Below are 72,089 nucleotides of genomic sequence, written 5' to 3'. Positions count from 1 at the left end.
CGACCAGATTGGAGCCAACAAGCCTTGGCAACAGCAAGTCTCATAGAAAGTTTAAAAAGTCAGTGGTGCAGACCAGCAAGGTCTGAGGGACTCACCCAGCAAAGGTAAGTCAGGGCAGGCCTGGAGCAACCAGGGGAGCCCTTTGGTTTTGTAGAAAAGTCTTCTGGGGACCCACAAGCCAACCGGCAAGGGATCGCGAAGACACCTCTGGAGGATTTACTCAACAGGGGCCCACAGTCATTCGGGACAGGGTAGGCCTCTGATCTTTGGTGGAAATCCTGCTGGAGGCTTGGCCCACATGTGGTCCAAAGCACAAATTCATAGAACGTCGTGAAGGGGTTTCACTTGAAATAGTGCCTGGTACCCAGGTATTGCGGATCCTTGTCACTCGTGGGGTCCACTTGCCTCAGCATCACTGGAGACTCACGATGGCCTTGGAGATGTCAGGAAATCCACTTCCGGGGCTGCAGGGACTTTGGACTCCGGCAGGAGCGGGAAGGTTTGCGACCGCTGATTCAAAGTTTTGGTGCCTGCCAAGCAGGGGAGTGACTCCTTGACTCCAAGGGAGATTCTTCAGTCTTCCAGAGGTAGTGGAACGTCGAAGGTTCAGGATTCTTCTTCAGAGTGTCCTCCAGGGATATCTAGTTTGCAATGGCAAGGGTTCCCTAACTTATAATAGAAGGAAAGGAGGGACTAGCTCTATGACCCCACCTATGGGAGGGTCAGGGAGTGGGTGGCTACACCCACTTTACTTTGTCCAGTTTCGCACCAGAGCAGTGGCAGGTAGCCACTGAACCGGTTTGAGCTGGCATATGCACAGAGGAGCCTACTGCTCCCCCAGTGCAGGACTTCAAAGCACTCTAGGAGTGCACCAACTCAGCCCCACTACACTAAACCCTGTCTGGGAGGTGACCACACCTCCCTGTGACAGGATGCCTATTGTTGGACCTCCTTGTGAGACCGGCCTCGTGGCGTGGGCCCTCCCGACCAGCAAGCCACCCCTCCACCGCACCTAAACCTCGACGTCGCAGCCTTCCGGCCACCATGGCCCAACATCCCGATGGCCGGCCGGGCCCCAGCAACCCCCAAGACCCCACTGCGCATGCCCGGCCGAGGGAGAGAGCGACCCCCCAAGCCAGACCCGGAGGCGCCGACCTGTCACACCTCTGGTCTCCTCCCCAAGGAGGGTTTCGATCGGCCACCAGGCCCCCGGTGAGCGGCCGCCTCGCCTGCTGGGCGTCTGGAGACCCTCCCAGACCCACCTGAACAGATCAAAGGGCCGAGCGACAGGAAAGCTCGACACACCGCCCGAGGCACCAAGACCCCTCTCGGCGAGGACTCCGGACTTCAAAGAGGAGGGGGAGTATAACAAGGGGTGCTGAAGGGATGGGAGGCAGAGAAGACCTGGACCATGAGAGCCCTGCTGACGCTGTCGCGGCTCCCCGACCTCTGAACCATCTGAGCCCTGCTGTCGCTGTCGCGGCTCCCCGAACTCTGAACCACCTGAGCCCTGCTGACGCTGTCGCGGCTCCCCGAACTCTGAACCACCTGAGCCCTGCTGACGCTGTCGTGGCTCCCCGAACTCTGAACCATCTGAGCCCTGCTGATGCTGTCGCGGCTCCCCGAACTCTGAACCATCTGAGCCCTGCTGATGCTGTCGCGGCTCCCCGACTCTGAAACCTCTTGTGCCTGCTGAGTGACTCGCGGCACTCTCCTCCAGAAGAACCGGCAGAGATTGCCGAGAGCAACAACATCCCCCAGCTCGAGGATTGAGAGCTGTGCGAAGGATACTCCGCAGAGACACTGAACCCAAAGACTGTCCCGCCAACCCCTTACCCCCTCCATCACGCAATCGCCGCCGCTTGTGGCGCTGCTTCAATACCTGTATTTCGGATCATAAAGGTCCCTTAAAGCTAACGATAAAGTACTATCTTACGAAGAACTACTGTGTGGTGACCCTCCTAGGAAGGGCCTCTCCGCTCTTGCTCGGCCTAACTCTGAGGGAGGTGGGTCAACGGGTGGTCAGGCACGTAGTCCGAAGCCCCCCAGAGAACGCCTTTCCAACATTTGGTGGCATACGACGGGATCCGAGCCAACACCTAGAGATCGTGCAATAAACGGCGGACGCACTACCAAGAAGAGATGGAAGGAGAAAGCTCCCTAGGTGCCGCAGGTACCAGCACAGGCCCGACATTCCGAGAGGACCAGTTGGAATATTATACACATCGAGAATTGAAACAATTCTGCAAATTCCTTGGAATCGCTACCACCGGATTAAGCACGAAAGAAGATTTCCAGGGAGCATTGAAGACCTGGGTCGAGGCAGGAGCTTCCCGGGCCCAAACAGAAGGAGAGCCTTCAAACGAACCACGAAGCATCCCGGGGAGGAGCAGCGCCCCAGAAGGGGGCCTATCCCCGGTGGAGCTAGCGGACCGAGAAAGTGGCCGCAACCACAAACTAGAGCTGGTGAAATTGAAAATCGAGGGAGAGCTAAAACTGGCCGAGAAAAAGCTGGCGGTAGAACAATTACGCCTACAAGGAGAACTCGAGGAAAAGAAACGACAGAGAGAACACGAAGAAAGGAAACTCCAACTAGAACACGAACCTAGCCTGGCCGAAGTAACCAAGATGTTGGCCCTCGGGGTGATTGAACCCTCCGACAGCCCCTGGGCCAGCCCGGTAGTCCTGGTCCTAAAAGCGCCCGCCCCTGGTGTCGCCCCCGAACTGAGATTCTGTGTGGACTACCGGGGACTGAATGCGGTCACCCGAGCGGACGCTCACCCTATCCCCCGCGCAGATGAGCTCATCGACCGCCTCGGGGGCGCTCGCTACCTCAGCACCTTCGACCTAACCTGCGGATACTGGCAGATCGCGCTCACTGAGGGAGCCAAGGAGCGCTCCGCCTTCTCCACCCCGGACGGGCACTACCACTTTAGGGTGATGCCGTTTGGAATGAAAAAGGCCCCGGCCACCTTCCAGCGACTGGTGAACCGGGTCCTGTCCGGGCTAGAGGAGTTCAGCGCAGCGTACCTCGACGATATAGCAGTATTCAGCTCCCAATGGACCGAGCACCTCCAGCACCTCCGACAAGTACTGCTGGCCCTGCGCCTCGCTGGCCTAACCATCAAAGCCAGCAAATGTCAAATCGGTCAAGGCTCTGTGATCTACCTGGGGCACCAGGTGGGAAGCGGGCAGGTTGCCCCCCTCCAGCCGAAGATCGATGCCATCCTGTCCTGGGAACCCCCAACGACCCAAACAGAAGTTCGGGCCTTCCTGGGCCTCACCGGTTACTACCGGAGGTTTATTAAGAACTATGGCAGCATCGCAGGCCCCCTCACAGAGCTAACCTCCAAAAAGCACCCGAAGAAAATACAATGGACTCCCCCGTGCCAAAAAGCGTTCGACACCTTGAAGGCCGCTATATGTACAACTCCGGTACTCAAAGCCCCCGACTACTCTCAGGAGTTTGAGGTCCAGACGGACGCCTCGGAACAAGGCATCGGGGCCGTCCTATCGCTGTTCAATGACAAAGGCATAGACCAGCCCATCGCCTTCATCAGCCGAAGGTTGCTACCTCGAGAACAGCGGTGGAGTACCATTGAAAGAGAGGCCTTCGCCGTGGTCTGGGCCCTCAAAAAGCTACGGCCCTACTTGTTCGGAACCCACTTCCGAGTGCAAACCGATCATCGACCCTTGCGGTGGTTGATGCAGATGAGAGGAGAAAACCCCAAGTTGCTATGATGGTCAATCTCCCTCCAGGGGATGGACTTCACTGTGGAGCATCGCCCCTGGACTGACCACGCCAACGCGGACGGCCTGTCCCTATTCTTCCGCTTCAGCGAGGAGAACCCCCAAGTGGATGGGTGTTGGAAAGGCGTTCGCCGGAGGGGGGTTCGATACACGTCTTGCCCACCCCTTTGACCCACCTCTCCTAAGTAGGCCGAACCAGGCGCGCACACCCTGAGCTTACACTACGAACAGAGTGACACCACACGTATTCTCCGTAGGACGATAGGTTCTTTATCGAAGGTTTCAAGGGATCTTTATGATCCAAGTTATAAGTAGTACATCAGCGGCACAAGGGACTACAAATCGGTGGTAGGGGAATGGGGGGTAGCGGGACAGTCTTTGAATGTAGTGTCTCTGCAAAGGACCCTGCGGATAGCTCACAATCCTCGAGCTGGAGGGTGTTGTTTCTCTTGGCGATCTCTTGCCAATTCTTCCTCGAGAGGAGAGCCGCGAGTCACTCAGCAGGCACAGGTAGTCGGAGTTCGGGAGCCGCGATCTCGTCAGCAGGGCTCAGGTGGTTCGAGGGTCGGAGGCCGCGAGTCACTCAGCAGGCACAGGTGGTTCGGAGTTCGGGAGCCGCGACCGCATCAGCAGGGCTTAGATGGTTCAATGGCTGGGGGCCGCGAGTCACTCAGCAGGCCCAGGTGGTTGGGTATTCGGGAGCCGCAACAGCGTCAGCAGGCTTCGATGGTTCCAGGTCTTCTCTGCCATTCGTCCCTCCGGCACCCCTTATTATACTTCCCCTGCCCTTTGAAGTCCGGAGTCCTCGCAGAGAGGGGACTTTGGTGACTGAGGGGGTTCGGCGGGATTTCCTGCTGCTCGTTTCTTTGGTCTTTTCAGGTGAGTCTGGGAGGGACCCCAGACGCTCGGCAGGCGAGGTGCCTGCTCCCCAGGGGCCTGGTGGCCGATCGAGTCCTCCCGGGGGAAGGCGATCCGAGGTGTGACTGGGCTGGCGCCTCTTGGTCTGGCTCGGGGGTTCCCGCTCCCTCGGTCGGACATGCGTGGTAGGGTGTCGAGTCTGTCGGGGGCTCTGGCCGTCCCTCGGGTCTGTGTGGCTGGGGTGCCCGGAGTCGGAGATGCCGTGTCTTGGGGTGGTTGCAGGTTGGCTGGATGATCGGGAGGGCATACGCCGTGAGGCCGGTCTCACACGCTTCCCCCCCAGCTGAAAGGCGTGGAGAACTACCCATCCACTGGGGGGTTCTCCTCGCCGAAGCGGAAGAACCGGGACAGGCCATCGGCGTTGGCATGATCCGTCCCGGGGCGATGCTCGACAGTGAAGTCCATCCCTTGGAGGGAGATTGACCATCGTAATAGCTTGGGGTTCTCTCCCCTCATCTGCATCAGCCACCGCAAGGGCCGGTGGTCCGTCTGCACTCGGAAGTGGGTTCCGAACAAGTAGGGCCGTAGTTTCTTGAGGGCCCAGACTACGGCGAAGGTCTCTCGTTCTATGGTACTCCAACGCTTGAAGAAGGTAATAGCACGCACGCGCGCTATGCTGCTGGAATTATAATCTACAGCGCTGCTTATATTTTAAAAATACCGTTTTTGTATTTCGTTTGCTCTAAATTGTATTTTCCCCTGCTTTTAAGTCAACCTTTGTGTGCCCACATACTTGCACCTTAAATTGGGCCTCCCACCGCGCTTTTCGCGGATCTGTTTCATCTTTCCTCTTGCCTTCGTGTTTGGCGCCTGGTCGCCATCTTGGGGGTGGTGAGTAGCGAGTGTGCCACTTGTTTGAGCGCTCTAGCGCTCACTAGGACCACAGGTGAGCCCTACTTAAGGTGAGCTTGGCAGTAGCTCGACCTTGGAGAAGGTAATAGCACGCACGCGCGCTATGCTGCTGGAATTATAATCTACAGCGCTGCTTATATTTTAAAAATACCGTTTTTGTATTTCGTTTGCTCTAAATTGTATTTTCCCCTGCTTTGAAGTCAACCTTTGTGTGCCCACATACTTGCACCTTAAATTGGGCCTCCCACCGCGCTTTTCGCGGATCTGTTTCATCTTTCCTCTTGCCTTCGTGTTTGGCGCCTGGTCACCATCTTGGGGGTGGTGAGTAGCGAGTGTGTCACTTGTTTGAGCGCTCTAGCGCTCACTAGGACCACAGGTGAGCCCTAATTAATGCTCGCTTTCTGCGCGCAGCGGTGACGCGCAGCGGTAGCGCCGGACTCGCGCCGGAGTCAAGCCAGAGTCCTGCCCGTCTGCGCCCGTTTGCGCCCGTCTGCGCCCGTCTGCGTCCCGGAGGCGATCGGAGCGGCGGGTAGGGTTCTAAACACCAGGGATGTGTCCCCCTGGGACACCAGTGCTGCATTATTCCCCTGGGGAACTTCGCTCTTTTGACACCCTGGTCACAGGCTGTCGCACTGTCTTTCCCGGACGCCATCGCGGGAAACTCTGCTGCCCTGGCTATGGCTGGCGCCCTAACCGCTCTCAGTTATCACGTCCCAACAATAACACCCTCAGTGTGGGTTATCGCTGCATGCTATTAAACACCAGGTCGGCGTGTAAACATGCGCAAGACATATTTGAGCTTCTAGATACAGTGAAGCCACTATGTCTTATGCTTACTGAGACGTGGTGGGGTGAATTTTCCAACCGAGATGTCGCTACGGCAATCCCGCCTGATTATAACATCTTCAGGAAGGATAGAGCTAAGGGAAGGGGTGGTGGAGTGGCATTGGTGGTCAAGAAAGGCACGCCCTGCGCGATCCTGCCAGTGAAGGACATCCGAGGCTCGGAGACCCTCGCTTTTTCTATCACTTTGTCTCCACATCAATCTGTTAAGGGATTACTCGTGTATAGACCACCTGGTTCACCCGGTACGTTCTTTGAAGATCTGGACTCCGTGTTGTTGGGGCTGGCCCTGAAAGCGGAACATTGCATCGTGGCAGGGGATTTTAACTTTCGGATGGACGATCCGTCTGACCCTGCTGCCATCAAACTTTCTGAGGCTATGGCCCCGCTGGGACTGATTCCTCATTTGCAGGAGCCTACGCACGAGAAGGGGCACACTCTTGACCAGGTATTCTCGTCTTCCCCTCTTGAGGTGATTGAGATTATACCAGTACTATGGTCAGACCACTTGCTTGCCAAATTTACGATCAAAGGCACAGTTAAACCGGTGGCTGCCTTGGCACAGCAACAGGGTCGTGTCCATAGGGCATATCATCGTGTGACCCCAGAGATGCTGGCCCAGGCTGCTGTGGATCACCCATGTTCCCTCTCTGGCGATCTGGATAGGGACTTTTGGACCCTGCAAGCTTGGCTCCTAGACAGGCTGAATGATCTTACCCCGGAACTGACACCCCGCCTGACACCGAAATGGGTCTCTGCGCCTTGGTTTACCGCAGCACTGTCGGCTACGCGGCAGCAGTGTAAGGTGGCCGAGAGAGCTTGGCGGGCACAATATGATACTGTAGCCAAGCTGACCTATAAAACGGTGGTCAAGGCCTATCACCGGGACATTCGCCTGGAAAAAAAAGCATACCTAGCTAGGAGAATAGAAGCTGCTTCTAACTCCTGCAAGGACATTTTCTCCATTGTGAGAGAATTTATTTCCCCATGGTCTAACACCTCGGACGAAAAACCGTCTGGTACCTGGGCTTCGGACCTTGCTGATATCTTTACGAGCAAGATCCAACGCATACAGGATTCTTTTCCATCGCCTGGGCCCACGGGCCAGACTAATCCTGAGGCCATTTTATCCCCGCGGGCTTGGCCTGGTGTGACGCTGAGTGTGTTTCCTTCGCTCTCTGCCCCTGACTCTTTAGCGCTAATGGGCAATCTCAAATCAGGCTCGCCCCTCGACCCATGCCCTGCTAAATTTTTAGCGAAAGTTGCGGAGGTGATCAATCCACTGGCAAACCCGCTGATGAATCTTTCGCTGAGTCAGGGAGTGGTCCCGCACGCCTGGAAGCAGGCAATGGTGATCCCATTGCTCAAAAAGCTAGGCCTAGACCCGCAGGCCCCGGTCAATTATAGGCCCATCTCTCTGCTGCCGGCTCTCACGAAGATTGTGGAAAAGCACGTTCAGGTTGTGCTTTCCAATTTTCTTGAGACCAACGAGATCTTGCACGCCACCCAGTCGGGTTTTCGTCCCCATCTCAGCACAGAGACTGTGCTCCTTGAGGTCTCAGAAACCATTAAAGGGGTTCTGGACTCTGGGGGCAAAGCCATGCTGGTGATGTTGGACTTGTCGGCGGCGTTCGACACCGTCCCCCATGATGGCCTTCTCGCAAGACTCTTTGAGATAGGTCTGCGGGGGACGGTGCTCGGCTGGTTTTCCTCCTTTCTAGCCGGCCGCCGGCAAACGGTCTGGGCCTCGCCAGATTCCGCCGTGATGCCGCCTCTGGGAGTCGGGGTCCCACAGGGCTCTATCTTGAGCCCGACCCTATTCAACATCTTCATGACCCCGTTGGCGGCATTGGCGGAGTCGTATGGGGCCCAGATCGTGTCCTACGCCGACGACACCCAGCTCCTCTTCTCGTGTAAGAGAGGAGGAGACTTTGACGGGGAGAGTATCCAGGATTGCCTTGGGGCTGTTTTCCAATGGTTCCAACTGAACAGCCTCAAGTGCAATTCCGATAAGTCGGAGGTACTCTTCTTCGGGTGCGACACAGAGCCAGACAGGCAGGCCTGGTGGCCGATTAATATGTTTCCTCCGTCTTGCTCCTCCCAAGTCGCCAAGAATCTGGGGGTCAAGATGGATAAGGGGCTAACATTGAAATCCCAGATCCTCGGGGTGTCGGGCACCTGCTTCGGTATCCTTAGGATGCTGCGGAGGTTCCTTCCCCTGCTGTCTGAGGAGCATAGGAAACTGACAGTGCAGGCTCTGATCGGGTCCAGGTTGGATTATTCTAACATTCTTTACCTGGGCCTGCCAGAGTATTTGCTGCAGCGGCTCCAAGTGGTGCAGAACGCTGCTGCGAGAGCAATCTTTGGATTAAATAGACGGGCCAGTGCATCGGGCCTGTTGAAAACCTTGCATTGGCTCCCTATCCGGAAACGGATCGCCTTCAAGGCTCTGACTCTGGCCTACAAAGCTCTCCACGCGGTGGGAGCAAAGTATCTTCAAAAGAGACTGGTCTTCTATCAGCCGACCCGGTCTTTGAGGTCGGAATCCCTGTTTTTGGCGGTTGTTCCGCGTGTGAAGAGAGCTCGCCTGGGAGGCCGCTCTTTTGGACTACTGGCGCCACAGTTGTGGAACTCTCTGCCGTTCACTCTGCGGGGAGCTACTAGCCTACTAGCTTTTAGAAAAGGCCTTAAAACCTGGCTGTTTACCCAGTAGCCTGTTTTTCCTGCATGTATTTGTCTGGCATTCTGTCCTTTTTTTTTTAACGGTGTTATGTTATTGTGTTGCAGCCCTCCTTTTCCAAAAAAGCGCCGGGACACTCTTTTTGAGTAGCCGTGCGCTATATAAAATAATAAATAACATAACATAACATAACATAACATAACATAACATAACATAACATAACGCTGTTCTCGAGGCAGCAGCCTTCGGCTGATGAAGGCTATGGGCTGATCTATGCCCTTGTCGTTGAACTGCGAGAGGACGGCCCCGATGCCGTGTTCGGATGCGTCGGTCTGGACCACAAACTCTTGGGAGTAGTCGGGGGCCTTGAGTACTGGGGCGGTGCACATGGCGGTTTTCAAGACGTCGAACGCTTGCTGGCACGGGGGGGTCCACTGCACCTTCTTCGGGAGCTTTTTGGAGGTCAACTCCGTGAGGGGCCCTGCGAGGCTACCATAGTTTTTAATGAACCTTCGGTAGTATCCTGTGAGGCCCAGGAAGGCCCGGACTTCCGTCTGAGTGGCGGGGGGCTCCCAGGACTTGATGGCGTCGATCTTTGGTTGGAGGGGGGCGACCTGCCCGCTGCCCACCTGATGCCCCAGATAGACCACGGAGCCTTGCCCGAGCTGACATTTGCTGGCCTTCACTGTTAGGCCGGCTTGGCACAGGGCCAGCAGTACTTGCCGGAGGTGCTGGAGATGCTCGTGCCATTGAGAGCTGAATACGGCTATGTCGTCAAGGTACGCTGCGCTGAACTCCTCGAGTCCGGCCAGGACCTTGTTTACCAACCGCTGGAAGGTGGCCGGGGCATTTTTCATCCCGAACGGCATGACCCTGAAGCGGTAGTGTCCATCGGGTGTGGAGAAGGCGGAGCGTTCTTTTGCTCCCTCCGTGAGCGCAATCTGCCAGTAACCGCAGGTCAGGTCGAAGGTGCTGAGGAAATGAGCGGCCCCAAGGCGGTCGATGAGCTCGTCGGCGCGGGGGATAGGATGAGCGTCCGCTCGGGTGACCGCATTGAGCCCCCGGTAGTCCACACAGAATCTTAGTTCGGGGGCGACCCCAGGGGCGGCCGCTTTCGGGACCAGGACTACCGGGCTGGCCCAGGGGCTATCGGAGGGTTCGATCACTCCAAGGGTCAACTTCTTCTGTACTTCGGTCTTGATGCAGGTGCGGACCCGGTCAGGCACCCGGTAGGCTCGGTGTCTTACAGGTGGGCTGTCGCCGGTGTCCACGTCGTGGACACACCAGTCGGTGACCCTTGGGATGAGGGAGAAGAGGTCTGCGAATTGTCTGAGCAGCTGGCGACAGTCGTCGGACTGTTGGGGAGTGAGGGTGGTCGACAGTTTCACTCCCTCCACGGAACCATCCAGTTCTTTAGCGCACAGGGGGTCGGGCAGGGGTTCAGTGTCTTCTTCCGCCCCATCGTCGGTGGCCAGGAGCAAACTCAACTCCGTTCTCACAAAGTGGGGCTTGAGACGGTTCACGTGGAGAACCCGGAGGGGGTTCCGCGGGGACTGCACATTGATCAGGTACGTGACCTGACTCTTCCGCTCGATCACCTTGAAGGGGCCAGTCCATTTGTCTTGTAGGGTGCAGGGTTTCACCGGGGCCATGACCCAAACCTGCTGGCCCGGCTGGAACTCGACCAGAGTTGCGTTCTGGTCATACCAGCGCTTCACTTCTTCTTGGCTGGCCTCGAGGTTAGCCTCTGCGAGTTCTCTGAACTTCCGGGTCTGGTTGCGGAGCGCCAGGATGTAGCGGAACACATCAGGGGGGGGTCCCCCGGGGGCTTGTCTCCCAGCCCTCTTTGACCAGGCTCAGGGGCCCCCGGACGGGGTGTCCGTATAGTAGTTTGAATGGGCTGAACCCCAGGGACTTTTGGGGAACTTCCCGGTACGCGAACAGGAGGCAAGGGAGGAGGACGTCCCATCTTCGGCGCAGGGGCTCCTCGAGGCCCAGGATCATCCCCTTCAGGGTTCGGTTGAAGCGTTCCACCAGGCCGTTGCCCTGGGGGTGGTAGGGGGTCGTGAACTTATATGTTACTCCGCACTGCTGCCACAGGGACTTCATGTAGCGGGATATGAAGTTAGTGCCGCGATCACTCACAACCTCGTGAGGGAATCCGACACGGGAGAAGATCCCCATGAGAGCCCGGCCCACCACGGGAGCCGTCACGGTGCGGAGGGGAATGGCCTCGGGGTAGCAGGTGGCATGGTCCACCAGGACGAGGATGAATCTGTGGCCCTGGGCGGTCTTCGGATCCAGGGGTACCACGATGTCGATGCCAACCCGCTCAAACGGGGTACTCACAACGGGAAAGGGTTGTAATGGAGCCTTGCGCTTTCCGCCACTTTTCCCACTACCCTGGCACGTGAGGCAGGATTTACAGTGGACTTCTACATTTGCTCGCATCTTGGGCCAATAGAAGTGGGTAACTAACCGCTGATATGTTTTGTCTTGGCCTAAGTGTCCTGCCAAGGGTACATCGTGGGCCAGGCCCAGGAGGAGGCTTCGGAAGCGCAGGGGTACTACCAGTACTCGGGCTGCGCCTAGCTCGGCGGACTTTTGTTCGCTGTATAGGAGGCCATTGTCCCAATAGACCCAGTGGGTTCCGGACCGGTCACCGGCGGTCTGGGCTTCGGCTTGTTGTCGGAGTCCCACGAGGGAAGGGCAGGTGGCCTGTTCCTGGCAGAACTCTTCACGGGAGGGACCTCCCTCACAGCGCCACTGGGCCATCTCGGGCAGTTCTCCGAGCTCAGTCAGTGCCTCAGGGGCGGAAGGTTCCGGCCCTTCTCCCGGGTTAGTGTCTTCTTCTCCTTCTGGAGGAGGGTTGTCCGTTTCTGGTAGGGTGTCCCGTTTCTCGGGGACAGTGTTCAGTGGGAGGGCCTCACCGCCCTTGGAGAGAGGCAATCGCGCGGTCATGGAGTGCGTGGTGGCGCAGACCCATTCGGGTAGGCCCATCATCTCGAGATGGGCTGTTCGTCCTACTTGCCCCCACGGGGAACTCGCAAGGTCGTTGCCCAGGAGGCAGTCTACGGGCTGTGATGTTCGGACGGCTACCTTCAATTCTCCGGAGACTCCTCCCCACTCGAAAGGCACCAGAGCCATCTGGCAGAGGCTCTCGGAATTGTCGGAGGATATGACCAGACAGAGGGCACCGGGTAGGATCTGGTCTTCAGAGATTAGGTTGCGGTGGACCGCTGTGACACTTGCCCCAGTATCGCGGAGGCCCTCGACTCGGTGGCCGTTGATGGTCACCTGCTGTCGGTACTTCTTCGTGTTGGCGGGCAAGGGTGTCCCGGGGACCATTTCTCGATCCCCAAGGGAGACCAGGGCCATGGCAGCTGGTTCCCACTCTTCGGAGTCCTCTATCTCTTCCCCTAGGGCCACGGAGGCCATCTGCCGGGCCGGGGGGTTGGTCGTTGCGGTTCGTTGATACTGGGGACACTGGGGGTCATTGGCGTAGTGTCCGGGCTGTTGGCAGCGGAAGCAGGTGATCCTGGTTCGTGGCCCTAGCCGCCCCGGGGCTCCGGTGCTGGCTGGGGACGGGGCTGGACCTGCCAATGGTGGGCTGCTGGGAGGGCTGTGCGGGGGCCCCCCTTGGAAGTCTCTCGGTCGGCCGTGGTTTCCTCCGCCCCTCTGGCGGGGGGGTCCTTGACTGTGGTGACCGTAGTCTCCCACGGGGCCTCGGGTGGCCCGGGTGTTCACCCAACGGTCAGCCTCGGCGGCCAGCTTTCGAGGGTCAGTGAGTTTACTGTCCAGGAGATGTTGGCGCAGTTCTACAAAGCAATTGGCCGCTAAATGTTCCCAGGCGATCAGATCAAACAGCTCTTCGAAGGTGGAGACCTTGCTGCCCTTGATCCACCCGTCCAATGCCCGGCTGTAAAAGTTCACGTATTCTACCCATGTGGTGCCCGGTATCTTTTTGCAATCTCGGAACCGTTGCCGGTACATCTCGGGGGTGAGTCCATACCGGCCCACGAGGGCTTCTTTCATGTGGCTGTAGGAGTTCATGACTGTGGAGGGCAGATCCAGCAGGGTATCTCTTCCTTCGCTTAAGAACCGGCCCCATAGCCCAGCCCCCCAATCCTTCTGCGGGACTCGGTGAGAGGTCATGGCGACTTCGTAGGCCTTAAACCACTGCTGGATATCGTCGTTTTTGTAATACTCCTTTACCACATCCTTGGGGATGTGGACTTTGGCTTCCACGGTGGGAGCGGATGGTAGATTCCCGGAGGGTCGTGACTCTTCGTTTTTAGCCCTCAACTCGATCTCTTTTAGGCAGCGTTCATGTTCCAGCTGGAGTTTCTTTTCGTTGTGCTCTCTTTGGCGTCTCTTTTCCTCGAGTTCCCCTTGTAGCTGTAACTGCTCGACGGCTAACTTTTTCTCGGCCAGTTTTATTTCTCCCTCGATTTTCAGCTTGGCCAGTTCAAGTTCGTGGTTGCGGTCTCTCTCTCGGTCTGCTAGTTCCTCGGGGGACAGGTTCCCCTCTGGCCCGCTGTTTCTCACCGGGATGCTTCGTGGTTCATGGGCGGAGTCTCCTTCTCTTTGGGTCGGGGGCGCCCCCGTCTCGACCCAGGTCTTCAATACTTTCTGGAAGTCTTCCTTTGTGCTTAATCCGGTGGTAGCGATTCCAAGGTCTTTGCAAAATTGTTTTAATTCTCTATGGGGCATATGCATCAACATTGGCATTTGCGATTCCTTATTAGCGAAAAATAAGGATTCGCTAATAAGGAAGAGCAAAAGGCTATGCATGTAGGAATCGCTATTCAAATAGCGATTCCTTAACTTTGCGAGTAGCAATTAAGGAATGCCATCCCAATCATTCCTATGGGCCTCCAGGCCCATAGGAATGAATCGGAGATTGCATGAGCAAATAGCGAGTACCAGTAGGTTCTCGCAAATTGCTCATGCAATTTCAAGGGTGCAAGGGTGTCAACATGACACCCTATTGCACCCCTGAAATTGATATGTTCACATATGTTGCACACACACATGCTCTAAGGGCATGTGTGTGCGCAACATGAAACTTTGAAAAATGCACAAAAGTGCATTTTTCAAAGTTTTAGCAAATTACCATGCAGTTCATCTTCATGGTAATTTGCTCCCCCTATTAGCGAAATCGCTAATTTTTTAACTTTGATGCATTGCATTTAAGGAATCTCACTTTGGGATTCCTTAAATGGAATCGCTATTTAAGGAATCGCTATTTAAGGAATCCCTATTTAAGGAATCGCTATTTAAGGAATCCTTATTTAAGGAATCGCTATTTAAGGATTCCTTAAATAGCGATTTTTGCTTTGGGTTGTGAAGTACTGGGTATTTTAGACCCAGCGGTGCAGGGGCACACACCCTATGACTTCGGGGTTTCACCCTGTTCCGGACCTACAGAAACACAGAGTCTTCTGGGTGAAGTCAAAGAATCGTTTATTGGCTGCAGACCAATGACAGGTATCCTAGAAGTACAACAGCGTGTATGTTCTCAGGAGACTGCTGAAAATCATAGGAACGGACTACATCTTAAATAGGCCTTTTTCGGCCTCAAGCATACATTCCTGAGTTTTATGAAACGGCAATATAACAGTATACATTACAAAGAAAAGGCAGAGTCATGATGACCATCCCACATTCCAGTTCGGCCAACTCACAATGATTTACACAATAAGGTTGCGATCCCACGTTAGATGTAAGCAGACCCCCCAATAAACATGAGCATCTCCTGTTTTGGGAAACAAGTCATAAAGCAGGAACAAGCAGGTGTGGAAGAGATTAGCCGGGGGTTTGTGTAGGATGAAAAGGGTTTTATGATGGGTCGAGCCCTGATGCTAATCACAGGTGGATGGAGGAAGGGGAGCTCGTGAGACCAGTTTGACCCGGGGCAGCAGAGCCAGCTGCCCAGGTCACCGAGAAGTCACGAGAGAGCACATGTACTGAGAGGCCCGTATTTGCTCCATTATAGCCTATGTGAGGGCAATGACAAGATGGCCACTGCTTCCAAAATGGAACCCGCGTAGTGCAGCAAGATCACGTGTACGCAGTGCATTCAGGGCTAGAACGACGAGTAAAGCACTCGTACATGCCGCATTTACCATTTGCGGTTCGCTAATACCAAGATAGACAGGGGTAGGGCCTTGTCCCCTACGCGGTTCCGAAGATTAAAGTACGACAGACCCTCCTTTTGCCCTTACATAGGCAATTACTATACTCATCTTAATCCGAGTCTAGGTCAATGTCTGCAAAGTCATGGAGATGTTGCTGTAGCATCATCCTATTACTTAGCTCGTCTCTCGATACAGGTTTCCTTACACATAAGGTAGCACAGAGGCCACACATCGCAGGAGCACACTGTATGCACAGACAGAACAGGAAAAGAATGGCTAAGATCATTCCAATGACCATCAGAACTTTCCAACCCCAGGCAGATATCAGTTTCCAGAACCATCCCATCAATGACCAATCTCCCTTATCCACGTGTATGGATTCAGATATTTTGTGGAGTTTGGAGATGGCTTGATACACTGTTGGAGCATTGTCTGGTATGAAAATGCAGCAACTGGATTGGATGACCTTGCATACCCCACCGCGGTCTGCAAGAATAACATCTAGGACCATGCGGTTCTGTAAAGTCATAAGGCGGTCCGCTTGGAGCTCAGCTGTCAGATTACTAAGGGCACCAGCCGTTACATTTATAGTGGATTCAACCACACGTTTCAGTTGTCTTAGGTTTCTACTATTGACCATAGGTCCCCAAAACGGCAGGAAACCCAAGAAGAAGTCTCCTGCTTCCTGACCGGCAGTGTCATCCTTACTAATCACGCCTCTCACGACTCTCGTCTTGTGATAATCAGAGGCGGCAGTGAATGTAGGCGGTAGCAGATTCGCAATATAACATGTGCCCGAGAAATCAGGGGGCAACCATGTATATGCTCGGTCATTACAGATGAAATAGGTACCCTTGGCAGCTAGAAACGCAGGGGAAAACTGTGACGGGAAAGTGTACGTTTCAGTACAGTCACTTCTACCCAGTTGAGCCCTAGGGTTCTGACCATTACCCTGTAAGCAGAACCGACCCATGTGGGGTACAACCCAGATTGGAGATGAGATTTGTCGCTGTCTTTCACCCAGACTAATACTATACCCCGTCGCGTTCCATCCTACATAAGGTCTCAGCTCTTCTTTAGGAATGGATGAGTATGCATCAATATCTCTACTCATATCGGCAACTCCTTTCATCAAAGCCTTATTATTGGTGATGGGTCTGATGGAACGCGGTTGGCGAGGGGAGTACGTCTCCAGAGCATAGAGAAACATGGTCTGGAATGCCCATGACGATCCATTTGAGCTATACGGTAGCACCAGGTAGGGAATACCCTTGTTAATGGTATGTGGCATTAACCCACAGACCCAGCAATTAGTCGTATTCACTACTAGCTGGTGCTGGTGCAAGAGCTGGATAAACGAGTTATTTACGAACTCCGATCGTCTGGTCTGTTCGTGCTCAGGCAGGGGGTGAAAAGAGTGAGAGGAGGCAGTAGAAAGAGGGGTAGGCTGTTCGGTAGGTGCAATAGGCTTTTGAGCGGAGAAGAACACAAGTCCTACAATAAACATCATAATACTACACAGTATAAAAAGGCACAAAAGGACAAAACATTTACTTTTTACAATTCCACACATCCTGACTTTAAAGCTCATTTCCTCGATCGGTCTCTCCATCTTAAAAAACTCCATCCTCTACTCGGGCCGCTCGCGGCGGGTGAGTTTCTTCTGCTGAGGAGTACGCCTGTCAGTCCAGGGAAACGCCCTAGACCAACCAGAACCGTCGACCTAACGTCTTCGGCCTGTACCCCAAAGTCTTGACACCGCGACCCTGCGGCAGAACCCGGATGGTGGTTCGAAAAACAAAAAATCAAGAAAGTCTTTCAGATGGGAGAGTAAAAAATGTCAAAAAGGAAATAGTGAGGAAATCTTTATTTGTCCATGGGCCTAGGTCTCAAATTATAACGTAGACGGCCAGGTGCCGTTTGGTCTCGAAACAAAAGTTCAGGCTCAGTGGTGTCCAGTCGATTCGATGGTGGCACAGCTTCCTGTAGAATATTGTCACTCTCTTGGTCTGAAACTGTGTCTCTTAGGCGTGCATCACTGAATGGTGTGAAACGGAGTACAGTGTCTGTCTCAGAGTCGGTGATACCCTCCGTGACCCACCGGTCATATGGCAAAGGCAAGGGGACTACCTTGCAGTGGGTACCATGAACCCAGTGCTTCTTCCCTTTCACTCGCACTGCTGATCTTGTCGATAGTAGAACAAGATGAGGGCCAAGCCAGCGGGGCTCGTCGTTGCTCTTGCGCTGGAAGTTCCGGACTAGCACCCACGTACCAGGGTTGATAGGGTGTCCAGGAGTTTCAGAAGCTTGAGGAAGAGTATCATGTACCTGTTGGTGCAAAACACGTAGTTTAACAGTCAAATCATACAGGTAATCGAGCAGCACTGGATGCTCTATCTCACTGAACTTCGTGGGCCTTGGCACACCCCATACATTAGCCGGGCGGCCAAAGACCACCTCGTAGGGACTAAGTCCCACTCGTGAGTGTATTGTCATTCTGGTGGACAGGAGTGCTAGAGGCAGGGCATCAGGCCATTTAAGACCAGTGCTCGCCTGAATTTTAGCCAACTTGAGCTTTAAGGCTCCATTGTAGCGCTCTACCAATCCAGCTGATTGGGGGTGATTTGCAGCGTGGAACTTCTGCTGGATGCCTAAACCTTCACACACATTCTTCATCACTTTACCCACGAACTCACTCCCATTATCACACCATACCACTCTCGGCATTCCAAACCTGGGGAAGAATTCTTTCACAAGGACTTTGGCTGTGGACAGGGCAGTGTTATCTTTTAGAGGATAAGCCTCTAACCATTTTGAGAAAGCACAAACAACCACTAGTACATATTTCAGGTTGTTGCACCTTTCCATGTGAATAAAGTCCAGCTGCAAAACTTCGAATGGACATGATGGGGGCGCAAAGTGACCGGCTGGAGTTGGGGTTCCCCTACCAGGGTTGTACTTCAAACATACCATACAATTCTTGACCACATTCTCTGCACACTTGGGAATCCCAGCATTCTGCCATACTGGAGCCAACAACTTGCATATACCTTTCGTACTGATGTGTGCCATTCCATGCGCCATAGTAACTACTGGAAGCACATACGCGTCAGGCAACAACCATCGCCTATGTTCTGTCACATAAGTCCAGCAACCATTCTTATCCAACTTACCCATACTCTCTCTCCACTTGCTTAACTCTTCCTCTGTGGCTTCAGCTTGAAGCGACTTCACATTCTCTATGGTGTTCTCACACATTCCTACATCATTAACCCATCTTGCGGGGCCTGTAACATACATTCTAGTCTTCACATTCTGTGCGGTTTCTCTCGCGGTCTCATCAGCAAACGCATTCCCACGACCAACATCGTCTGTGACTTTCCTGTGCGCACTGCATTTCATGATCGCAACTTGCAACGGTAGGGTCAGTGACTCAAGGAGATCATTCACCAACTTGCCATTCTGAATTTTAGCTCCATGTGACGTCAGGAACCCACGCTCTTTCCACAAACGCCCAAAATTATGAGCCACGCCAAAGGCGTACTGGCTATCTGTGTATATATTCACTCTCATTCCTTCAGACAACACACATGCTCTCGTGAGGGCGATTAATTCTGCTGCTTGGGCCGAATTATGTGGCACTCGTGCAGTTTCCACAACCGTATGTAAAGTCGTGATAGCATATGCAGCAGTCGTGTCACCATTAGGGAGCTTAAAGCATGAACCATCTACCCACAAAGTACCATCACACTCAGTCAAGGGAGTATCTTTCAGATCCACTCTTCCTTTCGTTTCTTCTTCCGTTCTGAACAGACAGTCATGTTGCTCAATCTCATCTGAGTCTGCCGGAATTGGCAACAATGTAGCTGGATTCAGTGTATTGCATCGTTTTATGTGTATGTGATTCTCTAACAGTGTAAGTTCGTAACCCGATAGGCGTGCACTAGTCAAGTGTTGTGTCTTGGTTCTATTCAATAATGTGTCTACAGCATGTGGAACCATAACGATCAATGTGTTGTCCATTACCAGACCAGCAGATTGTCGGATAGACATCGCTGCAGCAGCTGTCGCTCTCAGACAGCTTGGCAATGCCCTCGCTACAGGGTCCAAGGTAGATGAAAAATATGCGCATGGGCGCGGTCTGTCGCCAAAAGGCTGTGTTAACACTGACAACGCACATCCATCTTTCTCGTGAACATACAATGTAAAAGGCTTACTGTAGTCAGGAGTACCCAACACAGGTGCCGAACACAATGCATTACGCAATTCCACAAAACTTTTCTGGCACTCTTCAGACCATGGGATAGGATTCGGTGTGTCTTTGCATGTTAAGGCTAACAAAGGTTTTGCCAGCAAGGAGAAACTAGGGATCCAATGCCTACAGTATGAGGTAATGCCCAAGAAAGCACGTACTTCTCTCTGTGTCTTTGGCACACTCAACTGTGCAATGGCTTGAATTCTCTCTGGGGTCAGTCTCCTTCCCTCCTTCGATAAGAGATGACCTAAGTAGGTCACTTCTTGTCGACAATATTGCAGCTTAGATAAGGACACCTTGTGATGAAAAACGGATAAATGGTGCAACAACGATAATGTGGCTTCTTTACAGATCTCCTCAGTATCCGCGGCGATTAGTAAATCGTCCACATACTGAATCAGGATAGCGCCACTAGGTAAAACAAGTGCATCAAGCTGCGCTTTCAAAGCTTGACTGTATATAGATGGACTCTCACAGTAGCCCTGGGGAGCGCGTTTGAAGCGGAAGCTTCGGCCTCCCAGACTAAACCCGAAAATGTCTCTGCTCTCCTCTGCAATTGGGATGCTAAAGAAAGCATTCTTTAAATCGATCACTGAAAACCATTCAGCAGAGGCTGGAATCATCGTTAACAAAGCAGTTATATCAGGGACAACTGGAAACTGTGGCACAACAATCTTATTAACCTCTCTAAGATCAATCACGAATCTGTAAACAGGAGGCTGTGAAGGGTCCGTTCGTTTTAAGACAGGTAAAATCGGGCTATTGCAAACGTTGCCTCTTGTTTCTTCAATCACACCCTTATCAATGAAGTCGTGGACAATGTCTAACAATGCTTTCTGGCCTTCATTAGAGATCTTGTACTGGGGAATACGTGGCAGTCTGACATTAGCCTTTAAAGTCACCACGTATGGCGGTATCTCCAAGAGACCCACATCATTGGGACCAGTAGCCCAAAGGGCATCCGGAAGGGATGACAATTCAGGCGGCATTGTATTCTTGGACAAGTACATTGGGGAAATTACTTTCTTGCCTAATGTAAGTTGTACTCCCGAAGGAGAACAATACAATGTAGCATGCAATCTTTTCAACAAATCCAGTCCCAGCAAATTCTCACCACAACCTGTCGTCAGAATCAGAGGTGCTTTTAGCTCGCAAGGTCCAACAGAAAGTGATATGGGACTAGAAATCGGGTTCCTAACAGGGGCGCCAGAAAAACCTACGGAAACATTTATGTCGCCAGACAAAGGTGCGCCAGGGAGTTTGGAATGCATAATTGAACTCTTTGCAGCACCAGTGTCTAGCAGAAAAGGCTCCGTTACATTCGCTGTAGTCACCTCAACATACGGTCCTCTCTGATCCACTGGCACTGAAACAACTCCCTCTCTCTGTCTATGGCTGTCCTAGTAATCAGCATGTTCTGCATCACCGTCCTCTGCATAATAATCATTAGTGTAATACTGGGCCGTATTACCAGTCGCGTTAGCTTGCTGATCAAAGCTATTAATGGTATTCTGAGGCGGCAGAGGACGCGCATTTTGGGGAACACTTCCACGCCCTCTACCTCTAGGAGCTTGCTGACCACCTCTACCTCTTGCGCCATACATATTACCATTCCGCTGCATTAATTTAGGGCAACTATATTTAAAATGACCTTCCTCTTTGCAGTATGAACATTGGTTGGGACCTACCGGGGCACGCGGTTGATAATACCCATTCATTTGCTGATTGTTCTGAAATTGTTGGGGTTGGTGATAGACACCTTGGGGTTGCCTATAATTATTCTGACCTCCACGTGGCGGATAGGCCTGCTGCAAAAGGACCTTTGTCTTTAATTCCTTCGTTTTCTTCTCTGTTCTATCTTTCTCGTCTTTATCTCTGTTTTCATAATACTGTGCAGTAGCCAGTATTTGCGCTGAAGAGGAAACAGCCCAAGAACTCTCTGAATCTTTCAGCTTTTTACACAGGTCAGGGAGTAAATTCTGCACAAACTTATCCACAAACAACCGTTGGCCACCCTCAGTACTCATATCCTGCCCACTGTGATCAATGAACGTTTCCTCAAACCTAGTAAAGAAGTCTGACACTGTCTCATCCTTTTTCTGCTTGCATGCAGATAACTTGTCCCAATTTACGCGCATTGCAGGCATCAGTGTCTTCATATACGTGATGATTCTACCAGGGAGTTCAGCTACTAAAGGCTCAGGTTTCGCGCCACCAGTTTGTCTTGCATCGGCAGCAATAATGTTAGCCCATGTATCCCCTAGCTCTGCATCATGATCCGCATTACGGATTGACCCCCATAGGGGCTGTGGAACAACATTACCAAACAACATGTCTATGTCAGCCAGATTCATAATACATGATCCTGCCGTTTGTGACAATTCTTTATAATAACCTGCCGGATTTTTACGGGGATCAGGTAAGGACTGTTTAAGCGCTAACACCTCAGAACGCTTCCATGGAACATGCACCCAAACACGCTGGAAATGCGCTGCCACAGCGGGGTTAGCACCGACAGCTGCAACCGCTTCCTTCCATACCGGGGGCACTTCTCTCATGGGGTATTGTCGCACTTTTTCCTTTCCCCCCACCGGGACATCCTGTTCGAACAATGACTGTTGACATCCATCATTCCTGAAGGACAGTACAACCGCAACTGCTTTATCTATATCGCGGTCTACAATCATACCAGCTCCAAAATCGGACCTTACTCTACACAATTCTCGTGGCCTCGGATTTCTACCACTATCCTCCAATTCCTCACAGAGAATTTCGCACATCTTCTCAAACACATATCTCTGCTTCGGGGCATCCCACTGATGGAAGACATTCACAATTGATTCCACATCATAAAATGAAGGGAAAACGACCCATCTACGCGCCATGCTATCTATTACGCTCTTCTCATCAGGGGTAGGCAACTGACTACGCAATTGCTTACGCTGCAAACCAGGAGTCGCACCAGACAACTCAAAGAGAGGCGACATTAATGAAGTAACCACATTAGCTAAACGCTGTCGCGCTGAAGGAGAAGCTGAGGCAGAAACAGGGGGGAAAACAGAGGGAAGAAAAGAGGACGTAGAAACAGGTACCGAAGTGGTGCAAGAAAAAGTGTTGGGAGAGGCCGCTGCCGAATTAGGCAAGGTTACAGGAAGCGCGGGGGCAGTTGGAAGCACAACTGGCGGCCCTTGAGAGGGCTGCGTTACATTAATAAGAGCCGGTTGTGCGGCAACTGGTGGTTGCGGCAAAGCCTGCAATACATTAACTGGAGGTGGCATATTCACAAGCTGAGGAGGCGCCGTAGCATTTTGCGCATATTGGGGTGGCGAACTCAACAAGTGTGACATTAGGGGATCTTTCTCCTTGTCTTCGGACCCATTTTGCTTAGAGTGTGGTAAAGCCGGGTAACATTTGTCAATCCCTAACTTACGCTGCCTGTGCAATTGCTCGCTCATCTGCTCCTCCTCATTGTCTCTAAATTGCACAGCTGCTTGCATTACTGACATACCTCTCTCTCTTTTATTCTTCTTCGCTAGCTTAATTTCTTTCTGTTTGGCTTCCTTTCGCCATAAGCGGAAAGAGTCAAACATCGCCGGCCGGGCTTTCTTCTTAAACAATTTAATTTCCAAATTATCTAGAATATCGGTATCGAAACTACCATTTTGGGGCCATTTTAAAACACCGTCTTTCCTAGTGTAGTGGATCCACACTTCGTTGTATGTAATAGGGCCTACGCCATGTTTTACATAGAGCTCATAAGTTGGAGTTCCAACCGGAGGAACCGGACATGATTCTTCCAGCCGGAAATCTTTTCCACAACCCAAACAGAATAATCTACCAAATATTCTAGAACCAGGCATCTTCGCTCACTAGTCTAGATCCAAACGTCAAAGGATTATCGATTACGATAGTCTCGTGAATACACGAGTCCTCTGGCTTTGGGGTTTGCAAACACCAAATCACCAATTACCAAATCAAACCAAACGATCCCGAGGGATACCAAAACAAATGGGAGACGCTCCACTTATACTTAACTGAATATTACTGATCGATGACGTCACCAGAAGACTCTCTCGATTGTTTCGCTCTCTCAAACTCGTCAAGGGTCCAAAACAGGTCGATTAATCAGGGCAGCAGTCCTTCGTAGCCGTCGGGACGCGGAGAACCTCGCAGAAAAGACTTTCGGACCACGTCGACATGCAGGGGTCGATGAAGTGGCGGCCTTCCTCCGGAATTTCCACACGAAGCTCCTCACGAACCTCTGGCTTGGACTGGTACCACTGAAATCGGCCCGAGTTGGGCGCCAAACTGAAGTACTGGGTATTTTAGACCCAGCGGTGCAGGGGCACACACCCTATGACTTCGGGGTTTCACCCTGTTCCGGACCTACAGAAACACAGAGTCTTCTGGGTGAAGTCAAAGAATCGTTTATTGGCTGCAGACCAATGACAGGTATCCTAGAAGTACAACAGCGTGTATGTTCTCAGGAGACTGCTGAAAATCATAGGAACGGACTACATCTTAAATAGGCCTTTTTCGGCCTCAAGCATACATTCCTGAGTTTTATGAAACGGCAATATAACAGTATACATTACAAAGAAAAGGCAGAGTCATGATGACCATCCCACATTCCAGTTCGGCCAACTCACAATGATTTACACAATAAGGTTGCGATCCCACGTTAGATGTAAGCAGACCCCCCAATAAACATGAGCATCTCCTGTTTTGGGAAACAAGTCATAAAGCAGGAACAAGCAGGTGTGGAAGAGATTAGCCGGGGGTTTGTGTAGGATGAGAAGGGTTTTATGATGGGTCGAGCCCTGATGCTAATCACAGGTGGATGGAGGAAGGGGAGCTCGTGAGACCAGTTTGACCCGGGGCAGCAGAGCCAGCTGCCCAGGTCACCGAGAAGTCACGAGAGAGCACATGTACTGAGAGGCCCGTATTTGCTCCATTATAGCCTATGTGAGGGCAATGACAAGATGGCCACTGCTTCCAAAATGGAACCCGCGTAGTGCAGCAAGATCACGTGTACGCAGTGCATTCAGGGCTAGAACGACGAGTAAAGCACTCGTACATGCCGCATTTACCATTTGCGGTTCGCTAATACCAAGATAGACAGGGGTAGGGCCTTGTCCCCTACGCGGTTCCGAAGATTAAAGTACGACAGTTGATGCATTGGGATTGTTTTTTTTTAACTCAATACCGGGAGCTATTAGCGATTCGGTATTTTACCGACTGGATTTTGGCTTGATGCATGAGGCTGTATGCGTATAATAGTCCAATTGATCCTCTCTGAACGTCGAGCTCATTTCAGTACCTGCGGCACCCAGGGAGGTTTCTCCTTCCATCTCTGTTTGGTAGTCCGTCAGTCGTTCACTGCACGCTCTCTTTCGGTGTCGGCTCGGAATCCGTCGTCTGCCACCAAATGTTGGAAAGGCGTTCGCCGGAGGGGGGTTCGATACACGTCTTGCCCACCCCTTTGACCCACCTCTCCTAAGTAGGCCGAACCAGGCACGCACACCCTGAGCTTACACAACGAACAGAGTGACACCACACGTATTCTCCGTAAGGACGATAGGTTCTTTATCGAAGGTTTCAAGGGATCTTTATGATCCAAGTTATAAGTAGTACATCAGCGGCACAAGGGACTACAAATCGGTGGTAGGGGAATGGGGGGTAGCGGGACAGTCTTTGAATGTAGTGTCTCTGCAAAGGACCCTGCGGATAGCTCACAATCCTCGAGCTGGAGGGTGTTGTTTCTCTTGGCGATCTCTTGCCAATTCTTCCTCGAGGGGAGAGCCGCGAGTCACTCAGCAGGCACAGGTAGTCGGAGTTTGGGAGCCGCGACCTCGTCAGCAGGGCTCAGGTGGTTCGAGGGTCGGAGGCCGCGAGTCACTCAGCAGGCACAGGTGGTTCGGAGTTCGGGAGCCGCGACCGCATCAGCAGGGCTCAGATGGTTCAATGGCTGGGGGCCGCGAGTCACTCAGCAGGCCCAGGTGGTTCGGTATTCGGGAGCCGCGACAGCGTCAGCAGGCTTCGATGGTTCCAGGTCTTCTCTGCCATTCGTCCCTCCGGCACCCCTTATTATACTCCCCCTGCCCTTTGAAGTTCGGAGTCCTCGCAGAGAGGGTCTTTGGTGACTGAGGGGGTTCTTTGGTCTTTTCAGGTGAGTCTGGTAGGGACCCCAGACGCTCGGCAGGCGAGGCGCCTGCTCCCCAGGGGCCTGGTGGCCGATCGAGTCCTCCCGGGGGAAGGCAATCCGAGGTGTGACTGGGCTGGCGCCTCTTGGTCTGGCTCGGGGGTTCCCGCTCCCTCGGTCGGACATGCATGGTAGGGTGTCGAGTCTGTCGGGGGCTCTGGCCGGCCCTCGGGTCTGTGTGGCTGGGGCGGCCGGAGTCGGAGATGCCGTGTCTTGGGGTGGTTGCAGGTTGGCTGGATGATCGGGAGGGCATACGCCGTGAGGCCGGTCTCACAATGGGTAGTTCTCCCCGCCTTTCAGCTGGGGGGGCATGTGTGAGACCGGCCTCGTGGCGTGGGCCCTCCTGACCAGCAAGCCACCCCGCCACCGCACCTAAACCTCAACGTCGCAGCCTTCCGGTCACCATGGCCCAACATCCCGATGGCCGGCCGGGCCCCAGCAACCCCCAAGACCCCACAGCGCATGCCCGGCCGAGGGAGAGATCGACCCCCCAAGCCAGACCCGGAGGCGCCGACCTGTCACACCTCTGGTCTCCTCCCCAAGGAGGGTTTCGATCGGCCACCAGGCCCCCGGAGAGCGGGCGCCTCGCCTGCTGGGCGTCTGGAGACCATCCCAGACCCACCTGAACAGATCAAAGGGCCGAGCGACAGGAAAGCCCGACACACCGCCCGTGGCACCAAGACCCCTCTCGGTGAGGACTCCGGACTTCAAAGAGGAGGGGGAGTATAACAAGGGGTGCTGAAGGGACGGGAGGCAGAGAAGACCTGGACCATGAGAGCCCTGCTGACGCTGTCGCGGCTCCCCGACCTCTGAACCATCTGAGCCCTGCTGACGCTGTCGCGGCTCCCCGAACTCTGAACCACCTGAGCCCTGCTGACGCTGTCGCGGCTCCCCGAACTCTGAACCACCTGAGCCCTGCTGACGCTGTCGCGGCTCCCCGAACTCTGAACCATCTGAGCCCTGCTGACGCTGTCGCCGCTCCCCGAACTCTGAACCATCCGAGCCCTGCTGACGCTGTCGCGGCTCCCCGACTCTGAAACCTCTTGTGCCTGCTGAGTGACTCGCGGCACTCTCCTCCAGAAGAATGGGCAGAGATTGCCGAGAGCAACAACATCCCCCAGCTCGAGGATTGAGAGCTGTGCGAAGGATACTCCGCAGAGACACTGAACCCAAAGACTGTCCCGCTACCCCCGTACCCCCATCACGCAATCGCCGCCGCTTGTGGCGCTGCTTCAATACCTGTATTTCGGATCATAAAGGTCCCTTAAAGCTAACGATAAAGTACTATCTTACGAAGACCTACTGTGTGGTGTCCCTCTGTCCGTGAGTGCGATCCTAGGTACGAGACCCTCCTAGGAAGGGCCTCTCCGCTCTTGCTCGGCCTAACTCTGAGGGAGGTGGGTCAACGGGTTGTCAGGCACGTAGTCCTAAGCCCCCCAGAGAACGCCTTTCCAACACTCCTCCACCGTGAGTTTCGGTCAGCAGCAGCATGGCAGCCCAGTGTCTGTGACTGGTGGCATCCATTTTGTGATGCCAGGGCTCTTCAGGATTCTACCATGTTTCCACAGTGGGTACATTTCTATCCCTCTGGAAGGGTGGGATCATACTCCCACACCAGTTACTGGTGTGGGGGTATGATTCCAAAGCGTTTGACACCTAACACGACATGTTTTGATGCAGCCATCCCAGAATTAGCATTTACCGCGAGGTTATAATTCACTTAAGAGTATATGGTTTAACCGCATCCACAAACAGCAACAGAGAATGGACTCTGAGAGCTGCAGAGGGGCCCTGCTCAGGCAGAGGCACCCCCTCACATGGAAACCAAACACCATGCCCTCAGGATTGATAGGGCCTTCCTTAGGGGTGACTGATAGGTTTATATGTGTGTGTAAGGTGAGATATAGGGAACCTATATCTCTGTGAGGAGTGCTAACACTACTGCACCCAGGCTGCAGCAGCAGGCCTGTGGTGTCAGATGTAGTCTGCTTCCCAGGGGTGGCATAACATATGCTTCAGCCCCTGGTAGGCCTGTGAAGTACCTATGCCCTTGGTACCTATGGTACTGTTAGATATGGGGGTCTCCAGTTGGCAATGGCTGGCCACTGTCCAAGTAGGGACCCTTCTTCCTAAGTCAGAGTAAGCAGCCTACACCCTTTGATAACCCTTGCTCAACCCTGTGGTAACGTAGCACGAGCAACTAGGCTTATCTCAGAGGCAGTGTGTGAAGCATTTATGACCAAACACAGTAACACAATGAGGAACACTACAAATTGACACCACTCAAGTAGTTATAAAAAATAAGTATATTTATATAGACTTAATCACAAGCCCAATAACAGTAAAAATCCACAATACTTAGAAAAATAGGGTTACTTTAAAAATGCTGCAAAAATAGTTCAAGGTGCACAAAATGATGTTCAGTTCAATGCAGTGGTCTCTGCGACCCTTTTACTCACAAGGTATCTGGATTCTGTAGCAAAGCAACAAACATGTCGCTAAGGAGTTGTAGCGATAAATTTCCTCACGCTAACCAGCGATGCGTTGAATCCTTACCGCAAGGGAGGATGATGCGCTGGGTTGCGGGCAGGAGAAAGCGACAAACTTCTTCATGCTAAGCCGGTGATGCGATAAAATCCTTGCCTCTAAGGGAGGATGATGCACCGAGCCTGGTGCGTGTGCGATCTTACAGCGATAGAAGAAAATGGCGCTCCGCGAGGGAGCGACGATCCTGATGCGATGCGGGGAAAATGGCGAACGCTCGGCGTCCGCGCTGCGATGAACTTGGTGCGATGATTTTTGGTTAGTGAGCGCTTTGGGGCACGCTAACAAGCAATGCGACAATCTTCGGATCTTTAGCGAGTGTTTTCAGGCCCGCCGTCAGACGATTCAATAACTTGGGTTTAGCGAGTGTTTTGGAACCTGCTGACAGGCTCTGTGATGACCTTGGGCTAGCGGGCGTTTTCAGGCCCGCAGACAGGTGATACGACGTACTTGGGTTAGCGGGCGTTTTGGGGCCCGCTGACAGGTGATGCGACGATCTCCGGTAGCGAGCACTCGGCGGCAGCAGAGTGACGATTTTTCTCACGCTTTCCAGCTGCAGCGGCTCACCAACGGGGCTTAGCGACGATTTTCAGCACTCTTTTCTCAGCAGTAGAACTAGAGGCTCTGGAACTCACAGGAGCCTCACCTGTAGAAAGAAATCCTCGCTGGGAGGAAACAGGAGGCTGGTGGTGGAGTCTGATGTGTCTGAGACTCCTGCAGGAGGCTAGCTCTCTTCTAGCCCTTGGGTGATTGCTGTAGCAAAAAAAAATGAAAGTTCCTTCAAAGTCCTTTTCCTCTTCTTCCAAGTCCAGTAGTAACCACTGCCGGCCAGTCCAAGAAACAGCACACAAGCACAAGGACCGTCCTTCTCCTGCAGATTCCTGTAGTTACACGGACAGAGGTTCTTCTTGGAGTTTGGGCACAAATATTTATACCCGCAAAGTCTTTGTTTTTAGGAGTCATGAGTCTCTGAACCCAGCCAGAACCAGTTCTGCCCAGCCCTGGAGCACTTTGTTTACCAGGCTGCATCCTTCCTTTCATAAAGAGGGGATCTGCTTTCAGACGCACAGTGGGAGGTGGAGCCAGCATTCACCTTGTCAGGCACAGCCCTATTCAAGTGCAGGAGCTACCCCTCCCCTCACTCCAAGGCAGATCTCTCTATTCAACCCAGGCTCAGCCTGCCCTGTCCCTCCAAAACCAGACAGCCAATACACATAATAGCAGAGCACACTGGAAGGCTTAGGCAAGAAAGTACCTATACTCTAAAAGTGGCAGTTTCAAACACAGAATATAAAAATAACCTTCACTAAAAGATGTATTTTAATATTCTGAGCTCAGGCATACTAAATTCGTTTTTCTACCATGTTCTGTGGGTCAGTTAGGACTATAGGATGTAATAGCCCAAACCTCCCATTCTGGCCTATGGAGAACAGGTGGCCTTACAGTAGTGAAAAACGAAATTGGGTGTAATTCACTACTAGGACATACTACACACATCAGAGCATGTCCTACTTTACACATACAATGCGCCCTATCATAAGGGTGGCTTACAGGATGCCAAGGGAAGGTTCAGGGGCTGGGAAGTGGGTGCACTTCACAGCCAAGATGGCAGTTCTGGACTGCACGCAGACACTGCAGTGGCAGGTCTGAGACACACTTTACAAGCTGCTTCTGTGGCTGGCACAAACCAGTGCTGCAGGCCCACCAGCAGCATTTTGTTCACCAGCCCCGGGCACACACAGGCCACGCTACTGGGGACTGACAGGTAAACCAAATAAGCCAATCATGGATGTACCAATTCACATGTCATCTTTACACAGGGAGCATTCGCTCTGGCACTGAATGGCAGTGGCACAGCGCCCAGAGCATCTATAACCAGCAAAAACAGAGGAGACACAGTGAAAAATTGAAGGGAGACTCACGCCAATGGTGCCAGGTCCCTTATACTAGGGACTCATAAGGTACCACAGTATCAAATTCAAATTCAAATTCAAAAAAGACTTTATTTCAGTCAAAATGACCTAAAAAGTACAACACACAGCAAACATTTACGTCTAAAATTGCATCATGCTGTCAGTCATGAAAAAAATAAATAGATAACAATGGTGATTGTACACACATTTTCATATTAGAGTACATTGGATTTTGGGATATAAGATTAGGCAAAGCTTACACAAATAATTTCGATGAATACATAAATTAGCCAGAAAAAACATGTTAAAAAAAAGCAAAAGCTCTTAAATTTAAAACTATACATGATATACAAAATAATTAGGGAGTTTACTATACTATCACAATTGCTACACCACAGGGCAGGGCAATCGATACAACATTTCAAAATCTCAGGTAAACCCTTCCAGTGCACCACATTGAAAACAAGAAACCTGCGACCGAATATGCTGTCGGGATGCTAGAATCAGATTTCAATATCCTGAATACTTCGAGACAGCGCCTGTTGCCAAGATTCCTACAAATCTGGACCAACCAACGTCTCCTTGCCTTCTGACAGCTAAAAAAAACGTGGAGCTCAGTTTCCTCAGGGTGGTCACATGCTGGGAACTGAATCGTTTGTTGGTCTCTCCACTTAGATGTAAAGCAGCGAAGTGGAAGCACCCCATATCTGTATTGTAAATAGAGCTTCCTGGCCACTGGTGGAATTATGAGATCTATTGCCGGCTCAAAGCAAGGAAAATCTTTTATTTCTAGAAAACCACTAGAGAGTTTCCCAGTTCTGGAAAAGGTATGAAGTTGAGTCAGTCTGTACTCTTTATAACATGCCTTCATGTAATCCTTAGATGTCAGCAAACAGGCTGACTCAGGCTGGACCACAGTATCCAATCACTAGTGCACCTAATGTGCACACCATGTCGTTTAAGGGAGTAAGCAGATAGGCTTGGGTCCTGGATAGCAGGATCCCAGCCAGACTAGTTAAAAACCATCAAAACACCAGAAGAAAAGTGGGGGCAACCATGTAGTTAGATTCCACCTTCCTACACTGCCTTTCTTAAGTATTTGTAAAGTGCCAACAAGATGTGAGCCTTTTTGTTCTCCTCTGCTGCTTTTTCTTCTAGGTGCGAGGCTTCTGACTGCTGCCAGTCAGGAGACTCCAACAAAAGGAGACCTGATGACCCCTCAGATTCGGCCTTTGTCATGGGCCCAGCATCAGCCAGAACTAAGAAAGACCCCTCCCCGCCTGCACATTGTTGCGATCGAAAGCAGACAACAACGTGCAGGTGCTTCTGAAAGTGTCCCGGTGTTTGCAAATTACACCGGGACAAATTCAGCATCTTTTTCAGAGGGGCTCAACTTCTTGGCAGGGTGGACGGCGTCCACCCTGTGAAAAGAGTAGGTGGACACTGTGTACCCACGTGTACCCCCGACTCGTGCCCTGACCACACTCTACTACAAAGACCGCAACCCACCGTCAAGTCCGTTCAGGCAGGACACGACTGGTCGGGTACTTGGAAATTATCTCACAGCGGGTGGGCAGTCCGAAGACGCCGGCTCCACGCTCCCTGAAGTCCGCTAAAGCAGGACCCGGGGAGTGTGAAAATACAAAATAATTTTAAAGAGAGAGGTCGCCCCAGCATGCCCAGCAAACCTTGAACTCAGTGATACCAGAGTCTTCTGAAGCATGACCTCGATCCCACTTACCTGAAAAACAGGAAAACAGCACTCGGAGCAGTGCAGAAATTAAACAACAGATATTGAGTTGTGTGGTGCCACCTTTTATCCCATTGGTGGAAGGAGGAGGGGGCCATATTGGTGGGATAGGGGGTTGGTAGTTTGACTTTCTTTTACTAGGAGGTTCTGTGGGAACCTAAAACTCATGTGTTGATTACTGTGGTGAGGAAGATGGACAAGGAGGTAATGCCCTGTTCTACTGCCCTCCTGTGAAAGCTGAACCTGTCCCATTCTGAGGGAGCCTGGCAACTACCATCTATGAAGTGTTAACTGCTAATGAGGAGGGCGCTGCAGATGCATGAAAATCCACCTTTGATGACATTGCAGACATCTGACTCGTCTTATTCACAGCTCTTTCCTCATGTGTGAACCTCTCTCCAACAGGTGCTGTGAAAGGAGGCACGCTCCTTGAAATGTCCTTTGTCCCTATCGTTCACTGCGCCCTCCACGCCAGTGACTACATCCAAGACGCCTACTTCGCCTGCCCCAATGACAAGACCATCGAAGAGGTGCAGAAGTGGATGTAGGGCCAGTCCGGGGCTCTGGACATCACTCACCTTCTGACCTTCATTATTGGACTCCTGGGCAACAGGTGAGAATTCAGATTCAAAGAGTCTCACTGCAAGTATCACAAAGAAGCTCAGAACTCTCAGCCTGAAACACAAGGGACATCAAAGCTTCCACAAAAGCCAGACTCAGCTGCTCAAATGCAAAGGCCAAGCAGACCTCTCTGTGGGTGGCTGGACCGAGGCTTCACCCGGAAGGTGTGATGGGTTATGTAAGGAGCAATAGACACAGGTCAAAACAAAAATCATAAATGAGTTCAAACAAGACCTCTAGACATAGGTCAAAACAAAAACCATACATGAGTTCAAACAAGAACTATAGACATAGGTCAAAACATAAACCATACATGAGTTCAAAAAAGAACTATAGACATAGTTCTAAACAAAAACCATACATGAGTTCAAACCAGAACTATAGACATAGGTCAAAACGAAAACCATATATAAGTTCAAACAAGAACTATAGACATAGGTCAAAACAAAAACCATACATGAGTTCAAACCAGAACTATAGCCATAGGTAACAACAAAAACGATAGATGAGTTCAAACCAGAACTATAGCCATAGGTCAAAACAACAAACCATAAATGAGTTCAAACCAGAACTATAGCCATAGGTCAAAACAAAAACCATACAAGAGTTCAAACCAGAACTATAGCCATAGGTCAAAATATACACCATACATGAGTTCAAACCAGAACTATAGACATAGGTAACAACAAAAACCATACATAAGTTCAAACAAGAACTATAGACATAGGTCAAAACAAAAACCATACATGAGTTCAAACCAGAACTATAGCCATAGGTAACAACAAAAACGATAGATGAGTTCAAACCAGAACTATAGCCATATGTCAAAATATAAACCATACATGAGTTCAAACCAGAACTATAGATATAGGTAACAACAAAAACCATACATAAGTTCAAACAAGAACTATAGACATAGGTCAAAACAAAAACCATACAAGAGTTCAAACCAGAACTATAGCCATAGGTCAAAATATAAACCATACATGAGTTCAAACCAGAACTATAGACATAGGTCAAAACATACACCATACATGAGATCAAACAAGAACTATAGACATAGGTCAAAACGAAAACCATACATAAGTTCAAACAAGAACTATAGACATAGGTTAAAACAAAAACCATACATGAGTTCAAACCAGAACTATAGCCATAGGTAACAACAAAAACGATAGATGAGTTCAAACCAGAACTATAGCCATAGGTCAAAACAAAAACCATACAAGAGTTCAAACCAGAACTATAGCCATAGGTCAAAATATAAACCATACATGAGTTCAGCTAAAAGTTCCCGCCATGCTTCGTGTAATGTGGCATAACCAAATGCGAAACATAAGATCAGTTGAAGAGGCAGACTGCCTAATAGAGGCAATAAAGAAGGGAGAGAAAGTTTAAATATATAAGGATTGTTTATTGACAATCTGAAGCACTAAGGGAGCAAATCATGGCTTGGAAAGCGCCCTGGATCTCCTTTCCAAAAGGAATATAATCTAATGCGACTTTACAGATATGAAATACTAAAATATACACATATGGTGATAGTGGAAATAAAATTGTAAATCAAAATGACGGAGTGGGAGGCGTGAGGGGAGGGGGGATCTCCTATTTACTACAGTGTTTTTGAATAAGCCCCAGCCTCTCTGACAGTCCTAACAGGCTTATGCCTGATAGTAAAGGGAGGGTTCCCATGGGGGGAGGTTATGGGTTGGGTCACTGGGTGGGGAGCAGTGGGGAAAAAATCAAAAAAATTCAGTCCTCATTTCATATCTTATTATACATTACTGTTTGCCTTCTAGAGAAGTATAAGGTAAGGAGTCCAGGTCTTAAAATATAAAAAAAAACAAATAATTTTGATGTCAGGTAAAGATGAAGATATATTAATAACAACATAGAACGTTAATGGGTTAAGAACAAAAGGTCGACAGGGTATGATATTGAGGTATTTGGAAGATTCACGAGCACATGTAAATATCATTCAAGAAACCCATTTAACGGCAATAGAAAGTAGAGCACTCTACAGTAAACAAAATTGGATAGGGAGTTTTGTCGCCTCCGATCAGATGGAATATGCTAAAGGAGTGGTGTTAGAAGGGCGATCTCCGGGGAGTCAGATGGTGTCTGGCTGACCACCCCTAGAGCCACCTTCCCGTAAGGGAGTAGCCGAGCGCTGCTGAGAAGCCTCCTGGGCGAGGTCCTTCCCCTATAATCGTAACAGCCAAGCAATCCCCCCACCACACAGGACACGACAAGGGTATCAATTCTCACACGTTTTTATCAGTATTAATGGCCGGTTTCCGTGGCAATATATACAGGCGGATCGAGGGATCCAAAAGAGTCTCAGGGTCTTTCAGGGATGGGGTAGCGGGACAGTCTCAGTACCATCCTGGTACAGGGATACTCGGTGCCCAGTTCTCACTCCTCGAGCTGGGGGGGTGTTCCGGGAGCCGGGACGTCGTCCGCAGGGCTCGAGGGATTGTCTCGATGAGGTTGAGCCGCGATGAGATCAGCAGGGCTCCGGTGGTTACCTCAGCGAGGTCGAGCCGCGACGAGGTCAGCAGGGCTCCGGTGGTTACTTCAGCGAGGTCGAGCCGCGATGACGTCAGCAGGGCTCTGGTGGTTACTTCAGCGAGGTCGAGCCGCGACGAGGTCAACAGGGCTCCGGTGGTTACTTCAGCGAGGTCGAGCCGCGACGAGGTCAGCAGGGCTCCGATGGTGAGTTCAGTGAGGGCGGGCCGCGACGAGGTCAGCAGGGCCCGAGTCCCAAGTTCCAGGCAATGAGTCTCTCTCCGTAGGGTCAGCCGCGATCCGATCAGCAGGGCTCTTGACTCCGGGATACAACTGCCGTCCTGGTTTTGGGCTGCCCCAGATATATGTCTGGAGCCCTTTGATGTCCGGACCCTCGCGCCTGGGGGGTCGGAGGGGCCGGGATGAGAGAGTCCAGACACCCAGCGGGAGGGGGAAGCCAGCGCCCAGGGAGGCCGGAGGGCGATCGAAACCATGCGTTGGGGGACGGCTGGAGGTCCCATCGAAACTCTCCTCCTCCGGGATCTGTGGAGTGGCCACTCGACCCCCTCCTGGTCGGAACTGGGGGCCTCGATGTCGGGGCTTCGCTGGGACCAAGGCCGGCCGGGTGGCGTTTGAAGGCTGGTGCGGGTAGCGGGGTACAATCCAGGGGGACCCCGAAGGGTTGGGGTAGCCCCCATTTGGTCTGGTCGGGGGGTTCAGGACCACGCCACGAGGCCGGGTCCAACAGGCGTCCCCCCGAGCTGAAGGCAGGGAGAGTCACCCATCTCCTTGGGGGTTCTCCTCGCCGAGGCGGAAGAAGCGGGACAGGCCGTCGGCGTTGGCGTGGTCGTTGCCGGGCCGATGGTCCACAATGAAGTCCATCCCCTGCAGAGAGATGGACCATCGCAACAACTTCGGGTTCTCGCCTCACATCTGCATTAACCACCGTAAGGGCCGGTGGTCAGTTTGGACCCGGAAGTGGGTGCCGAAGAGGTAGGGCCGGAGCTTCTTGAGGGCCCACACCACGGCGAAGGCTTCCCGTTCAATGGTGCTCCATCTCTGCTCCCGGGGCAGCAGGCGCCGGCTGATGAAGGCCACCGGCTGGTCAACTCCCTCAGAGTTCACTTGGGACAAGACCGCCCCGACTCCGTACTCCGAGGCATCAGTCTGCACCACGAACTCTTTGCTGTAGTCAGGGGCTTGCAGCACGGGGTCGGTACACATGGCTGTCTTGAGGGTCTCAAAGGCTTCTTGGATGTGAGCTCCGTGAGGGGGCCCGCAATGCTTCCATAGGTCTGAATGAACCGCCTGTAATAGCCCGTGAGACCCAGGAAGGCCCTCACAGCGGTTTGGGTGGCTGGGGGCTCCCAGGCCATGATGGCGTCGATCTTTGGCTGGAGGGGAGCCACTTGGCCACTCCCCACTTGATGTCCCAGTTAGGTTACGGATCCTTGGCCTATCTGACACTTGCTGGCTTTTACTGTGAGTCCGGCCCTTTGGAGGACGGTCAGAACCTCCCAGAGGTGCCTCAGGTGCTCGGCCCAGTGGCTGCTGAACACCGCAATATCCTCCAGGTAGGCGGCGCTGAACGCCTCCAGCCCGGCCAGTACCTTATTCACCAGTCTTTGGAAGGTTGCCGGGGCATTCTTCATGCCGAAGGGCATCACTCGGAAGTGGTAGTGGCCGTCGGGAGTGGAGAAAGCAGAACGCTCTTGGGCGCCTGGGGTGAGCCCGATCTGCCAGTATCCAACGGTGAGGTCAAAGGTGCTAAGGTAGCGGGCTGCTCCTAGGCGGTCGATCAGTTCATCTGCCCGAGGAATGGGATGGGCATCGGTTTTGGTGACGGCATTCAATCCCCGATAGTCCACGCAAAACCGAAGTTCCGGGGTGGCGCCCGGGGCGGCAGCCTTCGGCACCAGGACCACAGGGCTGGCCCATGGACTGTCGGAGGGTTCGACGACCCCCCAGGGCCAACATTTTGGAGACCTCGGCGTGGATGCAGGCCCACACCCGGTCGGGGACTCGGTAGCCGCGGTGTCGCACGGGGGGGCTGACCCCGGTGTCAACGTCGTGGACGCACCAGTGGGTGATTCCGGGAGTGAGGGAGTAGAGAGCAGCGAAGTGATGCAGCAGTTCTTGACAATCTTGGCGCTGCTCTGAAGTCAGGGTGGCAGAGAGGATGACTCCCTCTACAGAGCCGTCCTTCTCGGAGGTCTTCAGGAGGTCGGGTATGGGTTCGGAGTCGTCTTCGGCCCCATCGTCCGTAGCCAACAGTAGGCTAAGTTCTGTTCGGGCAAAGTGGGGTTTGAGCCTGTTGGCGTGGAGAACCCGGAGGGGGTTCCTGGGAGACTCCATGTCGACCAGGTAGGTGACGAGGCTCTTCTTCTCTACCACCTTGAAGGGCCCGGTCCATTTGTCCTGGAGAGCACAAAGGTCAACGAGTGACATGACCCAGACCTGCTGGCCTGGCTCGAACTCGATGGAGGAGGCGTTCTGGTCATACCAGCGTTTCATTTCCTCCTGGCTGGCCACGAGGTTGGCTTCGGCCAGATCCCGGAATTTCCGGGTTTGATTCCGCAGGGTCAGGAGGTACCGGTAGACGTCGGGAGGGGCATCTTGGACGGTAGTCTCCCAGCCTTCTTTGACCAGGCTGAGGGGGCCTCGGACAGGGTGGCGGTACAAGAGTTCGAAGGGGCTGAACCCCAGAGACTTCTGCCGGACCTCCCGATAGGCAAACAGGAGGCAGGGCAGCAGTGTGAGAAGTTGGCCTGATATGTAGTGCTCACTATTCTAGTGATCACTGTGTATCATTCCAAACGACCCTTATTGATGATTGGTTGTAAGTCAACCTTATAGACCAGCTATCCTAGTAGCGTGGATACGAGCAGTCTTAGGCTAAACTCTAGAGGGCGTGTTAAGCCAGCTATTTACCATCACATATACCCCTTGAACACCAAGTGAAAGGACACCACACAAGTTGTTATGAAAATAAAGGATATTTATTTATAACAAGACTACCCTGGCTCTTTATGAGTCAGGGAGCTAAGCACACTACAAAACTCTTAGGAAAATACTTCTGGTTGCACAATATACACAAATGCCCGAGGGCACGAAACCGTTACACTGCAAGTGGAAGGGGAGAGGTTAGAAAGTCTAAAGTTACTGATTCCGGAGTGATCCGATCAGTGGGACTAAACGAAAAAGGAACTGGACACTTGTAAAGCGAACCTGCGATGGAGCCCCGAAATGCTCGAGTTACCTAGCCCAGAGGCTGCGGCCGTGGAAGGTTCGGCAAGATGTCGGAAGTCCTCGTTGTAGTCTCAGGAGCCTGAAAGAAGAGTTGCTGGCAGGTGACCAGTGTCGATGTTCAGCGAGATCCAAGCCTGGATCGGTGATGAAGAAAACCTGAAAGCAGAGGGGACTCAGTTCTCAACCGCTAGCCAGCGATCGTGTGGGCAGCAGGAGGGTACCGGCTGAAGTCACCTCGACCAGGTGAGTGGATGACGTCGGACTCGGCTGTTCCTCGGACCAGGAGGCGCGGCGGCGACCAGGATGGAGGGCGAGCTGTCCCACGAAGGTGTCTGCTGTCGATGATGCTGGGCCCAGGAATGGGGCAGCGGATCTTGGCAGTGGCAAACCCACGCGGTGGAGTCAAGATGGCGTCTGGAGTGGACCAGGAGGGTCCGTGGTACTCCTCTGTTGAAGGGGAGCAAGAGCCAGTCTGGAGCAACCAGACAAGTGATGAAACAATCGTGGTGCGTCGTGAAGAGGGCCACAAGCCGGTCGGCAAGTGGTCGAACAACGCGGTGAACAGCAAGGAGCGGAAGGGCCCCCACGCAGATCTCGTGGATGCTGGGGAGGCAGACTTCGGTGCAGGAGCTGCTCAAGGTTAGGGCTTCTCAAACCCTAGGTGCACTCACTCGAGGGTCCCTCGGTGGGCGTGCTAGATAAGCGTCGTGCAGGTTCTGAAGATGGCCGGTCCCGCAAGTCTCGTCACACCTACGGCTCTCAGCTGGGCTGATGAGGTAGGTAAAAGGTCAGAGATGGCAGGGAACTCGGGTCTCGTCGAGCTGGGCAGTCTTGATCCGTAGGAGAGACTTACAGCAAACCGCAAGCGCTTAGGTGGTGCCTGCTGGTGCAGGGTGGCTACTCCTTAGCCACAAGGGAGAGTCTTCAGAAATAGTCAAGAGTTCCTTTCGTGGAAAGTAGTTCAAGATTCAGAATTATCCAATTTGGGAAGGGGACTCGCTCCTACCTTTATTCTAAGAAAAGGGGCTGGCCCGTGACTAGGTTCTACCTATGGGTGGAGCCAGGAGGGGGGTGGTTACACCCCTATCCTTTGTCCGGCTTCGCCCCAGCTCAGGGGCTGGTGTGCCCCCGAAACTGGTTTGAGCCGGGCTATGCACAGTGAGCACCGGGGTGCCACTTGCAATCACCTTCCTTTCAGCCCTGCCTACCTGGGATACACAAACCCTGTCTGGGATGGTGCTAACACCGCCCTCGACAGGAAACCCTTTGTCCAAGCTCCCCTCGCTGGAAGGTCTCCCAGCAGCAGGAGGTCAGACTTGTGTCTGGTGGCAGCATCCATTTTGTGATGCTGAGGCTTGAGTCAACTTTAACCGGGGTTCAAGGTTACTTCCATGTCGTGCCCCTCTAAAAGGGGGGAATGCTAACCCCGTCGCCAGAACTGGCGAGGGGTTCGTATTCCAATTCGTATGACACCTTTCTCGACATGTGTAGGTGATGCGATGCCAAAGTTAGCAAATAACCGCAAGGATTATAATGCATTTAAAAGTAGTTGGCCCGCTTCACCATGGAACGGCTATTAGGACTTGGTTCCGCAAGCCGTCGACGGGCTCAGCTCGCGCCAGAGCACCGACCCACATGATCCCCTGCACTCTGCCTTCAGGATTGATAAGGCCTGCCATAGGAGTGACTGATAGGAATCCATGTGTCCATTTTAGGGTTAGGTGTAGGAATACTACACCTACAGCAACGGGTGATTACACCACGTTGCCCCAGCTGTCGTGCAGCCAGTTGTGTCCGATTTGGGAGGAGATTCCAGGGGTGGCATAATACATGCTGCAGCCCCTGGTAGGCCCTGGGTACACCGATGCCCTGGATACCTGTGGTATGCTGAGACAGGGACTGACAAGGCGGCCCAGTTCCAATTGGTGGATGCACCTAATGTACATGTGTGTTAATTTCGAGAGAGAACAGCTAGGCTGTGGGTCTGATTTGCAGGCCCACAGCCGGGGAAAGTCGTAAACCAATGAAGCAAAAGCAAAAAATCTGGGTGATCATAGGATTGCAGACCCTACTCTCCTACAAGCAGGACATCTCATTTGCGTCTCAGGGGCTCCTCCAGGCCCTTGATCATCCCTTTCAATGTCCGGTTAAATCGTTCGACTAGTCCATTCCCCTCTGGCGGTACGGGGTGGTGAACTTGTAGGTGACCCCGCATTGTTAAGTTAAAACAAATTTTCTCTTTGTACTGGGGTAAAGACTTATAATACACAAACACAGCCTGTTCTCAGTCACCCACTTGCACACTGTCAGAAAGCCGCCTACCGTGCAATATTGGAAAATTATCAGCAAAGAGACTCTTTCATTGGTAAAAAAACATTAATTGAAATTTATTCACAAATTAAAAATAGCTATCACATAATCACAATGCATAAAAATAAAATGGTCAAAAGCAAGTGACGAAAAGATAAACCTCACTTATGACAAGAATAAAAAGATGTGTATGCACATTATGTCCAAAAAAACACACAGTTTAGAAATATGACTCTTAATGTAGAAAAAGACATACATATAATTCAATTATGGGAGGAGCAATAACAGACATCAAATTTCTATCTTAAATGTGTGGATTTGTAATCACAGTGAACAGAAACAATCTGGTGATAATACACCCTAATTAGAATTCAGTTCCGCAACAAATTCCACCCACAATCTATGCGTCGACGCGTTTCGGTGGTGTATAATGATAAAGGCCACCTTCTTCAGGACTGACAGAGATAAAGTCCTCCACAGAATAATTTTGTCAATAAAGCCTGCTGTTCTGTCCCAATAACAATTGTTGACAGGTGATTTAGAGGCTAAAGTTAGGCCTACAATTAGCATATGGCTTTGTCTTGGTTCAATTTGATGGAGTCTCACTCCATATGTAGGGTCATGTTCTTTATTTAGACATATTTATGACGTTCGTTAATAATAAAGGAGATCCCAAGTCTTGTTTAGTTGCACTTTTAGGACGGTGCGGTCTCCTGTATGGAGATGCACTAGTGGTGTATAAATTGAATTTGTCAAAGTATCCCTTGAATAAGCCGTCCTATCGAGTTGAATAGTTTTATTTCCCTGATTAACCCGGTTGTTCGGGTACGGCTGCGCAAATTGAAGAACGCGTTTAAACAAACGTCGCAGTGTTCACACAGGGACCGCATATACTTTGAGATAAAGTTTGTGCCTCGGTCGCTCACGACCTCCCGGGGGAAACCCACTCGGGAGAAGATCCCCATCAAGGCCCGGCCCACCACGGGGGCCGTCACTGTTCGGAGAGGGATGGCCTCAGGGTATCGGGTGGCATGGTCGACCAGGACGAGGATGAAGCGGTGTCCTTGGGAGGTTCGGGGGTCCAGGGGCCCCACGATGTCGATCCCCACTCGCTCGAACGGGGTGTTCACTATTGGAAAGGGCTGGAGAGGGGCTTTAACCCTTCCCCCAGCAATCCCGCTGGCTTGGCAGGTCGGGCAGGTTCGGCAATGATTGTCCAGGTCCTTCCGCATTCGGGGCCAATAGAAGTGGGTCACCAGGCGGCTGTAGGTCTTGTCTTTCCCCAGGTGCCCGGCGAGGGGCACATCATGCGCCAGATTGAGGAGGAAGTCTTGGAATTGGAGGGGGACCAACAGCACTCGGCTGGCCCCCAGTTCTGCGGTCTTCTGCTCGCAGTAGAGGAGGTCATTGTCCCAATAGACCCAATGGGTCCCTGTTTGGTCTCTGGTGGCCTGGGCGGCTGCTTGCTGTCGGATCCCTTCGAGGGAGGGGCAGGTCTTCTGTTCTTGGCGGAACTGCTCCCTTGTGGGGCCACCTTCTTGGTGCCATTGGGCGAGTTCGGGGAGGTCGCCGAGCACGACGACTTCGTCCGGGGGGAGTTCGGGCGGCCCGGATTCCGTGTCGGTTTCTGCTTCGACGGAGGGAGGTGGTGGTTCGCGCCACTCTGGCTCTTCGGGGGGAGCAGCTATGCTCGGCCGGATGGCCCGGGCGGTCATGGACCAACTCGGGCAGCCCCAGCATCCCCAGATGTTCTCGGCGCTCGACGTGGGCCCAGGGGGAACTTTCCAGGTCGTTCCCAAGGAGGCAGTCTACGGGGGCGTCGTCGCGGACAGTCACCTTCAGTATGCCCGACACTCCCTCCCACTCGAAGGGAATCCGGGCCATCTGGCACAAGCTCTTGGTGTTGTCTGCCGACCGGACGGGGCACAGAACATTAGGCATGATCTGTTCGGGGGTCACCAAGTGGCAGCGGACGGCTGTCACGCTGGCTCCGGTGTCCCGGAGGGCTTCGGCCCGGCGTCCATTAATGGTGACCCACTGTTGGTACTTCTGAGTGTTGCTCAGGATGGGGGCCCGGGGCACCATTTCCCAGCTGCCCAGGCATACCAAGGTCATGGCGGCGGGTTCCCACTCGGTTGGCCCGGCGTCATCGTTCTCTTCTTCTTCTCCCCCTTCTCCCAGGGCCGCGGTCGCCAACTGGCGGGGGCGTGGCCCGGTGGTCCCGGCTCGTCGGTTCACGGGGCAGGTTGGGTCACTGGCATAGTGCACTGGCTGTTGGCAGTTGTAGCATGTTACCGTCGGTCGAGGTCCTGGTCGGGCTAGGGGGGCCCCTCTTTGGGCGAGGGACGGGGACGTGCGGTTCTGTGGTACTTTAAAATTTGGGACCACGTAGGAGGCAGGGTCCTACCCTGCCTATTCCGGTATCAGCGAACCGCGAATGGCCAATGTGGTATGTACAAGTGTTTTGCATTAACGTTTCATCGATAAATGCACTGTGTATACGATATTACACATTGACTTCGTGGGTTCCATCTTGGAGCGGTGGCCATCTTATGGTTGCCCTCACATAGGCTACACATTAAGGACAAGTACAGGCATTCAGAACACATGCGCCTTCCATTGACTTCTCTGTGACCTAGGCGATTTGGCTCCACCGCCCCAGGTCAGTCCGGTCCTACGAGCTCCCCGTCCTATGGCCACCTGTGATTAGCATCAGGGTTTGACACACCATAAAGCCTTTTCATGTCACACAAGCCTCCGGCTAATCTCTTTCACACCTGACTCTTCCTGCTTTATGGCCTGTTTTATGAGGAGGAGGTGCCCGTGTTTATTGGGGTCTGCAGATATCTGATGATGAGGGATCTGAGCCTCGCTGGGTAAATAATTGTGGGCTGGCTGAACTAGAATGTGGGATGGTCATCATGACTCTGCCTTTTTGTTTGTAACGAATACACATGAAAGACCATATCGTAAAACGAGGAATGTGTGCCTGAAGCATGATATTTTGTATATAAGGAGAAGGCCGTTTTTGTAACAGATAGCAGTCTCCTGAGAACATACATGCTGTTGTACTTCTCGGATACCTGTGATTGGTCTGCAGCCAATAAATTGATCTTTGACTTCACCTAGAAGACTCTGTGTTTCTGTGGGTCTGAAACAGGAAGAACCCGAAGTCTTAGTGTGTGTTCCCCTGCACCGCTGGGTTTTAAAATCCCAGTACTTCAGTTGGCGCCCAACTCGGGGCGATTTCAGCGGTACAGGTCCAGCCAGAGGTTCGTGAGGAGCTTCGTGTGGAAATTCTGGAGGAAGGCCGCCACTTCATCGACCCCTGCATGTCGACGTGGTCCGAAAGTCTTTTCTGCGAGGTTCTCCGCGTCCGACGGCTACGAAGGACTGCTGCCCTGATTAATCGCCCTGTTTTGGACCCTTGACGAATTTGGTAGAGTGAAACAATTGAGAGAGTCTTCTGGTGACGCCATCGATCATCGATATTCAGTTAAGTATAAGTGGAGCGCCTCCCAGTTTGTTTGGTATCCTTCGGGATTGTTGGTATCCTTCGGGATCGCTTTGATTTGGAACTTGCAAGTGCCAAAGCCAGAGGACTCGTGAATTCACGAGATTATCGTATTCGATAATCCTTTGAAGTTTGAAACTAGACTAGTGAGCGAAGATGCCTGGTTCTAGTGTATTTGGAAGTTTGTTTTGTTTGGGTTGTAGAAAGGATTCCCAATTAGAGGATTCGTGTCCGGTTCCTCCAATTGGAACTCCAACTTATGAGCTTTATGTAAAACATGGCGTGGGCCCCATTGCATATAATGAAGTATGGATCCGATACACCAGAAATGACGGTGTTTTAAAATGGCCCCAAAATGGTAGTTTAGATACAGATATCTTAGATAATTTGGAAGTTCAATTATTTAAAAAGAAAGCCCGGCCGGCGATGTTTGATTCTTTCCGCCTATGGCGAAAAGAAGCCAAACAGAAGGAAATTAAGCTAGCGAAAAGGCATAAGAGAGAAAAAGGCATGTCAATGATGCAAGCAGCTGTGCAATTTAAAGATAATGAGGAGGAACAAATGAATGAGCAGTTACATAGACAGTGTAAACTAGGGATCGATAAATGTTACCCAGTTTTGTCACCCCTTCCACAAGATGAAACGAAAGAGAAAGAAAAAGATTCCCTAATGTCCCATTTGCTAAGTTCGCCACCCCCGTATGCACAAAATGCCACAGCGCCTCCACAGCTCGTAAATGTGCAGCCTCCAGTTAATTTGCTGCAAGCCTTCCCACAGCCGCCAGCTCCCCTCAGCTGGATCCTATCCCTACAGCGCAGCCCTCTCAAGGGCCACCAATTTCGCTACCTGTCTCCCCTGCGCTTACTGCGTCTTTGCCTAGTACATCAGCTGCCTCCCTTGGAGCTCTTCCTAACACTGCCCCTGTACCTGCATCTGCACCCATTTTTCTTCCCCCCGTCTTTCCCCCCGTTCTCGCCTCCACTTCTCCTTCTGCACGACAACGAATAGCTAATGTAGTTACTAGTTTGATGTCGCCTCTCTTTGGCTCATCTAGTATGAACCCTGGTTTACAACGTAAGCAGTTGCATAGTCAGCTGCCTGATCCTGAAGAGAAAGAGATATTAGATCATATGGCGCGTAGGTGGATAGTTTTTTCTTCACTATATGATGTAGAGTCAGTTGTTAACGTTTTTCACCAATGGGACGCCCCAAAACAGAGGTATGTGTTTGAAAAAATGTGTGAATTCCTCTGTGAGGAATTGGAGGATCATGGTTCAAACCCAAACCCGCAGGAGTTGTGTCGAGTGCGATTTGATTTTGGAACTGGTACAATTGTGGGTCCCGCCGTAGATAAAGCAGTTGCGACTTTACTGTCCTTCAGAAATGATGATTGCCAACAATCGTTGTTCGAACAGGAATTCCCTGTGGGGAAAAAGGTAAAAGCGCGCCAATATCCAATGCGTGAGGTTCCTCCAGTCTGGAGGCCTGGTGATGCAAATGCGAATCCACCTGTTTTAGCACATTTTCAGCGTGTCTGGGTACATGTCCCATGTAAGCGTTCTGAAGTGTTAGCGCTTAAACAGACATTGCCTGACCCCCGTAAAAACCCTGCAGGATATTATAAGGAGTTATCACAAACTGCAGAATCATGTGTCATGAATCTAGCTGATATAGATATATTGTTTGGGAATGTTGTTCCACAGCCTTTATGGGGATCCATTCGTAATGTAGATCACGCTGCAGAATTGGGTAACGCATGGGCTAATATCATTGCCGCAGACACTAGACAAGTTGGTGGTGCAAAACCTGAGCCCCACGTAGCAGAACTCCCTGGTAGAATTATTACATACATGAAAACTTTAATGCCCGCAATGCGCGTGAATTGGGATACACTATCCGCATGCAAGCAGAAGAAAGATGAAACAGTGTCCGATTTCTTTACAAGGTTTGAAGAAACGTTTATCGACCACAGTGGTCAAGACATGAGTACTGAAGGTGGGCAACGGTTATTTGTTGATAAATTTGTGCAGAATCTACTTCCCGAGTTGTGTAAGAAGTTAAAAGATTCAGAGAGTTCTTGGGCTGTTTCCTCTTCAGCGCAAATACTGGCTACTGCACAGTATTACGAACATAGGAATAAAGACGAGAAGGATAGAACAGACAAGAAAACGAAAGAATTGAAAACGAAGGTCCTTTTACAGCAGGCTTATCCGCCACGTGGAGGTCAGAATAATTATAGGCAAACCCAAGATATCTATCAGCAACCCCAACAGTTTCAGAATAACCAGCAAATAAATGGGTATTATCAACCACGTATCCCTATAGGTCCCAATCAATGTTCATATTGCAAAGAGGAAGGTCATTTTAAGTATAGTTGTCGTAAATTGTTGCAGCGTACTAATAATGCGTATGGCGCAAGAGGTAGAGGTGGTCCACAAGCTCCTAGAGGTAGAGGGCGTGGAAATGTTCCCCAGAACGCGCGTCCTCTTCCGCCTCAAAATACGATGAATCGCTTTGATCAACAAGCCAATGCAACTGGTAATACAGCTCAGTACTACAATAATGATTATTATGCAGAAGACGACAATGTGGAAAGTAATGATTACTAGGACAGCCGTAGACAGAGAGAGGGAGTTGTTTCAGTGCCAGCGGATCAGAGCGGCCCGTATGTTAAGGTGACTACAGCAGGTGTGTCAGAACCTTTTCTGCTGGACACTGGTGCTGCAAAGAGTTCAATTATGCATTCAAAACTCCCTGGCGCCCCTTTGTCTGGCGAAATGAATGTTTCAGTAGGTTTTTCTGGCGCCCCGGTTAGGAACCCGATTTCTAGTCCTATGCCCGTTTCTGTTGGACCTTGTAAGCTAAAAGCACCCCTCATCCTAACGACAGGTTGTGGTGAACATCTGTTAGGGTTGGATTTGTTAAAAAGATTGCATGCAACGCTATATTGTTCTCCCTCAGGAGTACAACTTACATTGGGTAAGGAAGTGATTTCCCGGATGTATTTGTCAAAGAATAAATTGCCACCTGAATTGTCATCCCATCCGGATGTCCTTTGGGCTACTGGTCCCAATGATGTGGGTCTTTTGGAAATACCGCCATATGTGGTCACTTTCAAGGCCAATGTCAGATTGCCACGCATTCCCCAGTACAAGATCTCCAATGAAGGTCAGAAAGCGTTGTTAGCAATTATCAGTGATTTGATTAAAAAGAATGTAATTGAAGAGACAAGAGGCAACGTTTGCAATAGTCCTGTTTTACCTGTTTTAAAATGTACGGACCCTTCACAGCCACCTTTTTACAGATTTGTGATTGATCTTAGAGAGGTAAATAAGATTGTTGTGCCACAGTTTCCAGTTGTCCCTGATATAACTGCCTTGTTAACTATGATTCCAGCCTCCGCTGCATGGTTCTCAGTGATCGATTTAAAGAATGCTTTCTTTAGCATCCCAATCGCAGAGGAAAGCAGGGACATTTTTGGCTTCAGTTTAGGAGGTCGAAGCTTCCGTTTTAAACGCGCTCCACAGGGCTACTGTGAAAGTCCATCAATATACAGTCAGGCTTTAAAAGCGCAGCTTGATGCACTTGTTTTACCTAGTGGTGCTATTCTTATTCAGTATGTTGACGATTTACTGATCGCCGCGGATACTGCAGAGATTTGTAAAGAAGCTACATTGTCATTGTTGCGCCATTTGTCTGCCTTCCATCACAAAGTGTCTCTCTCAAAATTGCAATATTGTCGACAAGAAGTGACCTACTTAGGTCATCTCTTATCGAAGGAGGGAAGGAAACTGACCCCAGAAAGAATTCAGGCCATTGCACAAGTGAGCGTGCCAAGAACACAGAGAGAAGTGCGTGCCTTCTTGGGCATTACTTCATACTGTAGGCACTGGATACCAAATTTTTCTTTGCTGGCAAAACCTTTGTTAGCATTAACATGTAAAAACACACCTGAATCCTGTCCCATGGTCTGAAGAGTGTCAGAAAAGTTTTTGGGAATTGCGCAATGCATTATGTTCAGCTCCTGTGTTGGGTACCCCCGACTACAGTAAGCCTTTTACATTGTATGTTCATGAAAAGGAAGGTTGCGCATTATCAGTGTTAACACAGCCTTTTGGAGACAGACCGCGTCCATGCGCGTATTTTTCGTCAACTCTGGATCCGGTAGCGATGGCATTGCCAAGTTGTTTGAGAGCTACAGCCGCAGCAGCTATGTCTATTCGACAGTCTGCTGGATTGGTGATGGATAACACATTGATTGTAATGGTTCCACATGCTGTGGACACATTGTTAAACAGGACCAAGACACAGCATTTAACTAGTGCTCGATTGTCAGGGTATGAATTGACACTATTAGCAAACCATGTGCACATAAAGAGATGCAATACGTTGAATCCAGCTACATTATTGCCGATTCCAGCGGACACGGATGAGATTGAGCAGCATGATTGTCTGTTCAGAACAGAAGAAGAAACAAAAGGGAGAGTGGATCTTAAAGATACTCCCCTGGTTGAGAGTGATGGTACCTTATGGGTGGATGGTTCGTGCTTCAAGCTTCCGAATGGTGATACGACTGCTGCATATGCTATCACGACTTTGCACACGATTGTTGAAACTGCACGTGTGCCACATAATTCGGCTCAAGCAGCAGAATTAATTGCCCTTACAAAAGCATGCGTGTTGTCTGAAGGAATGAAAGTGAACATATATACTGACAGTCAGTATGCCTTTGGTGTGGCCCATAGTTTTGGGCGATTATGTAAAGAACGTGGGTTCCTGACTTCGCATGGAGCTAAAATTCAGAATGGCAAGTTGGTGAATGATCTCCTTGAGTCACTGACCTTACCGTTACAAGTTGCGATTATGAAATGCAGTGCACACAAGAAGGTCACTGATGATGTTGGTCATGGTAATGTGTTTGCTGACGAAATCGCGAAAGAAACAGCAAAAGAAGCGACAACTCGAATGTATGTTGCAGGCCCTGCAAGATGGGTTGGTGATGTTGGAATGTGTGAAGACACGATAGAGAGTGTGAAGTCCCTTCAAGCTGATGCCACAGAGAAAGAGTTGAGCAAGTGGAGAGAAAGTAAGGGTAAATTGGATGAGAATGGTTGTTGGGTCGATTTGTCAGAACATCGGCGATGGTTGCTACCTGATGCATATGTGCTTCCAGTGGTTACTATGGCACATGGAATGGCACATATCAGTGTGAAAGGAATCTGTAAGTTGTTAGCTCCAGTATGGCAGAACGCTGGAATTCCCAAGTGTGCAGAGAATGTGGTCAAGAATTGTATGGTATGTTTGAAGTACAACCCTGGTAGGGGAACCCCAACTCCAGCAGGTCATTTTGCGCCTCCATCATAACCATTTGAGGTTTTGCAGCTAGATTTTATCCACATGGAAAGGTGCAACAACTTGAAATATATACTGGTTGTTGTTTGCGCTTTATCAAAATGGATAGAAGCATATCCCCTAAAAGACAACACTGCTTTATCCACAGCCAAAGCCCTTGTGAAATAATTTTTCCCTAGGTTTGGAATGCCAAGAATGGTGTGGAGTGATAATGGGAGTGAGTTCGTGGGTCGAGTGATGAAGAAAGTGTGTGAGGGATTGGGCATTAAACAGAAGTTCCACACTGCAAATCACCCCCAATCAGCTGGATTAGTAGAGTGCTACAATGGCACTCTCAAACTTAAATTGGCCAAAATTCAGGCGAGTTCTGGTCTTAAGTGGCCCGACGCTCTGCCTTTAGCACTCCTATCAACAAGAATGACTGTGCATTCACGAGTGGGACTTAGTCCGCATGAAGTGGTTTTTGGCCGCCCGGCCAATGTATGGGGTGTGCCAAGACCGACAAAATTCAGTGAAATCGAACACCCAGTACTGCTTGATTATCTTTGTGAATTGACGGCTAAATTGCGTGTTTTACAACAACAGGTGCACGATACTCTGACCCAGGCCTCCGAAGCTCCAGGACACTCTATCGACCCTGGCTCGTGGGTGCTTGTGAAAAACTTTCAGCGAAAAAACAACGATGAGCCCCGTTGGATCGGCCCTCACCTCGTACTTCTATCGACAAGATCAGCGGTTAGAGTGAAAGGGAAAAAGAATTGGATACACGGCACCCACTGCAAACGGATCCCTTTGCCTCTACCATATGACCGGTGGGTCCAGGAGGGTATCGCTGATTCTGAAACAGACACTGTACCTCGTTTTGTACCATTTAGTGATGCACGCGTAAGAGGCACAACTTCAGAACAAGAAAGTGACGATATTTTGCAGGAAACTGTGCCACCGTCAATTCGATTAGACACTACAGAGCCTGAACTCTTGTTTCAAGACCAAACAGAACCTGGCAGAAACCGCTATAACCTGAGGTCAAGGACCAAGGACAAATACAATTTTTTGTTTACTATTACTCCTTTTTGATATTACAGCTCTCCCATCTGAAGGACTTTTTGATTTTTATTTTTCGAACCACCATCCGGGTTCAGCCGCAGGGTCGCGGTGCCAAGACTTCGGGGTACAGGCCGAAGACGTTAGGTCAACGGTTCTGGTTGGTCTGGGGCGTTACCTGGACTGACAGGCGTACTCCTTAGCAGAAGATACTCACCCGCCGCGAGCGGCATGATTAGAGGATGGAGTTTTTCAAGATGGAGAGACCCGCTGAGGAAATGAACTTTAAAACGAGAATATGTAAAAAATAATGAAGAGCAAACGTTTTGTATTATTATGTTTGTTTATACTATGTAGTGTGATGGTGTTTACTGTAGGTTATGTATTCTTCTCCTCTCAAGTACCATTGGCACCCACTGAACAGCCTATACCTCCTCCTACTGTCTCCTTACACTCTTTCCACCCTTTGCCTGAACACGAACAAGCTAGACGATCCGAGTTCGTAAACAACTCGTTTATTCAACTCCTGCACCAGCACCAGCTAGTTATGAATACAACCAATTGCTGGGTGTGTGGTTTAATGCCACATACCATTAATAAGGGTATCCCATATCTAGTGCTGCCGTTTAGCTATAATGGATCGTCATGGGCATTCCAGACCATGTTTCTTTTTGCATTAGATGCCTTCTCCCCGCGACAACCGCGTTCCATCAGACCTAGCACAAATAATAAAGCCTTAATGAAAGGAGTTGCCGATATGAGCAGAGATATCGACGAATACTCATCTATTCCCAAGGATGAATTGCGAGCTTATGTAGGTTGGAACGCGACGGGGTATAGCATTAGTTTGGGTGAAAGGCAGCGAAAAATCTCATCCCCAATTTGGGTCGTACCCCACATAGGTCGGTTCTGTTTACAAGGTAATGGTCAGAATCCAAGAGCTCAACTGGGGAAAAGTGACTGTACTGAAACGTACACTTTTCCATCACAGTTTTCCCCTGCGTTTTTGGCTGCCAAGGGTACATATTTTGTTTGCAATGACCGAGCATATACATGGTTGCCCCCTGATTTCTCGGGCACATGTTATATTGCAAATTTGCTACCGCCAACATTTACTGCTGCCTCTGATTATCACAAGACCAGAGTTGTGAGAGGCGTTGTTAGTCAGGAGGATACTGCCGGTCAGGAAGCGGGAGACTTCTTTTTGGGTTTCCTGCCGTTTTGGGGACCGATGGTCAATAGTAGGAACCTGAGACAACTGACTTGTGTGTTTGAATCCACTGTTAAGGTAACGGCTGGTGCCCTTGGTAATTTGACAGCTGAGCTCCAAGCGGATCGCCTCATGACTTTGCAGAACCGCATGGTTCTAGACGTCATACTTGCAGACCGTGGTGGCGTATGTAAGGTCATCCAATCTAGCTGTTGCATTTTCATACCAGATAACGCTCCAACAGTTTATCAAGCCATCTCCAAACTGCATAAAATATCCGAATCTATTCACATGAATAAAGGAGATTGGTCACTGATGGGGTGGTTCTGGGAACTGATATCTGCCTGGGGTTGGAAGATTCTGATGGTCATTGGTATGGTCTTAGCCATCCTTTTCCTGTTATGTCTGTGTATACAGTGTGCTCCTGCGATATGTGGCCTCTGTGCTACATTATGTGTAAGGAAACCTGTATCGAGGGACGAGCTAAGTAATAGGATGATGCTACAGCAACATCTCCATGACTTTATGAACATAGACCTGGACTCGGATTAATATGAATATAGTTATTGCCTATGTAAGGGCAAAAGGAGGGTCTGTGGTACTTTAAAATTTGGGACCGCGTAGGAGGCAGGGTCCTACCCTGCCTATTCCGGTATCAGCGAACCGTGAATGGCCAATGCGGTATGTACAAGTGTTTTGCATTAACGTTTCATCGATAAATGCACTGTGTATACGATATTACACATTGACTTCGTGGGTTCCATCTTGGAGCGGTGGCCATCTTATGGTTACCCTCACATAGGCTACACATTAAGGACAAGTACAGGCCTTCATAACACATGCGCCTTCCATTGACTTCTCTGTGACCTAGGCGATTTGGCTCCACCGCCCCAGGTCAGTCCGGTCCCACGAGCTCCCCGTCCTACGGCCACCTGTGATTAGCATCAGGGTTTGACACACCATAAAGCCTTTTCATGTCACACAAGCCTCAGGCTAATCTCTTTCACACCTGACTCTTCCTGCTTTATGGCCTGTTTTACAAAGAGGAGGTGCCCGTGTTTATTGGGGTCTGCAGATATCTGATGAGGGATCTGAGCCTCGCTGGGTAAATAATTGTGGGCTGGCTGAACTAGAATGTGGGATGGTCATCATGACTCTGCCTTTTCGTTTGTAATGAATATACACATGAATGGCCATATCGTAAAACGAGGAATGTGTGCCTGAAGCATGATATTTTGTATATAAGGAGAAGGCCGTTTTTGTAACAGATAGCAGTCTCCTGAGAACATACATGTTGTTGTACTTCTCGGATACCTGTGATTGGTCTGCAGCCAATAAATTGATCTTTGACTTCACCTAGAAGACTCTGTGTTTCTGTGGGTCTGAAACAGGAAGAACCCGAAGTCTTAGGGTGTGTTCCCCTGCACCGCTGGGTTTTAAAATCCCAGTACTTCAGTTCGGGGGCGGTCCCCGAGGAGGACTCCGGGGCGGCCCTGCTGGAAAGTCTCTGTTCCTGTTCGATCCTCCTCCTCGGCCGCGCTGGCGGGGGGGCCCCGGAGTGTTCCGTTGGTACTCCTCCATCGAGTTCCGAGGGACCCGGGTGTTCACCCATCGATCGGCCTCGGTGGCGAGCTTCCGCGGCTCGGTCAGCTTGCTGTCGAGGAGGTGCTGTCTCAGCTCGATGAAACAGTTGTTGGAGAGGTGCTCCCACACAATAAGGTCGAACAGCTGTTCGTAGGAGGTGACCTTGCTGCCCTTGATCCACCCTTCCAGGGCTCTGCTGAAAAAGTCTACGGATTCCACCCAGGTGGTACCAGGGAGCTTCTTGCAGTCCTGGAAGCGCTGGCGGTACATCTCTGGGGTGAGACCATAGCGGGTGAGCAGGGCCTCCTTCATATGGTCATAAGAGGTCATCACCTCGTCTGAGAGCTGCAGCAGGGTGTCCCGGCCTTTGCTGAGGAACCGTCCCCATAGGCCGGCACCCCAATCTTTTCAGGGTACCCGATGGGCGGTCATGGCCACCTCGTAGGCCTTGAACCATTGTTGGATGTTGTCGTTTTTGTAGTACTCTTTGACGACCTCCTTGGGGATATGTACTTTCGCCTCGGCCGGCGGATGGGTGTCCCTGTTTCCGGGGGTGCCAGTCTCTCCATTTTTGGACTTAATTTCAAGTTTTTTAAGGCCCCGCTCATGCTCGAGGGTTAGCCTCCTCTCTTCCAGTTCTCGGTGCCGTTTTTTCTCCTCTATTTCTTCTTGCAACCGTAGTTGTTCTATGGCCAATTTTTTTTCGGCTAGTAGGAGTTCGCCGTCCAGGCGGAGTCGGGCGAGCTCTAACTCATGGGTCCTGGCCCTCTCCCGTTCTCGTATCTCCTCCGGGGAGAGGCCGGTCTCCATGCTGGTTCTTCTCCCAGTTGCTGGGGCTGCGATTGGTTGCAGGTGTACGTCGGGTACTGGGTTTTCTTCGGTTTAGAGCGACGCCGCTTCGGACTCTACCCAGGCCCTTAGGGCTTTCTGCAGGTCTTCTTTTGAGCTTAATCCGGTGGTTGCAATGCCTTTGTCTTTACAAAACTGTTTTAGTTCCCTATGGGTATATTCCTCCAACCGTTCTTGTTGGAACTCCGCAGTTGGGGTGGTCTCTTGGTTGCTCATGGTTACTCTGTGTCTGGGTAGGTAGTGGGTGAGTTACTCGCTGTACGATTTGCGTCTGGCTCGGATCCCACCGCTGGCCACCAATGTTAGAAGGGCGATCTCCGGGGAGTCAGATGGTGTCTGGCTGACCACCCCGAGAGCCACCTTCCCGTAAGGGAGTAGCCGAGTGCCGCTGAGAAGCCTCCTTGGCGAGGTCCTTCCACAATAATCGTAACAGCCAAGCAATCCCCCCACCACACAGGACACGACAAGGGTATCAATTCTCACACGTTTTTATCAGTATTAATGGCAGGTTTCCGTGGCAATATTTACAGGCGGATCGAGGGATCCAAAAGAGTCTCAGGGTCTTTCAGGGACGGGGTAGCGGGACAGTCTCAGTACCAGCCTGGTACAGGGATACTCGGTGCCCAGTTCTCACTCCTCGAGCTGGGGGGGTGTTCCGGGAGCCGGGACGTCGTCCGCAAGGCTCGAGGGATTGTCTCGATGAGGTTGAGCCGCGATGAGATCAGCAGGGCTCCGGTGGTTACCTCAGCGAGGTCGAGCCGCGACGAGGTCAGCAGGGCTCCGGTGGTTACTTCAGCGAGGTCAAGCCGCGACGAGGTCAGCAGGGCTCCGGTGGTTACTTCAGCGAGGTCGAGCCGCGACGAGGTCAGCAGGGCTCCTGTGGTTACTTCAGCGAGGTCGAGCCGTGACGAGGTCAGCAGGGCTCCGATGGTGAGTTCAGTGAGGGCGGGCCGCGACGAAGTCAGCAGGGCCCGAGTCCCAAGTTCCAGGCAATGAGTCTCTCTCCGTAGGGTCAGCCGCGATCCGATCAGCAGGGCTCTTGACTCCGGGATACAACTGCCGTCCTGGTTTTGGGCTGCCCCAGATATATGTCTGGAGCCCTTTGATGTCCGGACCCTCGTGCCTGGGGGGTCGGAGGGGCCGGGATGAGAGAGTCCAGACACCCAGCGGGAGGGGGACGCCAGCGCCCAGGGAGGCCAGAGGGCGATCGAAACCAGGCCTTGGGGGACGGCTGGAGGTCCCATCGAAACTCTCCTCCTCTGGGATCTGTGGAGTGGCCACTCGACCCCCCCCTGGTCGGAACTGGGGGCCTCAATGTCGGGGCTTCGCTGGGACCGAGGCAGGCCGGGTGGCGTCGCGAAGGCTGGCGCGGGTAGCGGGGTACAATCCAGGGGGACCCCGAAGGGTTGGGGTAGCCCCCGTTTGGTCTGGTCGGGGGGTTCAGGACCACGCCACGAGGCCGGGTCCAACAAGTGGCAAAAATAATAAGGAAAGGAGTAGGAATAGAGTTAATTTCCTCTAAGACCGACACCTCTGGGAGATGGGTCATGGCCACCCTGAGATGGTCAGATTATGAAATCGTCTGCAAATGATTTTATGGCCCTAACATTGATGGCCCTCAGCATATAATAGAACTACATCTTCTGGCAGCAGAAACAACAGCTCCAGTAATAATAGGGGGGATTTCAATACGCTGCTAGATCCAGCATTGGATAGATCTACGAGTCGGAGGGGAGTCATCTCTCAGGGGATAAAAACGAGACAAGCTTTAAAACATATGCTAGCCGAATTAGGCCTGGTTGACTCTTGGAGGCTTTTAAAGGCAAATAAAAGAGCATAAACTTTTCACAGTAAGAAATATCTTTTCACGATTGGACTATTTATTTGTGGATAGAGAATTGGTAGGGAATCTTAAAAATGTACATATACTTTGTTAGACCTGTCAGCCCTAGGGTGTTCTCCCCATCTATTTTTGATCGTGCCTCATTTTTTCCACCCTCATTTGTATGTTGGACTAGGTCTCCGGGCGCCTTTTCATTGCCAATCAGTTTTAAGGGGCAGGTGCTCCCTTCTCCCAAGATGGCTGCCACAGACCCCTGCTACTGCAGAGTGGTATTTATTAGTAGCACCCTAGCTGCCAGGAGCTGGCTGGAACCCCACAACAATTTTGCGACACCAGCCCCCTTTTTTTGTCCCATAGGTAGAATGGGGAAGCTCCTGGAATGTGCTGGAACCTTCTAGAAGGGAGGTGTTTTTTTACTTTTGCCGCCTTGGCTAGAGGTCACCTGACCTAGGGCTACTTAAGTGAGGGAGGGAAATTTTTCTAGTTAGTTGGCCAGTGGGGTAAAGCAGAGCTGGAGAATCCATGCAGGAGTTTTAGGCAGTAGGGCCTAGCCAGGGACTTATGCCTCTGAGAGTGACAGGGCTTAGGTCCTGTCTCTTAAGTGAGTGAGGGATCCTGTGAAACCCACTGATCTTGCCCAGCAATAGGAGAACCCAGGGAACCTCTGCCCAGCCTGACTAGGAGGGACCTAGTCGCCAACTCATCCCCTACCCCCCTGGAACAGAACCCTAAGGGCGCCAGTATCACCGGCGCCGCAACAAGAACTGAATCCTGAAACTTCATGACAAGAACTGAATTCTGAAACTTCATGACACCAAGCTGAATACTGAAACTTCCTGCGAAGACTGATTGCCTGACTGCTGGGGATCAACCAGGTACTAGCGCTGTGTTTCCCGCGCTTCCAAACCTGTCCTGGGATCCCCTGTGTTGATCTACCGTCGAGCGAGGAGCTGGCCGAGCTCCCGCTTAATTTGTGACCCCCCCTGGTGCAGGGACTAGCAGCGCGATCACCACTGCGGCCCGTAGGCCTCAGGGACGTGTCTGAGCCAAGTCGGGGCCCACGGAGAAGCCCGGGGCCCCGCCGCTGCCGTCGCAGCGTGAGGAGGAGGAGCGGGTGTCCGTGACGTGTCCCGCGCCGTTGCGCGCATCTAGCGAAGGGCCCGGAGCGGAGCCGAGCGACGAGACAAAGGTAACCCCCAGGGGCTGGGAGGTAGCATGGCCGTGTGGCGGCCTGGGACTCACCCCCCCCTGCTCCCCAGGAGACTTGAGAAGGCCCCGGTGCGCCCTCCGCCGAGTGGGAGCGACACCGCATGCAGAGACTGAGACTTTCCCCCCTCCATGGGATTTCCCTCTGTCCCTCAGAACTTTGACTGTGAATTCACCCTCCGTGGGATTACCCGTGCCTGGGGACTGCCGTCCGAGTGTGTTCACCTGTGCTCAACGCGTTCTATGCCTAATTAGCGCTTATCTTCAAGTTGTGTTCACGAGTGCTCAGTGCTCCGAGTGTGTTCACCTGTGCTCAATGCGTTCTATGCCTAAGTAGCGCTTATCTTCAAGTTGTGTTCACAAGTGCTCAGTGCTCCGAGTGTGTTCACCTGTGCTCAATGCGTTCTATGCCTAAGTAGCGCTTATCTTCAAGTTGTGTTCACGAGTGCTCAGTGCTCCGAGTGTGTTCACCTGTGCTCAATGCGTTCTATGTCTAAATAGCGCTTATCTTCAAGTTGTGTTCACGAATGCTCAATGCTCAGTTTGTGTTCACCAGCGCTCAATGCGTGCTATATCTAAGTAGCGCTGATCCTCAGTTTGTGTTCCTAAGCGCTCAATGCGTGCTATGACCCTCAGTTGTACTCACAAGTGCTCAATGCGCCCTATGTACGAGTAGCGCTTCATTTTCAAGTTGAGTCCTTACGTGCAAATGCGCGCCGTGTATGAACGGCGCTTTATCTTCAAAGGGTGTTCATAAGTGCAATACGCTCTGTGTACCAGAAACGCTTTATCCTCAGGGTACGCTTGGAAGTGCTCAATGTGTTAGGCAGACGTGTAGCGCGTCCTCCTTACGTTATGCCCAGGAGTGCCTAGTCCTTGATGTAAACGAGTAGCGCTTCAACTTCAAGTTATGCTGAGGGGTGCCTAAGGTTCAACGTATACGAGAAGAGGTGTAGTACCACGTGATGCTCATGTGTATTTGTTTCTTTGTAGAGACCAGTAGCACCGTGTATGCAGGCCCCGGCCCGCAGCACTAGTGAAGTTCATGCTGCAGGGATTGTGGAGGTAACCGTAATGAGATGCGGTAATGCAAATCTTAATGTGTACAAGTTAAGATACATTGCCATCTAAGAAACTGTGCGTGCTCCTTTGATTAGATAAATCTGATTAATTTGCATTCACCTTACTGTGTGGCGTCCCTTATTGTGTGCGTTTACTGCTTCAGAGGATGTGTGTGTTGTATGGTCGCTTAACACATAGGCCTTTGGGTGCCCAGCCGCTCGTGTCACGTTACCCCCTTAGGGCCTGGAGACCCCAGGTCTTACATTGTTGGCGAGCGGTGGGATATTAGGACCTGTGACCATACAGCACCCTTCCGTGAGGCGGAGGGCGCCACAATTAAACGCCTATTGTTTTTAAAGCTCTGAAACCATTGATTGCTGCATTTATTAATTCCACTGTCCAGGCTGAGAGTGTAAAAGAATCATGGTTAGCTGGTAACTGTCACCTATATCCTAGGAATTTCTTCCTTAGTATCTAGGTCCCCAACTGTCACAATGGAATTCCGGTTAGCTGACCTCGAGGGGTACATTGTAAGGCAACTGAGAGAGTTCGGGCAGGGGATGGGGGTGCCTGGGGTGCGGAGGGCCAAAGGACCGGAACTCCGTACCGCCATAAGGGCATGGGTAGAGGCCCACCCAGAAGGGAGAGAGGATGAGGGACAGGAGGCGCCAGATGCACCTCAGGAGGAGAGCGCCCAGGAAGTACTAGACATACTAAACGTAGATGTGTCTGAAAATGTGCCCCCAGGGAGACGTTCTGGGGCCAGTAGTAGGACAGGGTCTAGGAGGAGCACGTCGCCAGAGGAGTACGAGAACAGGAGGGAAGAGAGGCAATTAAAATAGGAGCTAGCGAAATTGGAACATGAGAGAGAGAGAGAACGAGAGAACAAGAGATGGGCAATGTGTTGGAGGGAGGACCACCGGGGAGTCGGGGGGACTACTCCGGGGCACCTCCCTACCGCAAAGTTATAGCCGAGCGCCGCCGAGAAACCTCCTAGAAGAGGTCCTTCTCCTGTGATCGTACTAGGCCTAGTAACACCACTACACAGGACTCCGTATCAGTTGCTTATCTTGGTACTTTATCAATGGTAGCACATTCAATATATGTACAGGGGGATCGAGTGATCCAGAAGAGTCTCAATGTCTTTGTGGGGGTAGGGTAGCGGGACAGTCTTAGTACCTGCCTGGTACGGGGAGACTCTGCGCCAGACCTTGCGTGCTGGTCTCAAGGCAGCTCGGACGTGGGGAGCCGCGACGGTGTCTGCAGGGCTCGGGTGGTAGTTCCGCTTGGGTCGGGCCGTGACACAGTCAGCAGGGCTCCGGTGGTAGGTCCGCTTCGGTCGAGCCGCGACGAGGTCAGCTGGGCTCTGATGGTAAGTTCAACAAGGTCGGGCCGCGACAGCGTCAGCAGGGCCCCAAAGGTTCGTGAAGGTCTTTTAAGCACGATGGAGCCGCGACGTCGTCAGCAGGGCTCAGAGGGTGGTTTCAGGATGAGTCTTTCTCCGTAGGGTCAGCCGCGATCCGATCAGCAGGGCTCTTGACTCCGGGATACAACTGCCGTCTTGTTACCGGGTCGCCCCAGATATAGGTCTGGAGCCCTTTGATGTCCGGACCATTGCGCCCGGTGGGCGGAGAGGCCGGGTCGGGAGCAGCCAGACGCCCAGCAGGAGAGGCGCCAGGCCCAAGAGAGCTGTGGGGCGATCGCACCTAGGTGTGGAAGGACGGTTGGGGGTCCCATCGATACTGCCCTCCGCCGGGAGTGGGGAGGTGTTCACGTGGTGTCCCCCTGGCCAGGGGTTGGCGCCCCAATGTCGGGCCTCGCTGGGACCGAGGCCGGGTGGCGCGGGTTCACGTAGGTGGTTACGTAGAGTCACGTACAATCCAAAATGGAGGAGCCCCGAGGTGCATGGGACCTCGTGCGGCGTAGCGAGGGGGAACAGGACCACGCCACGAGGCCGGCTCCAACACAATGGAGGAAAAGAAGCTGGCGCACGAGCTTCAGCTAAAAGAGTTGGATCTGCGCGCCCTCCAATTGAATGCGTCCAATAAGGATAATGGTGGCAGCATACCTAAAGAGTCTCACGAGTCAAAATTCTACCTACCTAAGGAAGTCATTGCCAATTACACAGTGGGGGATGACATTGCTAAATGGTTGGAGGCATACGAGGTAGCCTTGACGGCCCATGGGGTACCCGAGAGTAATTGGGGAGGTGGCTTATATCGTTATATACCTCCCAATGTCAGGGACACCCTGTTATATTTGGCCAAGGCGGATCAGGTCAGGTATGCCCCCATGAAGGAGGCCTTACTGAAGAAATTTGGTCTTAACCCCGGGAGGTACAGGCAGAAGTTCCGTGGCAGCCATAAGCTGTCCACACAGACGTGGGTGGATTTTTTTGATTATGCCCGCAAGGCACTAGATGGTTGGGTGCGTGGCAGCGAGGTGCAGGTCTACCAAGTGTTGTACAATCTTTTTTTAAGGGAGCACCTCTTGGATAAGAGCTTTCCGGAGCTGCGCCAACATCTGGTGGACCGCAAGTTGATGGATCCCCGTGAGCTTGCGGAAGAGGCAGATATTTGGGTGAGCACCCGGGTGTCTCACAAGGGCCCCGGGGGAGATGGCTCGAAAGGCAGACAGGGTTTACCTCAGAAGAAAGAGGGGGGAGATAAAAAAGGTGGAGTTCTCTAAAGGCCCCCAAAATAAGTTTGGGAAGGGAGTAGGAACCCCACCCCCGTCCAATTCCACAAGACCCACTTACCCTGACAGGAGTCAGCAGCCAAGGATTGTGCGGTGCTACGAATGTGGGGAGATTGGACACTACAAGGGAGATCCCAAGTGTCGCAAGCGACCCCCAGCCCCAACGGGCGGGAAGACTCCCGGGGTGAGTAGTATAGCGCTTGGGGTGGAGCTGCCCTTAGATAGGGAAGGGGAGTGGACAGGCCTGACCCTGGTTTCACTCGGGGATAGAGAGGTGGTCCCCGTAGTGCCCCTGCCTCAGAACACTGCTAAATATCAGCAGAGGGTGAGAATTAATGGGGAGGAGGTGGAGGCTCTGAGGGACACAGGTGCCAACATGACCACCGTAGTGAGGCGGCTGGTGTCCCCAAACCAAGTAGTCCCCGAGGAGTTCCATCCGGCCGTATTGGCTGACGGCAGTGTGAGTCACTATCCAATTGCTCGTGTTCCATTTGAGTGGGGAGGAGTCAAAGGCCTATTAAGAGTTGCAGTGAGCCCTGCCTTGCCTGTGGGGTGCTTGCTAGGGAACGACCTGGAGCACACCAAGTGGAAAGATGTCGAGTTTCAAGCTCACACAGAGATGCTGGGATTACCAGGGTGGACTTGCGTAGTCACGCGGTCCATGGCTGCCCGGCATGGAACTCACCCTGGGTTGGAGCCTGGAATCATGGCCCAACCCAACGCCAGAAGAGGAAAGAAGAAGGTGGTAGAGGACACGCCCCGTGAGATGGATGGGGAGGCCGCAGAGGTGCCCCCGGAGTCCGCGGAGGTGGATGCCGTTCCTGTGGAGGACTTGCCGACCCTTGCTGACTGGCATGTGGGAGGAGGGCCTACCCGGGAGGAATTTTGTCAGGCACAAAGGGCGTGCCCCACGCTTGAAGGCATGCAGCGACAGGCCGAAGCCCAAGTGGCCAGTCAGGAGATGGGAGGATATCATGTGTATTGGGAGGATGGTCTCCTATACAGTGAGCCCAGGGTGCCGGTACATGGATCTTCGAGGGCCATAGTGGTCCCCCAATGTTACCGGGCCTTCCTGCTGGAGTTAGCGCACAAGATACCCTTAGCCGGACATCTGGGTCAGGACAAAACCTTTGCACGGTTGGTCCCTCATTTTTATTGGCCCAGGATGAGGATTGCCTCAGACACCTTTTGAAAGACCTGTAAGTCTTGCCAGGCAAGTGGTAAGACTGGGACTAAATTGAAGGTCCCATTGGAAACGCTCCCGGTGGTCGGGACTGAAGTACTGGGAATTTTAAGCCCAGCGGTGCAGGGGAACACACCCTATGATTTCGGGTTCTTCCTGTTTCAGACCTACAGAAACACAAAGTCTTCTGGGTGAAGTCAAAGATCAATTTATTGGCTGCAGACCAATTACAGGTATCCTAGAAGTACAACAGCGTGTATGTTCTCAGGAGACTGCTGAAAATTACAGAAACGGGCTTCTCCTTAAATACAAAATATCATGCTTCAGGCACACATTCCTTGGTTTACGATATGGCCATATAAAGGTATGCATTACAAACGAAAAAGCAAAGTCATGATGACCATCCCACATTCCAGTTAAGCCAGCCCGCAATTATTTACCCAGCAAGGCCCAGATCCCACATCAGATATCGCTAGGCCCCAATAAACATGAGCATCTCCTGTTTGGAAAACAAGCCATAAAGCAGGAACAGTCAGGTGTGAAAGAGATTAGCTGGAGGCTCGTGTTTAATGTAAAGGCTTTATGGTGTGTCAAGCCCTGATGCTAATCACAGGTGGCCAGAGGATGGGGAGCTCGTGAGACCGGACTGACCTGGGGCAGCGGAGCCAAGCTGCCCAGGTCACAGAAAAATCAAAGGAAGGCACATGTGCTCTAAAAGGCCCGTATTTGCTTCATGATATGTAGCCTATGTGAGGGCAACCATAAGATGGCCACCGCTCTAAGATGGAACCCACGTAGTGATGTATAATAACGTATACACAGTGCATTCATAGCTAAAACGTTACACGAAGCACTTGTACATACCGCATTGACCATTCGCGGTTCGCTAATACCGTGATAGACAGGGGTAGGGCCCTGCCTCCTACGCGGTCCCAAATTGCAAAGTACGACAGACCCTCCTTTTGCCCTTACATAGGCAATAACTATACTCATTTCAATCCGATTCTAGGTCAATATTCACAAAGTCATGGAGATGTTGCTGTAGCATCATCCTATTACTTAGCTCGTCCCTCGATACAGGTTTCCTTACACATAATGTAGCACAGAGGCCACATATCGCAGGAGCACACTGTATGCACAGACAGAACAGGAAAAGGATGGCTAAGATCATTCCAATGACCATCAGAACTTTCCAACCCCAGGCAGATATCAGTTCCCAGAACCACCCCACCAGTGACCAATCTCCTTTATCCACGTGTATGGACTCAGATATTTTATGTAGTTTGGAGATGGATTGATAAACTGTTGGAGCGTTGTCTGGTATGAAAATGCAACAACTAGATTGGATAACCTTACATATCTCACCGCGGTCTGCAAGTATGACGTCTAGAACCATGCGGTTCTGCAAAGTCATGAGGCGATCCGCTTGGAGCTCAGCTGTCAAATTACCAAGGGCACCAGCCGTAACATTAACAGTGTATTCAACCACACGAGTCAGTTGTCTCAGGTTCCTACTATTGACGATAGGTCCCCAAAACGGCAGGAAACCCAAAAAGAAATCTCCCGCTTCCTGACCGGCAGTATCCTCCTTACTAATCACGCCTCTCACAACTCTGGTTTTGTGATAGTCGGAGGCAGCAGTGAATGTTGGCGGTAGCAGATTTGCAATATAACATGTGCCCGAGAAGTCAGGGGGCAACCATGTATATGCTCGGTCATTGCAGATAAAATATGTACCCTTGGCAGCCAAAAACGCAGGGGAAAACTGTGACGGAAAAGTGTACGTTTCAGTACAGTCACTTCTTCCCAGTTGAGCTCTAGGATTCTGACCATTACCTTGCAAACAGAACCGACCTATGTGGGGTACGACCCAGATTGGGGATGAGATTTTTCGCTGTCTTTCACCCAGACTAATACTATACCCCGTCGCGTTCCACCCTACATAAGCTCTCAACTCTTCTTTGGAATAGATGAGTATGCATCGATATCTCTGCTCATATCGGCAACTCCTTTCATTAAAGCTTTAATATTGGTGCTAGGTCTGATGGAACGCGGTTGTCGCGGGGAGTACGCATCTAGAGCAAAGAGAAACATGGTCTGGAATGCCCATGATGATCCATTGTAACTAAACGGCAGCACTAGATAGGGAATACCCTTATTAATGGTATGTGGCATTAAACCACACACCCAGCAATTGGTTGTATTCATGACTAGTTGGTGCTGGTGCAAGAGCTGAATAAACGAGTTATTCACAAACTCAGACCGTCTAGCTTGTTCATGTTCAGGCAGAGGGTGAAAAGAGTGTGAGGAGATAGTAGGAGGAGGTATAGGCTGTACAGTGGGTGCAATGGGCTCTTGAGAGGAGAAGAATACAAATCCTACAGTAAACACTACCATACTACATAATACAAACAGGCATAAAAATACAAAACGTTTGCTCTTCAATATTTTACACATTCTTGCTTTAAAGTTCATTTCCTCGGCGAGTCTCTCCATCTTAAAAAACTCCATCCTCTAATCGTGCCGCTCGCGGCGGGTGAGTATCTTCTGCTAAGGAGTACGCCTGTCAGTCCAGGGAACGCCCTAGACCAACCAGAACCGTTGACCTAACGTCTTCGGCCTGTACCCCAAAGTCTTGGCACCGCGACCCTGCGGCTGAACCCGGATGGTGGTTCGAAAAACAAAAATCAAGAAAGTCCTTCAGATGGGAGAGCTCTGGTTATCAAAAAATAAAAAGGTAAAAGAAAAAGAATATTTATTTGTCCATAGGCCTTGGTCTTAGATTATAGTGGAGACGGCCAGGTACTGTCTGATCTTGAAACAAGAGTTCAGGCTCTGTGGTGTCCAATCGAATTGACGGTGGCACAGCTTCTTGCAAAATATCGTCACTCTGTTGTGCTGAAGTTGTGCCTTTTATGCGTGCATCACTGAACGGCACAAAACGTTCTGTTTCAGAGTCAGCGATACCCTCCTGGACCCACTGGTCATACGGCAGAGGCAAAGGTATCCATTTAACATGGGCGCCGTGGATCCAGTTCTTCTTCCCCTTTACTCGAACAGCTGATCTTGTAGATAGAAGTACGAGATGAGGGCCGATCCAACGAGGCTCATCGTTGCTCTTGCGCTGGAAATTTTTCAACAAAACCCACGTGCCAGGGTCGATAGGGTGTCCTGGAGCCTCAGAGGCCTGGGGAAGAGTATCATGCACCTGTTGGTGTAAAACACGCAATTTAGCCGTCAATTCGTACAAATAATCAAGCAGTACTGGATGTTCGATTTCACTGAATTTCGCCGGTCTTGGCACACCCCATACATTAGCCGGGCGGCCAAAACGACCTCGTAGGGACTAAGTCCCACTCGTGAATGCACAGTCATTTTTGTGGACAGGAGTGCTAGAGCCAGAGCGTCAGGCCATTTAAGACCTGAGCTCGCTTGGATTTTGGCCAGCTTGAGTTTTAGAGCGCCATTGTAGCGCTCTACTAATCCAGCTGATTGGGGGTGATTTGCAGCGTGGAATTTCTGCTTAACCCCTAATCCCTCACACACATTATTCATCACTTGACCCACAAACTCACTCCCATTATCACTCCACACCATTCTTGGCATTCCAAACCTAGGGAAAAATTCCTTCACAAGGGCTTTGGCTGTGGATAGAGCAGTGTTGTCTTTTAGGGGATACGCCTCTATCCATTTTGAAAAAGCGCAGACAACCACCAATACATATTTCAGGTTGTTGCACCTTTCCATGTGGATAAAATCTAGCTGCAAAACTTCAAATGGATATGATGGAGGCGCAAAATGACCAGATGGAGTTGGGGTTCCCTTACCAGGGTTGTACTTCAAGCATACCATACAATTCTTGACCACATTCTCTGCACACTTAGGAATTCCAGCATTCTGCCATACTGGAGCCAACAACTTACAGATTCCTTTCGTACTGATATGTGCCATTCCATGTGCCATAGTAACCACTGGAAGCACATATGCATCAGGTAACAACCATCGCCTATGTTCTGACAAATCAATCCAACAACCATTCTCATCCAACTTACCCATACTTTCTCTCCACTTGCTCAACTCTTTCTCTGTGGCTTCAGCCTGAAGGGACTTTACACTCTCTATTGTGTTTTCACACATTCCAACATCACCAACCCATCTGGCAGGGCCTGCAACATACATTCGAGTCTTTACATCTTTTGCTGTTTCTTTTGCGGTTTCATCAGCAAACGCATTACCACGACCAACATCATCAGTGATTTTCTTGTGCGCACTGCATTTCATAATCGCAACTTGCAACGGTAGGGTCAGCGACTCAAGGAGATCATTCACCAACTTGCCATTCTGAATCTTAGCTCCATGCGAAGTCAGGAACCCATGTTCTTTCCAAAATCGCCCAAAACTATGAGCCACGCCAAAGGGGTACTGGCTATCCGTATATATGTTCACTTTCATTCCTTCAGACAACACGCATGCTCTTGTAAGGGCAATCAGTTCTGCTGCTTGAGCCGAATTCTATGGCACACGCGCAGTTTCCACAATCGTGTGCAAAGTCGTGATAGCATATGCAGCAGTCGTATCACCATTTGGAAGCTTGAAACACGAACCATCCACCCATAAAGTACCATCACACTCAGTCAGGGGAGTATCTTTAAGATCTACTCTCCCTTTCGTCTCTTCTTCGGTTCTGAACAGACAATCATGTTGCTCAATCTCATCTAGGTCTGCTGGAATTGGTAATAGTGTAGCTGGATTCAACGTGTTGCATCTCTTTATGTGTATATGGTTTGCTAACAGTGTCAGCTCCTAACCAGATAATCGCGCACTAGTTAAGTGTTGTGTCTTGGTCCTGTTTAACAATGTGTCCACAGCATGTGGAACCATAACAATCAATGTATGATCCATTACTAGGCCAGCAGACTGTCGAATAGACATAGCTGCGGCGGCTGTAGCTCTCAGACAACTTGGCAATGCCCTCGCTACCAGGTCCAAGGTTGACGAAAAATATGCGCATGGACGCGGTCTATCGCCAAAAGGCTGTGTTAACACTGATAATGCGCAACCATCTTTCTCATGAACATACAATGTAAAAGGCTTGCTGTAGTCAGGGGTACCCAACACAGGAGCTGAACATAATGCATTACGCAATTCCAAAAACGTTTTCTGACACTCTTCAGACCATGGGATAGGATTCGGTGTGTCTTTACATGTTAATGCTAACAAAGGTTTTGCCAACAAGGAAAAATTGGGAATCCAATGCCTACAGTATGAAGTAATGCCCAAGAAAGCATGCACTTCTCTCTGTGTTCTTGGCACACTCAACTGTGCAATGGCTTGAATTCTTTCTGGGGTCAGTTTCCTTCCCTCCTTCGATAAGAGATGACCTAAGTAGGTCACTTCTTGTCGACAATATTGCAGCTTTGAAAGAGACACTTTGTGATGAAAGGCAGACAAATGACGCAACAATAACAAGGTAGCGTGTTTGCAATTCTTTTCAGTATCCGCGGCGATTAGTAAATCGTCAACGTACTGAATAAGGATAGCGCCACTAGGTAAAACAAGTGCATCAAGCTGCGCTTTTAAAGCCTGACTGTATATTGATGGACTCTCACAGTAGCCCTGGGGAGCGCGTTTAAAGCGGAAGCTGCGACCTCCTAAACTAAAGCCAAAAATGTCTCTGCTCTCCTCTGCAATTGGGATGCTAAAGAAAGCATTCTTTAAATCGATCACTGAGAACCATGCAGCGGAGGCTGGAATCATGGTTAACAAGGCAGTTATATCAGGGACAACTGGAAACTGTGGTACAGCAATCTTATTAACCTCTCTAAGATCAATCACAAATCTGTAAACAGGTGGCTGTGAAGGGTCCGTTCATTTTAAGACAGGTAAAACAGGACTATTGCAAACGTTGCCCCATGTCTCTTCAATTACACCCTTTTTAATCAAATCACTGACAATTGCTAACAATGTTTTCTGACCTTCATTGAAGATCTTGTACTGGGGAATACGTGGCAATCTGACATTGGCTTTTAAAGTGATCACATATGGCGGTATTTCCAAAAGACCCACATCATTGGGACCAGTAGCCCAAAGGCCATCCGGAAGGGATGACAATTCAGGTGGTATTGCATTTTTAGACAAATACATCGGGGAAATCACTTTCTTGCCTAATGTAAGTTGTACTCCTGAGGGAGAACAATATAGCGTTGCATGCAATCTTTTTAGCAAATCTAATCCTAGCAGATTTTCACCACATCCTGTCGTTAGGATGAGGGGTGCTTTTAACTCGCAAGGTCCAACAGAAAGTGACATAGGACTAGAAATCGGGTTCTAACTGGGGCGCCAGAAAAACCTACTGAAACATTCATTTCGCCAGACAAAGGCGCGCCAGGGAGTTTTGAATGCATAATTGAACTCTTTGCAGCACCAGTATCCAGCAAAAAGGGCTCTGTTACATTTGCTGTAGTTACTTTAACATAAGGTCCACTCTGATCCACTGGCACTGAAACAACTCCCTCTCTCTGTCTACGGCTGTCCTAGTAATTGTTATCTTCTACATTGTCATCTTCTGCATAATAATCATTATTGTAGTACTGAGCTGTATTACCAGTCACGTTGGCTTGCTGATCAAAGCTATTTATGGTATTTTGAGGCGGAAGAGGACGCGTGTTCTGGGGAACATTTCCACGCCCTCTGCCTCTAGGAGCTTGCTGACCACCTCTACCTCTTGCGCCATACGCATTACTGTTACGCTGCATTAATTTAGGGCAACTATATTTAAAATGACCTTCCTCTTTGCAATATGAACATTGGTTGGGACCTACAGGGATTTGTGGTTGATAATACCCATTAATTTGCTGATTATTCTGAAATTGTTGGGGCTGCTGATAGATACCTTGTGTTTGCCTATAATTATTCTGTCCTCCACGTGGTGGATAAGCCTGCTGCAAGAGCACCTTTGTTTTTAGTTCTTTCGTTTTCTTATCTGTTCTATCCTTCTCATCTTTGTCTCTATTTTCATAATACTGTGCAGTAGCCAGTATTTGTGCTGAAGAGGAAACAGCCCAAGAACTTTCTGAGTCTTTTAATTTTTTACACAACTCGGGAAGTAGATTCTGCACAAATTTATCAACAAATAACCGTTGGCCACCTTCAGTGCTCATGTCTTGACCACTGTGGTCCATAAACGTTTCTTCAAACCTGGTGAAGAAATCAGACACTGTCTCATCTTTCTTCTGCTTACATGCGGATAGTTTATCCCAATTTACGCGCATCGCAGGCATTATAGTTTTCATGTATGTAATAATTCGACCAGGGAGTTCTGCTACCAAAGGATCAGGTTTCGTGCCACCAACTTGGCCAGCATCTGCAGCAATGATATTAGCCCATGTGTTACCCAATTCTGCGGCGTGATCTACATTACGAATGGATCCCCATAAAGGCTGTGGAACAACATTCCCAAACAACATATCTATGTCAGCCAAATTCATTACACATGATTCTGCAGTTTGTGATAACTCCTTATAATAACCGGTAGGGTTTTTACGGGGGTCAGGCAATGTCTGCTAACACCTCAGATCGCTTCCATGGAACATGTACCCAAACACGCTGAAAATGAGCTGGGACAGCTGGATTAGCATTTAAATCAGCAGGTCTCCACACTGGAGGAACCTCACGCATCGGATATTGGCGCGCTTTTACCTTTTTCCCCACAGGGAGTTCCTGTTCGAACAATGATTGCTGACAATCGCCATTTCTGAAGGACAGTAAAGTCGCAACTGCTTTATCTACATTGGGACCCACAATTGTACCTTTTTCAAAATCAAATCGCACTCGACACAATTCCTGTGTGTTTGGGTTTGCACCATTATCCTCCAATTCCTCACAGAGGAATTCACACATTTTGTCAAAGACATACCTCTGTGTTGGGGCATCCCATTGGTGAAAAACGGTAACAACTGATTCCACATTATAGAGTAAAGGGAAACCAATCCACCTACGCGCCAGATGATCTAACACCTCTTTCTCGTCAGGACCAGGCAGCTGACTGCGCAATTGCTTACGCTGTAAGGCAGGAGTCGCACTCGATGACCCAAAGAGAGGCGACATTAAACTAGTAACTACATTAGCTAGTCGTTGTCGTGCAGAAGGAGAAGTTGAGGCGAGAACGGGGGGATAAACAGAGGGAAGAAAAGCGGAGTCAGATACAGGTACCTGGGTAGTGTAAAAAGGAGCATCAGGGGAAGCCGCTGGCGTGCTAGGCAAAGTCGCAGGAAGCGCGGGGGTAACAGGTAACAAGACTGGCGGACCTTGAGAGGGCTGCACTGCAGGGATAGGAGCCAGCTGAGGAGGAGCTGGCGGCTGTGGGAAGGCTTGCGGCATATTTACTGGAGGCTGCACATTTACAAGCTGTGGAGGTGCTGTGGCATTTTGCGCATATGGGGGTGGCGAACTTAGCAAATGGGACATTAGGGAATCTTTCTCTTTCTCTTTTGTCTCATCTTGCACAAGGGGTGACAAAACAGGGTAACATTTATCGATCCCTAGTTTGCGCTGTCTGTGCAATTGCTCATTCATTTGTTCCTCCTAATTTTCTTTAAATTGCACAGCTGCTTGCATCACTGACATACCTCTCTCTCTCTTATTCCTTTTCGCTAGCTTAATTTCCTTCTGTTTGGCTTCCTTTCGCCATAGGCGGAAAGAATCAAACATCGCCGGCCGGGCTTTCTTTTTAAACAATTTCACTTCCAAATCATCTAAGATATCTGTATCGAAACTACCATTTTGGGGCCATTTTAAAACACCGTCCTTTCTGGTATATCGGATCCATACTTCATTATATGCAATGGGGCCCACGCCATGTTTTACATAAAGCTCATAAGTTGGAGTTCCAATTGGAGGAACCGGACATGAATCCTCTAACTGGAAATCCCTTCCACAACCCAAACAAAATAATCTTCCAAATACACTAGCACCAGGCATCTTTGCTCACTAGTCTAGTTCCAAACTTCAAAGGATTATCGATTACGATAGTCTCGTGAATACACGAGTCCTCTGGCTTTGGGGTTTGCAAACTCCAAATCAAAATAATCCCGAAGGATACCAAATTCAAACTGGGAGACGCTCCACTTATACTTAACTGAATATCGATGATCAATGGCGTCACCAGAAGACTCTCTCGATTGTTTCGCTCTACTAAAATCGTCAAGGGTCCAAAACAGGGCGATTAATCAGGGCAGCAGTCCTTCGTAGCCGTCGGGACGTGGAGAACCTCGCAGAAAAGACTTTCGGACCACGTCGACATGCAGGGGTCGATGAAGTGGCGGCCTTCCTCCAGAATTTCCACACGAAGCTCCTCACGAATCTCTGGCTTGGACCGGTACCGCTGAAATCGCGCCGAGTTGGGCGCCAACTGAAGTACTGGGAATTTTAAGCCCAGCGGTGCAGGGGAACACACCCTATGACTTCGGGTTCTTCCTGTTTCAGACCTACAGAAACACAGAGTCTTCTGGGTGAAGTGAAAGATCAATTTATTGGCTGCAGACCAATTACAGGTATCCTAGAAGTACAACAGCGTGTATGTTCTCAGGAGACTGCTGAAAATTACAGAAACGGGCTTCTCCTTAAATACAAAATATCATGCTTCAGGCACACATTCCTCGACCGCAGCGGGACACCGGTTCATCTTGGTTTTGGTGGACCACGCCACTTGGTACCCAGAGGCTATTCCTCTGAGGACCATCACTGCACCGGTGGTGGCGCGGGCACTGTTGGGGATTTTTACCTGAGTGGGATTCCCCAAGGTCGTGGTGTCGGACAGGGGCACGAATTTTATGTCGGCCTACATGCAGGCCATGTGGAAGGAGTGTGGGGTGACCTACCGGTTCTCCACTCCTTACCACCCCCAGACTAACGGACTTGTAGAGCGCTTCAATAAGACATTGAAGGGAATGATCCGAAGCCTGCCAAAGGGCTTGAGGCGTAAATCGGACGTCCTCCTCCCCTGCTTGTTG

Source organism: Triturus cristatus, chromosome 5_1 (assembly GCF_964204655.1).
Source record: "Triturus cristatus chromosome 5_1, aTriCri1.1, whole genome shotgun sequence".
NCBI classification, from domain to species: Eukaryota; Metazoa; Chordata; class Amphibia; order Caudata; family Salamandridae; genus Triturus; species Triturus cristatus.
This window is presented reverse-complemented; position numbering follows the sequence as displayed.